Source organism: Ascaphus truei (assembly GCF_040206685.1).
Source record: "Ascaphus truei isolate aAscTru1 chromosome 12 unlocalized genomic scaffold, aAscTru1.hap1 SUPER_12_unloc_7, whole genome shotgun sequence".
Taxonomy (NCBI): domain Eukaryota; kingdom Metazoa; phylum Chordata; class Amphibia; order Anura; family Ascaphidae; genus Ascaphus; species Ascaphus truei.
This window is the reverse complement of record NW_027453843.1, coordinates 155,235-227,323: the sequence shown is the minus strand read 5'-3', so window position 1 is coordinate 227,323 and position 72,089 is coordinate 155,235. Positions and strand designations below refer to the sequence as shown.

General features: G+C 45.3%; 4 protein-coding genes across 4 annotated transcripts; 2 read left to right on the top strand and 2 right to left on the bottom strand.

Annotated features, from left to right (window-relative positions):
• The first annotated feature begins 51,082 nt into the window (after positions 1–51,082).
• LOC142473861 (histone H3) lies at positions 51,083–52,061 on the top strand. The gene has a single exon (XM_075580805.1). The coding sequence runs from the start codon at positions 51,109–51,111 to the stop codon at positions 51,517–51,519; it is 411 nt and encodes a 136-aa protein (XP_075436920.1). The 5' UTR covers positions 51,083–51,108; the 3' UTR covers positions 51,520–52,061.
• Positions 52,022–52,953, bottom strand: LOC142473860 (histone H1-like). Its single transcript, XM_075580804.1, has one exon. The coding sequence runs from the start codon at positions 52,916–52,918 to the stop codon at positions 52,262–52,264; it is 657 nt and encodes a 218-aa protein (XP_075436919.1). The 5' UTR covers positions 52,919–52,953; the 3' UTR covers positions 52,022–52,261.
• Positions 52,954–66,949: 13,996 nt separating this feature from the next.
• On the bottom strand, positions 66,950–67,491 carry LOC142473852 (histone H2A type 1-like). The gene has a single exon (XM_075580796.1). The coding sequence runs from the start codon at positions 67,476–67,478 to the stop codon at positions 67,083–67,085; it is 396 nt and encodes a 131-aa protein (XP_075436911.1). The 5' UTR covers positions 67,479–67,491; the 3' UTR covers positions 66,950–67,082.
• Positions 67,492–67,804: 313 nt separating this feature from the next.
• Positions 67,805–68,185, top strand: LOC142473840 (histone H2B 1.1-like). The gene has a single exon (XM_075580786.1). It carries the CDS (start codon positions 67,805–67,807, stop codon positions 68,183–68,185), a length of 381 nt encoding a protein of 126 aa, XP_075436901.1.
• The last annotated feature ends 3,904 nt before the right edge of the window (positions 68,186–72,089 follow it).

Below are 72,089 nucleotides of genomic sequence, written 5' to 3'. Positions count from 1 at the left end.
TCCAGAGAAAGCTGCACCAGCCACCTACTGTACAGTAGGTCTACCATAATACAGTACGCACATACAGTACAGTACAGTAACTGAACAAAGTTTTTGTTTTCTTGTCGTTCCAGGAAAAAGGGTGCACCAGAGGGGAGGGGGGGCCTTGTGTTCGTCAAATCTGCTTGTGCAGTCAAATGTACAGTATATAAACAGCAGTAATGATGTACACAAAACCTCTCCTCTCTCAATGAACTACTGTACCGCAGACACAATGAGGATACTGTTACAGTATGAAGGGAAAAAGAACAGGATGGGTTATTTAACATTACAGTATACTGTGCAATATTTATACTGTATATTTATATATACTGTATTTTTATTCTAAAGGTATTCGAGAATGTACTCTACTAGATGAGGACCTGGTGACTTTCAACACTCTCAGACACACAGAAAGGATTATTTCACATCACTGTATATTTATCCTGTATATTTTCAGTAATTTAGAAGCAGTGGCTGTTCTGAACAGCCCAGGGCCAGATTAACAAAACAATGGCTTGGATTGGATTAGCCAGACGATTGATGCTTGGCCAGGGAGGGATTAAAAACTCTAAGGGAGGGGGTGGGTGGTGTAGCTGTAGGATTGTACTGTGTCAGTATTTCCAACGCCAGGTCACCCTAATAATTGCATGAATAAACCCCCAAAGACAAGGCCCAAATATACTAGTACAGTATACTGTACAGTACTGTAAAGTATGTATTATTGTGTGTTGATGTTTTGAATTGCTGTTAACTTGAAAAGTTTCACCATTGTATTGTACTGTATTTGTAAATAAAAGTATTTTGTGGCGACTTCAGCAATAAAAGAACTGGTTAATTTATCTCACATAAAGTACGTGAATACGACCGCAATCACCATTGTACAGTAAATGGGTGCATAGGATGGAACGACAGGTGCTAAAGGGGTATAAATATGATACTGTATTTATCAGTATTGATCAAAGAGAATTGATCAGAAGGATTCCCCTTATAAAGTATACAGCACTCTATTGTCATTCATACAGTACAGTATACTGTAGTAAAAGGTAGACAACACATGGTCTTGCAGTACAGTATACTGTATTACTAAAAATCTGTCAGGTTGACCAGAATCACTGCGGATATCGGAAAATAATACAATTTTATTAATTCTACGTACTGTATATAAGGGGAATCCTTCTGATCAACTCTCTTTGATCAACACTGATAAATACAGTAATTTATCTCACACTCAGTACTACAAACTGCTTTTTGCTTGCAATAAACAAACAAACAGGGAAGCGCTACTGTATACTGTATGAGTTAGGATCAGGCCCAGCAGCCACTTTATGTTGAAAACCACATATGAAATGAGCATAAATTTGCATGAATAATTACACAAAAATATATAAAATAAATAGCACAAGTCTCTGACAGAGAGAAATTGTCCAGGTGGTGTGGATACAGGTTAATGCCCCTGTCTGATAGGACAGACTCGGGCAAGAATGGCCTGTGAGAGGTGAATATCCAGAATGGTAGCTGGGATGGAAAGCGCTACCAACTGTGCAGGTATTGAAGTGTGTAGAAATGGGAAGGTGCCGTAGGCATCAAATGTGGAAAGCGCTCACCCAGACTTCATACACTGCGCTTTTTGCTTGCATACTGCAAAGCCGCAAGACCAGCAACATTGTAAAAAAAGAGCAAAAAAAGAGCAATGAGCGCGAAATTGGCGTGGGAACTTCTGTTCTAGGGCCCCTAGAAATAATATTCTTTATTTTATTTATAAACTCACATTTATATATAAAGTATATATTTATTTCTCTTCATGTATTTATTTATATTTATTTATTAATTGTGGAGCTGCTGTGCGTGAGGGGCCATGGCCAGGATGGGGGGGGGTAACGGTACAGTATGTGGGTAGGGGGTGAGGGTGGTTAGACCTCACAGTACATTATGCACATTGGGCCCCCCTCCTCCCCACATTTACATACTGTACACTACACGACATCAATGCAGGGAGGGTTTACCAATGCAGGGAGGGTTTACCAATGCAGGTAAGGCTTTAGGCCTTTATATCTCTCTCCCTTCAGTGTAATCTGCTTAACAGAAACATTAGGGGGGGAAGGGGCTTTAGGCCTTTATATCTCTCTCCCTTCAGTGTAATCTGCTTAACACAAACATTAGGGGGGAAGGGGTTTTTAAACAATGCTGCTGTGTATAATGTATAAGGTTTTTTACAATTAGATAGATGTAATCCTTGGTATTGTAAGGGTTAGTTTGTTTTTAAATTGTCTTTTCTGGTTGTTACTTACAGTATATATTGATTTTGGTTTACTTGCTTGGTTAAAATACTGTAGTTAAGTTGACTTGTTTGGAAGTGTTTGTACAGTATTTACTGGTAGAGTAGCTTGCAATTATATTGTTAACATTCATTTGCAGAATGTACAGTACTGTATATGGTGCATAGATTTAATGCTATGCATCATTTACAGTATACAATGTACTGTAAATGCAATGTACTGTGTGGATTGTAATGTTATGTTTTATACTGTACAGTATGCTATTCATTAACTTCATTGCTCTACACATCTAGGGATTTCATTCCACCTTACCACCTTTCCTACACATGATTTGTGCTGTAGGCATTGGTTACTGTACAGTATATTACTGTATGCTAATGCAGATGTGTGATGCTTTGAGACTGTCATTTATACTTTGACAAGTCTACCTTTTGGTGTGTAGTGTGCATTATCCTTAGCGTTGTATACAGTAGGTGCCTTTAAACCCAGTAACCTACTGTATTGTGATTCACTTTGATTCTCCCTAGTGTTTTTTGAGTCACTATCCTTTTCATGATTAGGGTTGACAGTGTGTGTCGTTCCCTAGTGCTGTTCATTAGTGTTTAAGGGTCCATGCCTCTTTTTTAAGTGTTTTTAAATCATGTACTGTTTATTCATCCCTTTTTGCACTGTGTCAAATAAATAAACAAATATATCAATTGCATACCTGAGTGCTCCCATACGGGTTACTTTTTTCTCTTTTCACTCACATACAGTATGTATATATATATATATATATATATATATATATATATATATATATATATATATATATATATATATATATATATATATATATATATATATATATATATATACAGTATATATATATATATATATATATATATATATATATATATATATATATATATATATATATAAATATAGCTGTATGATATATATATATATATATATATATATATATATATATATATATATATATATATATATATATATATATATATATATATATATATATATATATATATACACAGTGTATATATGTATACTGTATGTATATATATATATATATATATATATATATATATATATATATATATATATATATATATATATATATATATATATATACAGTGTATATATATATACAAAGTATATACTGTACAGTATATATTTATTTCTCTTCATGTCTTTATTTATTTATTTATTTAGATTTATTTATTAATTGTGGGGCTGCTGTGCGTGAATTTTTTTTATTGGGGGTGGGGGGGGTGTTTGGCCCTCAGCACTCAGAAACACAGGCCAGACAGATTTAAACACACACACAATAGGGGGAGGTTTTTTTACATAGCTTGCAGGGAAGTTTAACGCACACACAATAGGGGGATAGGGGGAGGGTTTTTTACATAGATTAGAGAGAAGGCAGGGCGTTTTAAAAGCGAGAATAGGGGAGGGGGTTTTACATAGATTTTATTTATTTATTTAGATTTATTTATTAATTGTGGGGCTGCTGTGCGTGAATTTTTTTTATTGGGGGTGAGGGGGGTGTTTGGCCCTTGGTGTGAGTTTACGACTTGCAGCAGCAGCACAATGAATAAATATAAATAAATAAATAAATAAATAAATGACAATAAATACATTTGAAATACATTTTTATTGATAGTGTACATGTGCAGAGGGTCTCCGGAGCAGAAGCGCACAGGTTTCAGGTCTGGGGACCCCGTGCCCCCCGAGATACAGGCCCCTTTAGGGGGTGCCGGTATCCCTCTGCTCTGCTTGGTTTACAGGCCGCGATCACGTGATCGGACCTTTAAACCAAGCAGAGGGCTACCGGCACCCCCTAAAGGGGCCTGTATCTCGGGGGGCACGGGGTCCCCAGACCTAAAACCAACGCGGTTCAGCTCCGGAGACCCCCTGCACATCTACACTATCAATAAAAATGTATTTCAAATGTATTTATTGTCATTTATTTATTTATTTTTTGGCGGCTGCTGTGTGTGTGTATTTTTTTATTGTGGGTAGCGGGAGGGTGGGTGAATGGGGTATTCGCCCCAACGATGGTTGGGGAGGGCTTGCGGGGGGGGGGGGGGTTGGGGTAGCGGGAGGGCTTAACCCCTTCATGACCGTAGCGGTATTAACTGCTACGATCGTGAAGGGGTTAAGTGCACCCGCAACCCCCCCCCCCCTCCCGCAAGTCGTAAACTCACACCAAGGGCCAAATACCCCCCTCACCCATCCCCACTACACACAATAAAGCGGGCACGGTGGGTTAACCCCTTCATTGCCTTAGCGGCTATCCGCTATGGTAATGACGCAGCATTTTCCGTATTTTTAATAATATTGATCAGGAGCAGGGGGGGGGGGGTTCCCTGAGCATTAATCATTAATTTCTGGCTCAGGGAACCCCCTGCTCACTGTACAATATTATTAAAATAATGCTTCTTTACCATAGCGCATAGACGCTAAGGTAAAGAACGAGTGTTTATTTATACTGTATATTGTATGTGTTTTATTGATACTGTACATGTGCAGAGGGTCTCCAGAGCAGAAGCGCACAGGTTTCAGGTCTGGGGACCCCGTGCCCCCCGAGATACAGGCCCCTTTAGGGGGTGCCGGTATCCCTCTGCTCTGCTTGGTTTACAGGCCGCGGTCACGTGATCGGGGCTTTTAACGCAGAGCTGGATACCGGCACCCCCTAAAGGGGCCTGTATCTCGGGGGGCACGGGGTCCCCAGACCTAAAACCAACGCGGTTCAGCTCCGGAGACCCCCTGCACATCTACACTATCAATAAAAATGTATTTCAAATAATTTTTAATGTGTGGATGTTTGCGCAGAGAGAGAGCAGCGGATCTCTCTCTGCTGCAAACACATCTCGCCCCCGCCGCCCATACAGTAGTATCATTTATGTATGTGCATATACAGTACAGTACTGTACAGTACTGTATGTTAGGGCTTACAGGGGTTGTTGTTATACAGTACTGTATATATATATATACTGTATACTGCATTACAATTCATTATAGGGGACGGCTTCACAGAGAATAGCTCGCAAGCGCCACCATGTGTATTTTGACGGCATTGCAGTATTGTAACCAGCCGGAATAAAAAGCTTAAATTCCTGCCGGAAAATAACGCAATGCACTCTGGCTGAAAAATATCAGAAACCTGAATACACCCGAGTATACCCGAATTCGCGGGACTAGCCGTGCTCGAATAAAGTGTGTCGCCAGTGTAGCTCTGACATGCTCCATTATCCTAATTTTCAGAGGTCTTATGGTGCGTCCAATGTAGTGTTTGCCACACCCACAATTAAGTATGTACACAATAAAGCTGGAATTACAATTAATATTATAATTGTATAGCGGATAGTCTTCAGGGTCCAATCAGTGAGTGAAGGCTCGCCTGCATCGGACCAATCCTTAGTGACGGCGGGTTACAAGACTTCCAGTACAGCCCACAGGGGCATGCTTAAGTTTAGCGGGGCATTTGAATGGACCAATGGGAATCACAACAACAGGGCACATTCCCGGCAACGGTTCCCTATGTCCGCTCAAAAGCCCCTGAAGGTTTAGGCAACTCAGTGTCTGGACCAAACACTGGTACCACTGCGGGGAGCCACTTTTCCCACACCTGAGTCCAGAGCCCTGCCACGCTCGATAATATTTCAGGCCACTCGCCTTATCTTGCCCAAGATCTCTTGTGTTTAGATTGGATACTGATATACCAATTATCCGCACATTTAACATATTTAACATCGGTTAACTCCTGGTTCCAAAAGTGCTGAATCCAGGCTACAACATATAACATCATTACAATGTAGCCACAGTATACAGATATGTGACTACAGGCGGGCCCCGCTAATACGGCAAGTTCTGCTCTACGGACCCTAACCGGATATTTTCTGCGCATCTGCAGACCTGCACATCCACCTTCTGTGCATGCGCGACCTCATGCGCAGACATGGCGGCCCCCTTCTCTGTACCACAGTATCAGCGTAACACTGGAAAGTGGGGCCCTACTGTATTCATACATGAATAAATATAGCATATTATTGACAGGTAGGGATAATGGTGTGTTTGACCTTTATTAAAGAGCAGCCACATTTACCCCTACTGTCATAGTCTCTTTGTCAGGCTAACATATTTCTTATTACAAGAGCATTTTATAGTATAATCCACATATGTGGTGTTGCAGTTCAAATGGCATTATGTCTTCATGTTCTCAATGTGCTGTTCTTCTGTCTCTGTAACATCTTAAATTAAAGTGAATGTCTATGTTAGGGTTCTGGTCCTGGCTTTGGCTGCAATTCACCCTTACAAGCATTCAGAGCTTCCAGACAAAGGCCTCCCTATACTTGGCAATTGGAATCACCTGGGTCTGGACTCACACTGCAGTCTGCTTCTTGCTGCCTGCTATGCAGCTCTGTCCCTATTGGCTGCCTATGCTATTTAGGGTCAGCCCTTCCCCCAGGAAGTGGCTGAGCATAATCCTTTCTTGGTGTTACTGTGCTGACCACAAGCTCCTTTGCTTGTCTCTTCTTTGCCTTCCTGTGCTTAAGCTTCCTGTATCCTGGAGCCTCCTTTGTCCAGAGTCCATTCCTGTGCCGAATCCCCTGTGCTGAAGCTTCCTTGTTCTCTTAAGTCTTTGCCTTGTTTACGCTGCAGCATCTATGCTGAAGCACCCTTGCCAAAGCCCTTCCTGTTTCTGAGGACCTCCTGTGCTGGACCCCCTGCACTGCAGGATTCCTGTCCCGGAGACCTCCCTTTGCACTGCAGTGCCTATGCTGAAACCCTACGCTGACGCTCTTCTTGATGCTGACCCCGGTCTGTGACCTCAAACTATGCTCCTATTGTCACGCTTGTGCTCGCCACAAACCAAGACCGGACCGCGGTGCTGAGGTGGGGATGTGAATACACCGACCTTAGGCCACAAAGCCTGTTCTGGATTGCGCAGTTCGTAGTCGTTCATAGCAGGTTCAGGGCTGGAGAGGCCAGGGTAATCCTTTGACACGCATGGGTCTTGGTTGGAGACAGTAGAAAAATTGATATCCAAGCAGGGGTTCGGCAACAGGAAATCAGGTGCGCTCCACTTTAGCGTAGGAGCAGCAGCAGTGCGGGAGTGGCCTCTGTGCGAGGAGTGGGAATGGCCCATGGTACCGGTCGCAGCAAAGGGAGAAGGAGGCCGGAACAGGCACACCTCCGGGCAGCGTTGGCGAACCAACGCTTCAGCACGGAAGTCCAAAACAGGCCTCTGCGAGGCGAGAGCAGCAGACCTTGGACTCAGTAGGCAGACCTCTGCTTTGGGAAAAGGCAGCAGGTCACAGGAACAGGGATCAGGAACAAGAATACAGGAACAGGGCGGCCAAACAGGTAGCTTGTGGCAAACACAGTAACATCCTAAGTGAAAGGACTATGCTCGGCACTGAGGCAGTGTGAGAGCACAGTATAAGAAGGCCAGCGGGCTAATCCCAGGAGAGACGTGTGAGGGCATTCCTCCATTGAGAGCACCGAGGCAGGGCGGTAGTAATTGTGAGGGGAGGTTATCTGGAAACAGCACAGTTCTGTAAAGAAAGGGTTTCCACCAAACCCAGAAACGGATTCCTTACAGTACCCCCGACCCTTTCAGGTGAGAACTCTGGGCGAACAGGACCACTCATAGATCTGGGAGACATATCATTGTTCCTGAACTGTCTTGGCGAGGAGTAGATCCATAATCCCACAAATCATTGGCAAGCACCATTCTTGGTATATGGAAAGCAACACAAAATGTCTTGGAAATCCAGAGCTGTGGAAAAGTAGGTGATTCCCGAACAGGGAAGTCCAAAGGACACCAGCCAGGTGCCCGGTCCCTAGTAATAGTCCGAGAGTATAGGACAAAAACACTGATTGTTGGTCGGATATAGCAGAGAGGCCTTCTGGACAGGCAATGTTTTTGCTGGAATCGGTACGTAGAAGCTTGAGAAAATCTTTTGCTCCCCAGGAATTCCGGACCGTGGTTAGCAAGGGTATAGGGCTGGAGGGTTCACTGCAAGATATTGACGCAACCCCTTTGGTACAGTCCTGGCCCGTTCCCCCAAAGAAGTCAAAAGTGGAGGTTATTGTGTTTAAGTAGTTTCCTGCCGTGGCACTGGCAAACGATAGGTCAGCATTCCTGGGCATCTGAGGTCTAGGAAGCATCCGGTCCGAAAGCTGGACATCCTGGAAGGGAGCAGTAGGCACCAAAGAACAAGCAGAGAAAAGCATGCCCGTATTCACCGTGGGAGGACAAGAAACAGGAACGGACACCACAGGGGTGAAACAGTCCAATAGGGGTGTTTCAATCTTTGGCGAGGGCAACATGAAATCCAGAGGAAACACCTCAGTCGCCACACGGGGCCCTGCCGGCATAGGATCTGCTAGCAAAGTGAGAAAGCTTGGATCCATACAGACTTTATCCGGTACAGCAGGAAGCAAGGTGAGCAGTAAACCTGATTTAGAAACAGAAGTCTTGTATTTAGAACTGGGTATTTCAAGCACAGAGGAAGGATCGGGAGAACATGAACTTGACTGAGGATTGGAAGTCCCAGCGTCAGAGGCTTCACGCGATACTGTAGGAGAGACAGTATCAGATATCAGATATCTCTGTTTCGAACACAGGGTCCTCGCACTCCGGACCCGTCTTTGTGGTCTAAGGTTGGTGTATAACCATCCCCACCTCAGCCCTGCAGTCCAGTCCTGGTTTGTGGCGAGCACAAACCTGACAGTTTACTACTTTGCATAATACACTTGTATGTTTCCCTGAAGATCCTGGCAGACTTACATGGTCACTGTACCTTATAATTTCAATGCTATTTTTTCTGGTGTCCTTTGCAAGAATTGTGGCAGGGTGAGCGTGCACTTTCAGAGAGAGATATGTGGGTCTGAATACCAGAATCCTTGTCTAAATGAAATAATATCTGGAGGCTGAAAAAAAAGAGGAAGCTCTGAAGAAGTAAACGTGGAAGCAGACTTGTGAGAGACGAAATGTGACCACTAAGTTTAGAGTTGTGTGTCTGAGGCCCTGAATTTTGTCAGCCTCCAGATTGTGCTACTAGCTAAGATTGTGCTACTGGCTAGAGCCACAAACAAGTGATCTAAACATCCGGGCCTTAGAGCCAGGATTTACAAGCATAAAGGCCCTTCTCAAAGTCAAACACAATGTCCATAAAAAGCTTTGTCACATTGGACCTTCTATAGGAGAATCTCAACTCTCTAAACATTGAATAAAAGTCTGAGGCAAGAAGACTTCCATTTTACCCAACCAACAGTGGTGTGAATATTTATGGTATCCTTTGTGTGGTTATTAGACACTTTGGGGCCTATTCACTAAACTTTGATAAGTTCAGTGCATTGCTGAACGAGTTTGCATTTTTGTTTGAGTCTATAGATGTAAGGCTGCCTGTCTATATGCCAGGGGTCCCAAACGCGCACCAAGATGCCTGTCAAGCATTTGTGGGTGGCCGTGACTAGCCATTTCATAGATCAGGGGTCGCAAACACGTTGATCGTGAGCTACGGGTAGCTTGCCGGCTGCCAGTGAGTAGCTTGCCGCAGTGCCGCCAACAGCTGTTTTGCTTCTTGCTCTTTCCTTCTGCTCCGGACGTCGGGCACAACTTCCGCATCTGTGACACTGGAGGCCACCCCCAAGGTAATTGTGTGTTTGTATGTTAATTGGTTGCTGCCTGCTACTCTCCTGGACTCTCAAGTGTGCGCCTTGGACACAAAAAGTTTGGGACCACATGTGTAGTGAAAAATAGGGTAAATGCTGCACACCATAAAATGAAGGGGGAAAAATCTGATACTAATATCTGTGGTCCTGGTTCCATGGACTGCCTGCCAATAATCCAGAATTAATCAAAACGAATGTAGCTGAAACATAGCACTATGGATTTTCATCAAGCTAAATGTATTGTGCCAAAACTAAACACATTGTTTCTGCCTCTAACTGGCCTTTCACTTGATAAAAGCCAGTTCGAGGCCGAAACATTGTGTTTCCTTATGGCACAATAAATGTTACTTGATGAAAATCTGTAATGCTCTGATTCATCTACATTAGTTTGGACCCCAAGTGTAGGACATTCAAGTACCAGCAAACGTGGCAGGCACCAGAATGTGTCATATGGCCTGTCACAAGAGACCAGAACTTATCACTGTGACCAGACAGGACAAAGCAGTTCAATAAATGTTTATATTCCAGCCAGAGCCAGCAACCTCAAAACAAAAAACATAATTGTGCTATTCTCACTAAAACAGGGGCATATGGAAGGGATCTGAGCTGGCTAGGTGCTGAGCACCACATTGAAGGCTTACCCGGGACTTGCTTCCACTCTCTGTTGAGGCAAATATCGTCTAGACTTCTCTGGTACAATTTGCAGCAGAGACCTTTCAAAAGTAATACTTAATAGTCCTGCTCTCCACTTCTTCTCTGTCAAGATACAGTTCATAGTACAAACGTTCTTTTGAATGTCCCACTGGGTTAGACTTCCAGGCCCATGTCTGGGTGTCTCCAGCACAGTCTTGGAGCTCACCGCTTAGTTCACCTCGACGGCAAGATCAGAGTGAACTATGGAATGCTGATTGGGTTCCCCTTTCATAGATTCCATGCTTCCATTTGAAATCATGGTAGAATTGCAGGTGACCAATCAGTAGGTGAGGGTTCATCTGTAATTGGCCAATCAGATGAGGTGGGGCTAAGAGATGTAAGGGCCTGTGGAGGGAAATACAAATGAGTCAATGGGAGCAGCACCTATCAGTGTGGACTCAGCAATGGCTTCCCCCAGCTGGCTGGAATGATTTCCCCCCTTGGCTGGCACCACTCTGGCTGGGGAGGTAACAAAATGCTCCACTTTTATGGTGGATGCCCCCCCCCCCAGTCAGATGTCCGCCAATTGCCACTCTCCTTTCTTTCTACACTTCACCTGCTTCTCCAGTCACAGCAGCAGCCATTTTCCCCAAACATGTGGTCTGCACAAAGGGTTTCTCATCCCCACATGCCCAGACTTTGGATATGCTTAACTGTTGCATAAAGTAAAGAAAAAAAAAACCATTTCTACACTTGCAGTTGAATAAAGAGTATATTTTACATAGGATGCATAGGCTACCGGGCTTTTAAATACAGGGTAGCTAACGTGTCTGATGGTTAGATGAGCCCCAGGTAAGGACGAGCCCCAGGTATTAACCTTTATTATACTTGTGTGTGTGTGTATTATAGTACAGTATATGCAAGTGATACAATGCTAGGTAAAAAAACATCTCTAAATCCTCTCATTGAAGCCTTTGCTGTGTGTATTATAATATATGCAAGTGATACAATGCTAGGTAAAAACCATCTTTGAATCCTGTTTCATCCTACCCTTAATTAAATTAAGCATTGAAACCTAGGCAGGGAACACCCTGTGTAGAAAACCTTCTGTTTGAATGTGCCTCAGATGTGCTAATTAAGCAGACAAAAGTTTAAAAGGAAGTTCAGAAGAAGTGGACACCCCCAACTGGCCCTGATTCCTGCATTTGAATTACGCTGGAAAGGAGGATATCATCTATACCAGACTGCATCATTACTGCTGTGATGCTGCCTTTACCATTTATATTTGCTGTGTGTTCACTTCTTCTTAAATTATGCACTTCTTTTTACCAGCCTCAGTATGTCTCTAACTCCATTCATATATCTCCATCTCTCCTTCCTTTACCACTTATCCGCTCACAGGAACTCCTTTCTTACCTGCATCCTCTGACACCACACAGCTATATCCCCTGCACTAAAAAACACCCCTACAAATCATCCTCACACATTCTTTCTATCCATGCTTCTCCTCCTTCCTTCTGGGGATATCTCTCCCAATCCTGGGCCCTGCCTTATTCCTACATGCTCTCGTCCTCGCCTCCCACATGCAACTTCTACTCCTTCTGGTGTCAACCCCTCCAACCTCATATCCATCCCCTGCCACCCTCCCTCCTCTCTCCCTTCCTCCTGTGCCCTTTGGAATGCTTGCTCCCTTACTCACAAGTGCCTCTCTGTACATGACTTTTTTCTCTCTCACTCTGCTCCTATTTGCTATAACTGAGACCTGGCTCACTCAGTCTGACACTGCTCTGGAAGCTGCGCTCTCCTATTGTGGCCTTTCTTTCTCCCACACTCCGTGTCCTGACGGCAGGGGTGGAGGCGTGGGACTCCTGCTCTCTCTCTGCCATTACCGAACCATTCCTATTCCTCCATCTCTTGCTTTTCCCTCCTTTGAGGCTCACACTGTCCAGATCTTCTCTCCCTGTCCATGTGGTGGTCATTTATCGCCCACCTACCTCTTCTCACCCCCCTTCTGCCTTTCTCACTTTGAATCCTGGCTCTCTTTCTCTCCTCAGACTCCCCTGTTCTTCTCCTTGGGGACTTCAATTGTCATATTGATGGCCCCTCTCTCCCTTGGACATCCCACTTTCTCTCTCTAACCTCTTATTTTGGCCTTCAACAGTGGTCTGCAGCCAGCACCCACAAGGATGGCCATTACTTAGACCGGGTTTTCACTAAAAACGTTTCTCCGATTTCTCCATTTCCTCTTTTCCTCTCTCTGACCATCACCTCATCTCATTCTATCTCGCTTCTCCCTTTCTCCACCTCCATCTAACCCCCGGTTCTGCAGAAACCTGCGCTCTATTCACTTACCTGACTTTGAATCCACGTTACGCTCCTCTCTCAGCTCTGCTACAGACCCTGACAACCTGGTCAGGAACTACAACTCTGCCTTGTCCTCCTCTCTTGATCTACTTGCCCCACTTTCTCTCTGTCGCCCTCGCCCTTCTAACCCTAGACCCTGGCTAAATTCCCACATGCTGCGTTCCTCCACTCGTTCCTCTGAACGCCTCTGGAGGAAACCGCATACTCTCGCAGACTTCCTTCACTACAAATTTATGCTATCCTGTTTCAACTCTGCCCTCTCGCAAGCTAAACATGTCTACTTTTCTTAACTAATCAAAATGCACAAGTCTAACCCACGCCGAATGTTCTCTGTCTTTGATGCTCTACTCAAACCACCCTCAGCTGCCTCTCCTTCCTCCATCTCCGCTCAGGACTTTGCTGACTATTTTAAGGAAAAGGTAGAATCCATACGTCAGAACATCCCCTCTGTTTCTTCCTCCCATCCTTCACCTCTTTCTAACTCTCCTCCTGCCTTCCTTGACTCTTTTTCCACTGACTCAGAGGAGGATGTGTCGCTGTTGATCGCCTCTTCTCCCTCTACCACTTGCTCTCTTGACCCCATTCCCTCCTATCTCCTAAAACCTCTTGGTCCTACTATAATCCATACACCCACACACATTTTTAAATCCTTCCTCTGCTCTGGAACCTTTCCATCCTCCTTCAAACATGATACAGTTATACCATTACTGAAAACAGCAAGCTTGACCCTACCTGTTTTTCTAACTATTGACCTGTCTCCCTCCTGCCTTTTGCCTCTAAACTCCTTGAACATCTTGTATTCTCTTGCTTGCTCCATTTTCTCAACACCTATTCTCTCCTAAACCCTCTACAATCTGGCTTCCACACTGCTCACTCCACGGAAACAGCCCTCACTAAAATAGCTGATGACCTCCATGTCCATGCTGCCAAAGACAGAGGTCATTACACTCTGCTCATATTACTCGACCTCTGCAGCATTTGACACCGTGGACCACCCTCTTCTCCTCCACATTCTCCATACTCTTGGTATTCGGAACAAAGCTCTATCCTCGATCTCATCCTACCTCTCCCATCGTACTTTCAGTGTCTCTTCTGGTAACACCTCCTCCTCCTCTATTGATCTCTCTGTGGGGGTACCCCAGAGCTCTGTACTGGGACCTCTTCTCTTTTCTCTGTACACACTCTCTCTAGGTGACCTAATAACATCTTTTGGGTTTAAATATGACCTCTATGCTGACGACACACACATGTACTTTTCAACACCCGACCTTACACCTGCTGTACAAACCAAAGTTGCTGAATGTCTCACTGCTATATCATCCTGGATGGCCCTCTGCCGCCATAAACTCAACATGGCAAAAACCGAACTCCTCATACTTCCTCCCAAACCTGGCCCTACTACCTCCTTCCACATTACTGTTGGAACTATGATCATTCACCCATTAGAGCATGCACGCTGCCTAGGGGTCACACTCGACTCCTCCCTCACATTCAAACATATCTAAAACGTGTTGCTTTTTCCTCCGCAATATAACACAAATGTGCCCTTTCCTCTGTTGCTCGACTGCTAAAACTCTGACTCTGGCCCTCATTCTCTCCCGTCTTGATTACTGTAACCTGCTGTCTGGCCTTCCTGCCTCTCACCTGTCTCCACTACAATCTATCCTAAACGCTGCTGCCAGAATCACTCTACTCTTTTCTAGATCTGTCTCAGAATCTCCCCTCATGAAATTGCTCTCCTGGCTTCCGATCAAATCCCACATCTCACACTCCATTCTCCTCCTCACTTTTAAAGCTTTACACTCTTCTGCCCCACCTTACATCTCAGCCCTAAGTTCTCGTTATGCACCATCCAGACTCTTGCATTCTTCTCAAGGATGTCTGCTTTCTATCCCCTTTGTATTTAAAGCCCTCTCCCGCCTTAAACCTTTTTCACTGACTGCCCCACACCTCTGGAATGCCCTTCCCCCTCAATACCCAACTAGCACCCTCTCTATCCACCTTTAAGACCCACCTTAAGACACTTGCTTAAAGAAGTGTATGAATAGCACTGTGGATATTACTGGACACATGTTACATAAAGCTTAGCCCCCTGCAAACGCACTTACCAGAATTCCCTCCTACTGTCTCTGTACGTTCTCCCTACCTACCAATTAGACTGTTAGCTCCCCGGAGCAGGGACTCCTCTTCCTTAATGTTACTTTCATGCCTGTAGCACTTATTCCCATGACCTGTTATTTATATTATCTGTTATTTATTTGATTACCACATGTATTGCTACTGTGAAGCGCTATGTACATTAATGGTGCTATATAAATAAAGACAGACAATACAATACTTGTTCCTGGTACCTTTCTGTCATACCTCCCCCTCTAACCCAAGAGTTCATGGGAAAGACCCATCCTGAGATGACCCCCCCAAGATTAAGGCCAGCGTGGGCTCCAGAGTCATCCTCTCCAGTATACCTGGAAGTCCAAGTCCTCTGGGGTTTTGGTAGCAGGCTCGGGACCGTGCTAGGACCCTATGGCACCCACAATCTACTGGTGGGCCTGGGTGAACCCCTGGTTTATCCAGGTACGCAGACTCTTGGGATCAGCCTGGGCAGCATGGGAGTTGATCCTGGTAGGGTTTAGGATTTATCTCCTACTAATTTGAGACAATCTCCCCTGGTATAGAGCAGGATGTTACAGTTGTGATTGGGGCCGCTGGAAGGTCCTTTGGAACATACAGAAATAATTTCCCAAATCAGAACCGAGCAGCATATCAGTATTGAGACGGGGCAGCACACCTACCTTGCAGATACCATTGCCAACGGCCCAGTCCAGGCACTACTGGGCAGTACCACACACAAATGTACCGGGGCACAGGATGAGAGATTTGACTGGGCCTCACCCCCATGTAAGTAGCCTTACAAGAACCCCCATCCTTTTCAGACATTGCAAGCCCCCTTTACTATTCCGCCCTTTCGTACCTCTTTGTGGGCCCCCTCCTCTCCCCATGTATTTCTCTTCCCCAGTCTGTCTCTCTTCACTCACTCTCCCCCCTCCACTATCATTAAATTAACCCCCTTTACCTCAATCCCCCGTACACACACAACACTGGTACAACCCCCTACCTCACAATAATACACCCCACACCCAAAATGCAATACTCTTCCACACACAAAATACAATACCCCCCACAAACCCAGCATACAATACTTTGCCACACCCAAAGTACAATACAACCCACCCCCAAAAAACATACCCCACACACACACCACAATACAATACCCCTCCTCACACACCCAAAATACAATACCACCCCTCCACACATCCAAAGGCAGTGCTGGCTACAAGTTGAAAACTGACAGACTGGTTTAAATGTCTTGCTTCAGGAAGGCAGACAGCCTCATCTTGGGGTGTCTTTGGCACAGCCTTGCTTAAGACTTATTAGTACCTCTGTGATGGGCAAGGGTAACCAGGCTATATAATAAAGGCTAAGCCCTCTGGTTGCCCTTGGGTCCCTGGCAGCTACCTATCCCTGTAAGCCAGGGGCCAGGTATCTTTGCATGAAAGTTAAATTGACCCCTGCTTTTCACTTTCCATGTTCCCTTTACCCCAGACTCATGACACTTTCTGTGTGTAAGTTTTAGGTAGGATATTTGGGTAAGAATGCAATTATTTTGTTTGTAGGAGTTTGGGGAGACCGGAGCTACCGGTAGTACCTTTATTCTACCCGTGAGCAGGCATGATTTGCCTGTACACGTGCAAAATTACATCTGGGCAGCCCCGTGTGCCCCAGACTCCAGGTTTTCGAGCCCTGATATCTCCTATATCCCTTACAGCCATGAGTCTCCCCATGTATTAAAATATGTTTTATGTTTCATACATGTATTTTAAGGCTCGGTGCAGTCAGACAGGGCAGCTGCTTAAGGTGCCAGCAAGTCTGCATAATGTCTGTAGTTCAAAGAGGAGACAGGATGTTGAGAGGTGTGGTGGTGCTAAGTGGACGGGGCAGGGCGGAGTACTGAGTCTGGAGAACAGAGACAAACTGTGGGGAGGGTCCTCTGGCCTGCCAGACTTAATGGAGCCTACTCAGTAGGTGGCAATGGGTTGACTGGGGCAAGTGGAAGTATGTTGGTGCGTTTCCCATTGGCCAATTCATATGTCCTGTCCCCCACATCCCAAACTGGCATGGCATGCACCCTCCTCTGATGTCAGCCAAGAGATGAGCCCCTGTTTCTATTTTCTAGTGGAATAGGTTTTCCACGCTCTGATTGGTCGCTCCTCCTAACACCATGCTAAGTATAGCTTAGTGGAGTGTATGTAAGGAGATGACCAAGGCAGAGAACCAGACCATCCAGTGACTTGTGTCGATGAAGGTAAGGTGGACTTTTCAAAGTTACTCTTTTCGAAAAAGCAGAGGAACCGGGGGTATATTCCAGTCAGGGTAAGCCCAATCCAAGCGGGCGCCCAGCACTTAGGAAAGTGTACATTACCCCCCAGACCTCCATTAAGTGTGCTTTTGTTGTCTGTCTATTGTGTATATCTTCTTGTTGTACGCAGGTTTTCCAAAATAAACTCCATTTTGTTTCTACTACTCAGTTTTGCCTAATGTATGATCAATGAACAAATATAAAAGGTGTTACAAGTACCTGGTCTCCCATGTCAACCTCTCCACGCTAGCCTGAGCGAAGTCTCTAGAGCTGAGATCGGCTGCCCTTTTTACAGATTCACAGCCTCCATAGGAAATCATGGAGAAAAGGGCAGAACTGATCACAGCTCAGATACCGTGAGTTGGGCCAATCACAGCACGATGGGCAATCTGGGCGGCGAGTATGATGGGGAGGCTGAGGTAAGGAGGGTGGAATTATAAACCAAAAATGAGAACCGCTCTTACCTGCCAATGTTCTCAATGCTGACCCGATATCTCTTTATACGCCTCTCTGTCTGGGCAGACTGGCACCCAGATAGGAGGTCGACCAATCCCCACTCTTTTTTGTCATTAACACATTACTCAAAAACAGCAAGCTTGACCCTACCTGTCTTTCTAACTATCGACCTGTCTCCCTCCTGCCTTTTGCCTCAAAACTCCTTGAACGTCTTGTATTCTCTCGGTTGCTCCATTTTCTCAATCCCTATTCTCTCCTAGACCCTCTACAATCCTCCATCCTGCCAAAGACAGAGGTCATTACACTCTGCTCATATTACTCGACCTCTCTGCAGCATTTGGCACAGTGGACCACCCTCTTCTCCTCCACATTCTCCATACTCTTGATATTCGGAACAAAGCTCTACCCTGGATCTCATCCTACCTCTCCCATCATACTTTCAGTGTCTCTTCTGCTAACACTTCCTCCTCCTCTATTGATCTCTGTGTGGGTACCCCAGGGCTCTGTACTGGGACCTCTTCTCTTTTCTCTGTACACTCTCTCTAGGTGACCTAATAACATCTTTTGGGTTTAATTATCACCTCTATGCCGACGACATACAAATATACTTTTCAACACCTGACCTTACACCTGCTGTACAAACCAAAGTTTCTGAATGTCTCTGCTATATCATCCTGGATGGCCCTCCGACGCCTTAAACTCAACATGGCTAAAACAGATCTCATACTTCCTCCCAAACCTGGCCCTACTACCTCCTTCCACATTACTGTTGGAACTACAATCATTCACCCAGTAGCCCAAGCACGCTGCCTAGGGGTCACACTCGACTCCTCTCTCACATTCGCCCCTCACATTCAAAACATTTCTAAAACTTGTCGCTTTTTCCTCCGCAATATAACAAAGATACGCCCTTTCCTCTGTTGCTCGACTGCTAAAACTCTGACTCAGGCCCTCATTATCTCCCGTCTTGATTACTGTAACCTCCTGCTGTCCGGCCTTCCTGCCTCTCACCTGTTTCCCACACAATCTATCCTAAATGCTGCTGCCAGAATCACTCTACTCTTTCCTAGATCTGTCTCAGCATCTCCCCTCATGAAATCCCTCTCCTGGCTTCCGATCAAATCCCACATCTCACACTCCATTCTTCTCCTCACTTTTAAAGTTTTGCATTCTTCTGCCCCTCCTTACATCTCATCCTTAATTTCTCATTATGCACCATCCAGACTCTTGCGTTCTTCTCAAGGATGTCTTCTTTCTACCCCCTTTATATCTAAAGCCCTATCCCGCCTTAAACCTTTTTCACTGGGAGGCGCATGCGCGACGGTACAGAGTATGGACGTGTAAGTTTCATGCTCCGTGCTTCGTGCTCCGTGCCCCGCTCGAGAAATAAATTATAAAATAACCACAGAAACGAGTAAAAAACAGCATATACAACACAGTTAAAAAGCACAGGATCCCAAGATGTCCAAAAGAGGGGTGCGAGTAACAAGAAAGAAGGGGCTGCCAGAATACTTCGGAAGAACGTGGCCGGGCAGAGCGGAGTCAGAAATGGCGCCGATTTTAAACGCGGGCTCAGAGTCAGAGCCAGACGGAGAAGGAGAAGAAATCAGCGATCAGGGCCTGGGGCCGGTCCGGCAGTGCGACTTCATGCGGCTTTATAACGATCTACGGTCCATGTTACAGGCTGAGATGCGGGATCTTAAAAAGGATGTATCAGGCCTGGGAGAAAGGACAGGGGTCCTCGAGACAAAAATGGACCAGTCCATCAAAGCCATTAAACGACAGGACAAAAGGTCTGGGGATTTACAGGCACAAATAAATGAGATCCGAAACAGGCAGGAGGACGCGGAGAACCGCGATAGGAGAAACAACCTGCAGATCAGAGGAGAGAATGTGATGAATACATCACGCGGTGGATGGAGTCAATACTGCCGGAGACGCAGCAAAGCCTACTGGCTATGGATCGCTGCCATAGGGCACTAAGGGCCAAACCGCTGCAAAATGAGCAGCCAAGGGACATTGTGATCAGACTGCACCACTATAGAACGAAAGAGTCTGTGCTCCAGAAAACAAGACCACTACCAGCAGTGGAGTTTGAAGGGGCCCGGTTACTAATATTCCAGGATCTTTCCCCAGTAACGTTGGCTAGGCGGAGAAACCTGGGCCCCCTAACCAAAACTCTGAGAGACAATGGGGTGAGGTACCGGTGGACCTTCCCCTTTGGCCTTTCGGTAACGAGAGGTGGCAAGACCATGCTAATAAGAGAGCCAGAGGAAGGCCCTGCCATGATGCACAAGCTAGGGCTAGGGGAGGCCCCCGTGCACTCGAGCCCCCATGAACCAACCCTGGACCAAATCTGGTCACAGAGCCCCAAAGCTCCACGAGCGAGAAGAGACAATTAAAGGGAGGAATTTAGGGGAGGGAGGCTCTTCGCTGGCCTAACGAAGTCCTTTGAGCCTGAGCAGCTGGAGAGGGCTACACACACTCCAGGATGTCGGAACTAGCCCCGCAGACCGGGCTGGAGCTCAAAGGCAGCAGTCTCGGAGCCGGAGGAGGAAAGAAGAGGTGCCGAGAAATGTCATTTTATGTTAATTGTGGTCTTGTGTTTATGTTCCCCTTTTTGTGTGTTCCCCATCTCTTGTTTCCGCAGGGGAGCGGGTCAGATGGAGTGAAGAAAGAAGAAGCGAAGAGGATCAGTGGCATGCGAGGCCAGTAAGAATACGACAGATCAAAAGGCTGAAGCTCACAAATGAGTAAGGAAATAGTCTTAATCTCGCACAACGTTAAGGGTTTCAATAGTCCAGCTAAAAGAAGGGTTGCATTCAGGGACTATAAGCGGAAGGGAGCAGAAATACTGTTGATACAAGAAACGCATTTTTCAAGGAATAATAGGCCAAACTTTTTAGATAAAGATTTCCGGACGAGCTTCCTGTCCGTTGCACAAGTTAAAAAAAGAGGTGTAGCCATCTTAGAGGTGTAGCCATCTTAATCCATAACAAACTACCATTTATAGCTGACAGAACATACACGGACAGGGAGGGACGGTACATAATAGTGACCGGGACTATTCAAGCCCACCCCATCACTCTGGCGACAGTATATGCCCCATGTGAATCTTCCAACGACTTTTTCACAGTATTTTTTTCTAAGTTACACAAGGTAGCGACAGGCAATATCATACTGGCAGGAGACTTGAACCGAGCACTCAACAGCGACTTGGACAGATGCTCTAGCACTAACAAAGCCCACAGACAGGACATACTAACCATATCAAACGGGATGAGACAGTGTCAACTCTTGGATATATGGAGGGAACAACACCAGGGAATGAGGGAATATACGTTCTACTCCCACCCACACAACAGTTACAGCAGGATAGATTATTTCCTTGTGTCTAATAGATTGGTTCCTGGGGTCACTCATTCAGAGATACATGATATTTCATTGTCTGACCATGCATCAATAGAGCTGCGATGCACCTTAATTCCTCTAGACAGACCCAGAGCGAATTGGAAACTAAATGAGATCCTGTTAAAAATACCGGCTGTAGAAAAGGAGGTAGGGGACAAAATTTAAGAATATTTTCTGGAGAATGAGGGGAGTGTGACCACACACTCCACGCTGTGGGAGGCCCATAAGGCAACCCTCAGGGGGATATTAATGAATTGGCCGCCAAACGAAAAAGGGAAAGAGAAAAAAAGATAAGAGAGTTAGAAAAACAATTAGCAGACCTTGCCCAATGCATTTGAGGTATTAAGTAAATTCAACCAAATTTCGGGTTTTAAAATCAATCAGGCCAAATCGGAAGCCCTCAACATAAATCTACCCAAAGAGGTGGAAAAATTGATAGAAATAAACTTTAATTTCAAATGGCAACTCTCCGCAATCAAATATTTAGGGGTATATATTACACGGGACTACAAAACGATATACAAAGCCAATTTTCCCAGGTTAATTAAGACGCTGAGAGAGGATCTTCGAACCTGGATGAAAGGTAGTATCTCATGGATCGGGAGGATTCATAGCGTGAAAATGAACCTCCTCCCAAGGATGTTATATCTTTTCCAGAGTCTACCTATACCTTTTTATAACAGCAGACATCCTCTCTCTGCAGTCCCAAATTATGAAATTCATTTGGAATAAGAGAAACCCAAGAATCGCAAAGGGGATCTTAAAGAGACCCACCGTTAGAGGAGGACTAGCGGTACCTTGCTTGATAGCTTACTATAATGCGGCCCAACTAAGTCAAATTACACAGTGGCACATGGACCCACAACTAAGGAGATGGGTTGAATTACAGAAACACTGCTGTGCACCTATTGATATACATAATGTGATCTGGATACCCAAGAGGGGATTAAACAAGATGGGCACGCCACTTCAGACCATAGTCAATTCATTAAAGGTATGGGAGGTCACTAAATTCAGATGCAATCTAACCTCCAAGGACTTACTTATGACACCGATCATTGGCAACCCAGACTTCGCTCCAGGTCTGAATAGAAATAATTTGCTAGCTTGGGAACAGTCGGGTATTACACGGCTCAAAGATCTGGAGGGTAACAAATATATACACACCTTTGACCAAATTAAGGCCACAACGGCGATATCAAATAAGGAATTTTTTAGATACCTTCAGATCAGAGACTTCTATAACAAAACCCCAATTAGACCTGTAAGAACAAATTTTGAGCAGCTGTGTTCTAGAGGTACGGACACAATGGACTAACATCTAGAATGTACAGGGAAGTGATCTGTCCAGAGACCCCCAATGACCATCGATTCACGTACATTAGACAGTGGGAATCAGACTTAGGCGAGACGCTAGAGGACGAGGAATGGGACAAGATCATACAGGGAGCGGCGAAAAGTTCAATATGCTCCACATTAAAGGAGAACGCATATAAAGTCCTTATGCGCTGGTACTACACCCCGTTAAGGTTAGCTAAATTTGTTAGGGGCCACTCCCCTCTCTGCCCAAAGCAGTGTGGGGAGGTGGCGGACTTGCAACACATGCTGTGGTCCTGCAACAGAGTGGTCCCGATTTGGGAACAAATTAGAGATTGGCTACAGAGGATTCTCGGTTTGGAGATCCCCCTGGACCCGTGGTTGTTCCTATTGGGCAGGCGGATCCAGGGTATATCAAATGCGTCGCATAAATTGATCGCGCATTTGGCAACCGCCACTAGATGCGAGATCGCAGCATTATGGAAGCAACAGAAAATACCAATCATCCCCACAATTAGAAATAGGATTTGGCATGTCTGCCGGATGGAACAATTAACGAGTCTAGTTAATGACACCGGCGAAAATTTTCTAGAAGTCTGGACGCCATGGCTGGCCCAGACAGATATTCCAGGGGTAAGTGCCACAGCAATCTTCCAATGATAGCAACAAATGCGTTCTCCTTTGAGGGCAGCGAGACACGACATCACACAGCGACGGACAGGTAGGCGGACATCAGACGACGGTCCCGACCACACTTAGGGAAGAGATATGTCGGGCTCAAGCTAAAGCCCCTCCGCGAAAAAGTTGGAATGAGACTCCACAGGAACCCAAGACGGATCCAAAAAGCCTCCCAGGTCGACACCTTACCTCGCACAACGACTCCTCATACGTCTATTGTGTTAGGTAATTCCCAATGTTCGTCGTGTTTAATATGGTGTTCTTTGTTCTATTAACAAAAGAAATGGTGTACTCTACAATGGGTTGTGATATACTGTATGCTTGAAAACACCAATAAAAAATTGAAGTTGAAAAAAAAAAAAAACCTTTTTCACTGACTGCCCCACACCTCTGGAATGCCCTTCCCCTCAGTACCCGACTAGCACCCTCTCTATCCACCTTTAAGACCCACCTTAAGACACACTTGCTTAAAGAAGCATATGAATAGCACTGTGGATATTCTGAACACATGATACATAAAGCTTGGCCCCCTGCAGACGCACTTACCAGAACTCCCTCCTACTGCCTCTGTACGTTCTACTTACCTACCAATTAGACTGTAGCTCCTCGGGGCAGGGACTCCTCTTCCGAAATATTACTTTTATGTCTAAAGCACTTATTCCCATGATCTGTTATTTATATTATCTGTTATTTATTTGATTACCACATGTATTACTACTGTGAAGCGGTATGTACATTAATGGCGCTATATAAATAAAGACATACAATACAACACACTCGTGGAACCAGATAAACCCAGATATTTGGATGTATTGGCTGGGTAAGTGTATTACCAAAAAGCGCACCAGCACAAACGGAGCAGGAAGAACCCAGGACAGAAAAATGATTAAAAGGGCACTTTAATTTAGGTACACAATCTGTGTTATGCAGTATATATGTGTAATATGTCTTTAAATTTACTTTTCTTGCACATTTTTTTAATCATGTCTAGAGATTTTTATTTTTAACTTTTTTTTTGTATATATCTTAGTTGCAACACAGCTAGTTTTTTAATCCACCTTGTTCATGTTTTTTCTTGATATAATAGTACCCTTTATTAAGCATTAGTTTAGTTTAATATAGCTTTATTTCGTTTAAATATGCTTGTCCAGTTAGCAGCAATGTATTTTGTTCTGCTGGAATGGTCAATAAAGCTTTGTTATTGTGTTCCTATGTTTGCCCACATCCAAGATGGCCACACTGCCTTTGGTACTTCCTTTTGCCCTTAGATCGGCACTGAGTCGCTCTGTTATGACGTCATCAGGTTCTGATTTTTGGCGCGAAGCGGCCCACAGGTAAGAGGGTATATAATGGATGTTATCACATTGTGTTTTATCCTTGAAAAAGAACGCTGCGACGTTCGAAATGCATTGGATGGGTCTTTTGCCACATTAAAGTGCCCTTTTAATCATTTTTCTGTCCTGGGTTCTTCCTGCTCCGTTTGTGCTGGTGCGCTTTTTGGTCTCCCTTTTCCCTGTATTGCACTTCCCCTGAGGAAGTGACATCAGTCACAAAATACGTAGGGTCAGAGGTCACGGCGCCTTGGAGAAGTACTGGTTGTGAGAACGTGTCAGTCAAGTAAAGCAGAGAACAGCGTCATCGAGACATTGCGAGAGAGGCTGTTTTGCATGTGTGCAGGTGTGTGTAGATTTCCCTGCCTCGGCATCCATCTTGGAGAGTGCTCCGAAGTCAGAGGAAAATGGGACATATATCACACATTGGGGAGCCCGCGAGGACCCTTACTGCTGCCGGCATCTGCCTTACTTGGTCACACACACGTGTTATTCCAGTCCTGCTGTAAATAGGGTTTTGGGTTTTAACCCCCCTGATGACCCGCTGCAGCAGGCTCCGTTTGTTTTAATAAATAGTTATTTTATTTTCAGCTTGTTTGTTTAGTGTTATGTCTCTTGTTATGTGTTCTATGTTGTTTATTTAATTTTAATATTAGGTATTACACTATTATATTATTTTTGTTTCTGTCCCTATGTCATGGACCACCGGATTGGAGATCTTTCAGTGATTGGACCATCTGGATTCTCTCCCCCTTCATTTTTTTGGACTCTATTTGGGACTTATTGGACTTTTTGGGCGCTGGTCTGTATATGTTCTTAATAAGTGATGTTGTGACAAATGTGAGAGAATTTTGAATAAGTGTTCTTTCGATATTATAATCCTAACCATCGAAGAGATCCAGAAACTGCCACAGTACTGATATCTAAAGAAAAAAAGCACAGAATTGGAGAGCAAGATACTACAGAAATTCACCACTGAAGAGATTGAAGCCTCAAAATGTAAAATCAGGCGTGACGGCTGAACTGCATGGACGTATGAGCCATTAGCTCCGTTCACAGCCGGCGGCAAATTTAATAAAAAATAGCATCACAGCATAAACACCAACACCAGAACCTTACCCAAAGCTGCCTTATACAGCCAGGATGTCGAAAGGGACCCATTCGAAGTGAACCTCCACAGTCCTGACTGATTATTTTGCGAAAGGGGACTCAGCACGCGCCAAAAGCCAAGAGGGAATGGCGCGAAGTGGCTCAGACTCGGAGGAGGAAGACAGAGTGGAGAATCCCAGTGACAATCAGATTCTGAGAAGGAGGGACATGAGGGAATTCTGTCTCGATATCAAGAGATGTTTACAGACGGAACTGGCTGCATTGCGTGCTGATATATGCGGGATCGGAGAGATGACAGACTCCCTAGAGAAGAAAATGGACGCCACAGTGAAAGCACTACACAGAACCGACAAGCAAGTGGCGCAGGTACAAAAGTCGGTCAGGCATCTCATGGATAGGCAGGAAGATGCCGACAACCGAGACCACCGGAATAATGTGTGAGTCAGGGGAGTGCCAGAAACCGAGACAGACCCAGAGGAGTTTATGGGAAGATGGCTCATACACTTAATGCCCGATCGAGCAGAGCAAGACCTGCATCTGGATCGTTGCCACAGAGCTTTGAGGTCATGGCCTCAGCAAGGGGACCCCCCACGAGACATTATCATTCGGTTCCATTTCTACAGAATAAAGGAGGCATTTGGACAAATGACCAGGAGTGAAGTGGAATTTGAGGGCTATAAAATACAAGTCTATCAGGACATCTCCCCCACCACCCTCTTAAAAAGGAAGCAGCTAGCCCCCGTCACCAAAGTGCTGCGGGAGGAAGGAACCCGGTACAGGTGGCTATACCTGTTTGGGCTACTGGTGGTCCAAAACGGAGCGGCCAACACACTGAAGCACCCTGAAGACGGAGCAAATTTCCTCACCAATTTGGGGCTCCAGGACAAAATACCGGAGGAGATGTCCGCAGGGGGATCAGCCCCAGAACCATCCTGGAAGGATAACAGGAGAGGAGACAAGAAAAAGCAATCCCGAAATCCAAAGTGAGGTTGTGCTCCAAGTTGCAGATCAGAGCCTTCACCTACCTGTTCCAGTTGATGTTTCGTCGTTGCGAGCCTATTTAAAGACTTGTTAAGGTCAGTTGACGCTCCCGTCCCTCAGCCCCGACAGCGCTCCTCTGAGAATGGCGGCCATCTTGGATCGGCTCTCGCTCCACACTGGAGAGGGGGCGGAGCAAGATGGCGACGTAGGAGGAAGTGCCACTTCTCGCGAGAGGCCGGATCGCAAAGAGACTTGCCACACACAAAATAGCGCCGGAACCAGATGGAGAGGATGACTATACGATTACCTTCCGGAAGTCTCCTAAAGGGTACTGGCCAGGACCAGAGGCGGCAGTAAAGCTCGGAAGCAACACCACAAGGCGAAGGCACAGTGGACTATGCACGACACGGGATGAGGGGGAGTGGGGGAATGGGCAGCAGCAACATGAATATAGGACCTACTGTCTCTATTAGTAAATTAAAAAGCTGGAATGTAAAAGGAAAAGGGAAAGGAGTATGGGAGGAAGGGAACGCTAAGGGGGCTCTCAAAAAATAAAAAAAAAATTCATAAAAAAAAAACAAGATGAGAACCCAATGACGCAGCAATATATCATAGCACCCCTAGCAAGAGAGAGTAGCAGTTGGCTAGACATATACATGAGACATAGTAGGCACACCAGGGCTCCCTGCTCATAGAACCCCCACATAACTATCTCCCATTTACTGGGGCTCACTTCCGAGCTACTCACGCTGAGGGTAGCAGAGAAGGAGGGAGTACATAATTCAGGACACAGGCCCCCCGAGCTTTACATGAGGGCGAAGTTACTAGAGTAGCAGGTAGGGTTTAAATAAGTTTGAGGTTAAAGTTGGTAGTTAATGTTTGAAGTTAAACAAACAGAGTTCAATAGAGTCTCAAGGAACAACTAAAGCGAGGAATAGAGAGTAACACTACATGCGAGTTCAGAGGTAGTTGCAAATCTGAATGGACCATGACGGATGTGGATCAAGAAGAGTTTAAGATTGGATTATGAGATGAGAACTAGATTTAACCGAAAGTTAGGGGATAGGTTAGACATCACACAGGACCTATTCAGCAACTATCTAACAGCTACAGTAAATACTGTATATTAGGAAATATAGAAGAAGAGGGATCCATCGAGGAGCATAGAGAGCTTAGCTTGCATGTAGCAGGTCATGATCATAAGAACAACAGTTGCTAAGATATTTCCAGACGCAGTCGCCGGCTGGAGCTGCAGTCTGGTCGGTTCCGTGGGCCTACAACCTCGACTCGGGCTTTCACCCCGAAGTCTGAGAAAGTCCTTGGAAGGAGTGGGATCGGAGCCACCAGGTCGGAGGGAGGTGTACTGGAAGAGGCTTCAAGGGATCCCCACATCCCAAAGGCATGGGAAGGACAATGGTCATGGGCCATTGATTTCTTTCCCATTTTGTGTATCTTTCCTTATGTGTCCTTTGTCCCTTGTGTGTCCTCCCCCTCCCCCCTATCTTCTGCCTAGGTGGAGCAACGTTGTGGCCCGAGGCACTGCAGGACATCACAGGGCGGCAGGGGCTCCCGGGGGTCGACGCGTCACCTAGCATGGGATCTCGACTGACGAGAGGTGAGAAAAGACACACACCATGACGCTGACGGTTATATAACAACGCTAAAGGGTTAAACTGCCCCCGTAAGAGATAGGTGGCCCTCACGGATTACAGGAGAAAGGGAGCGGATGTGGTCTTAATACAAGAGACTCATTTTAGCTCCACCATTTTTCCAAATACTTCGACAAACATTTCACGCAGGTATTTCTATCCTCTGCAAAGGAGAAGAAACGGGGAGTTGCAATACTCATACATAAGAGAGTAGATATGGTTGTAGACACAATCAAAAAAGACAGAGAAGGGTGGTTCCTCCTGTTGACAGGATCTATACATCAGCAACCCATCACACTAGTGACGATATATGCTCCAAACGGTCATGATACTGATTTTTACGCAGCAACTTTTAAAGCAATCCAGAAGCACGCCAAGGGCACCCTAATAGTAGGCGGAGACTTTAATGCAGTGCTGAACACAGACCTAGATAGATCAGGGCCCCCCAGGACTGGATCGCAGACAAGCACGGTCCTCCAGCAATAGCGGGAGATGAAGCGGAGCACAGCCACGAAAATAGCAGAGTACAGCGTAGATGGTGACTTCAAAAGTTTATTCAACAAACAGCTGATGGATCATCTGACGCGTTTCAGCCCTAGGGCCTTTGTCAAAGTTTTTTGACAAAGGCCCTAGGGCTGAAACGTGTCAGATGATCCATCAGCTGTTTGTTGAATAAACTTTTGAAGTCACCATCTACGCTGTACTCTGCTATTTTCGTGGCTGTGCTCCGCTTCATCTCCCGCTATTGCTGGAGGACCGTGCTTGTCACTTATGCAGGATTGCACGCCGAGTTACTGCCTACACGGGGGGGAGACGCGCGCATCAGCTGACCGCTTTTGAAAACGCCGCCCACACGCCGGACACGGCGGCTTCACTGAACACACCAGGAGCTCAGCCGGCGTGGAGCTTACTACGCAGCTTCCACCGATCAACGGGGAAAACACCGCCGGTCATGTGACCGCCCCACATGACTTCAGTCATAGCGGGGTTGGCGGTGCAACGAGTACTCCTGAGCTGCAGACTACCGGACTCCCGCGCCATCGCTCCCCCACAAACCGTGAGTTTAAACAGCAACAATTGGTGCCCTAAGCTGGGATAGTTGCTTGTCTAAATATCCTTTTTTCACACACGTGTACACTTCACTGGCAGTGGCTGTTTCATTTAGCTCTGAGGCACCTTTGAGGATTATCTCTATCCTGTTCTACCCTGGATCGCAGACAAGACCAAAAGCTCTAGAAAAGGGTCTTCGAGATTTAGAATTGGTAGAGATATGGAGGGAATCTCACCCCCTGGACAAAAACTATACATTTTATTCACATCCACATAACTCCTTCAGCAGAATCGATTACTTCTTTGTCATTAGTAGACTGGTCCTGCAGATCTCCCATACTGGGATCCACAATATTTCGTGGTCAGATCATGCACCCATTGAGCTAAGGTGCGCACAAATAGGGCTGGACAGACCGGGAGCAAATTGGAAACTGAATGAATCCCTAATTAAAATACCGGAATTACAAGAGAAGATAGGAAGGGAAATTACACATTTCTTTAGAGAAAATACAGGAAGTATCAGATCTCATATCACCCTCTGGGAGGCACATAAAGCAACACTAAGAGGGGTCCTCATCAGTATAGCGGTCAAAAGAAAGAGAGAGAGAAAAACGCTGAAAAACCTGTGGGATCAGCATAAGCGGGATCCTGATTCACTTCGGATCCCTTCTTGATTAGGAGCGGAATGAGGCAAGGCTGCCCGCTCTCCCCACTTCTCTTTTATTATGCATGGAACCCTTAGCTGCTCAGATACGAAACAGCAAAGACATCTCAGGTATTGCCACCGGAAGCCAGTCGCATAAGGTGGCACTGTATGCGGATGATGTTTTCCTGACAATAACTAGGCCCCTTACCTCTCTACCAAACTTATTCAAATTACTGGGGAAATTTAACAGGATCTCCGGATTCAAAATTAATCAATCTAAATCTGAGGCCATGAATATAAACTTACCAAAACCGTTGGAGAAGCTGATCACCCTCAACTTCAACTTTAAATGGCAGCAGACGCAAATTAAGTATTTCGGAATAAACGTAACTAAGACAACCAAACTGCTGTATCAGGCCAATTATCCCAAATTGATACACGCCCTGAAAGGGGACGTGAGGCGATGGGCCACTTACTGTATAACATTTCTTGGATAGGGAAGATCCACTGCATTAAGATGAATCTGCTACCTCGCCTCCTATATCTCTACCAAACAATACCGGTGCCACTTCGATTGAGGGACACCCTCGCGTTGCAATCAGAGATAGATAAATGTATCAGGGGAGGGAAGAGAGCGAGGGTGGGCAAGCAGATAATGCAGAAACAATCAGGGGCAGGAGGGCTAGCGGTACCTTGCTTGTTTTCCTATTACAAGGCGGCACAATTATGCCAAATTGTGCAATGGCACACCGACCCGGACTCAAAAAGATGGGTCGAGATAGAAAGGGAGATTTGCTCCCCAATTGAACTGAAAAGTCTAATTTGGCTCCCCAAAAAGGTGCGATCAAACACCAAAATGCCGCTTTCCTCAATGACCAACTCACTCTCGGTGTGAGAGAGCATGAGGATCAAATGCAACTGGACCCACAAAACATCGGGTATGACCCCCTTATGGGATAATCCTCTATTTGCTCCGGGACTGATCAGTACCGATTTCACAATCTGGAAAGCTAAACACCTTAATAGATTAGTAGGCCTGGAGGGTAGAAGAGGCATACAAACATTCGATATCCTTAAAACCAATAAAAACATCCCAAATGCTGAATTCTTTAGATAACTCCAGGTCAGAGCATTCTACCAGGCTCAACAACCTATAAACCAATTAACAAACTTTGAAAAGCTCTGTCGACAAGGGACGACTACCAAGGGACTCATATCGCAGTTGTACAAAGAAGTAACGGGTTCGGGCGCTGCAGTGACAGAAAAACTAGGTGATATGACCAAATGGGAGATGGACTTAGGGGAAGTCTTGGAACTGGAGGAGTGGACGAAAATTTCAGCGGCAGTTTCCAAAAGCTCCATGTGCACGACCCTAAGGGAGAAAGCATATAAAGTTATGTTGAGATGGTACTAGACCCCCACAAAATTGGCTACATTTCTGCCTAGTTACTCCCCATTGTGCCGGTAGACAATGTGGACAGCAAGCAGACTTGTTACACATGCTGTGGTCTTGCCCCAAAATAGCTGTGATCTGGGACTCAATCAAAGATTGGCTGAACTGAATCCTAGACGTAGAGGTCCCTTTAGACCTGGGGCTGTTCCTCCTTAATAGACCGTTAAAAGGCGTACCCAAACATGCTCATAAATTGATAACACATTTCGCAACGGCAGTACGGGGGGAGATCACAGCACGTTGGAAACAAAATGAGATTCCATTGATAGCTAATATTCGGAACAGAATTTGGACAGTCTGTCAGATGGAGAAGCTGACCACAGGCGAAAACTACCTAAAAGTCTGGATGCCGTGGCTGGCCCAGACGGATATACTGGGGGTGGAAAGGTCCATGATTTGGCAGTGATAGAGAGAAATGCGTTCTCCCCTGGGGTGGTAGCGCAAAAATAGATGGACATGATGATTCAGAGTTATCATGACTGATCTGAAAGGAGTCCCGCGAGGGAGGTGCAGACCGGGGAGACTCCAATCCCCCCAGTAAGCGATGAGACGGAAGTAATAGAGCTCACAGTGGAACCACGGCAGAAGATACCACCCCCCCAACCCCCTCCAGACATCCCTACCCCCCTTCTATTAGATTAGCGTTGTATGTCTGTTTGTTTGTCTCCCCAGTACGTCTTGTGATGATATGTGGTTAGTTAGAATGCATGGACACTGGATAATGTTCTGACATTGATGTGGATATTAATGTATTAACAAATCTACGTAAGTACCAGCACTCACTGTCTAATAGCTAAATGATGAAAACAGTTGTAATGCAGAATAAACATTTAATAATAAAATGAACCAGAAATAAATCAAATGTGTTTGCAGAAACCAGTATCACAAATGGGTATGTCACAAAGTGAGGGGTGGGGTGGGGAAAGAAGGAAAAGGGGGAAAAAAATGAAACACAAGGAATATACACAAAAAAAAAAAAAAAAAAACGGAGAACGGAAAGTATGCTAGGGGGGCGACGTTTCGAGGGACTACCTCTTCATTTGGCCCATTCCCCCTGGTCCAAAAGGACCGAGAGGTACTTCCCTAAGCCTCCCTTCCCCTATACCTGGTCAAATCAGACACCACTGAAAATAGCTAGTAAACATATAGTGTAAGCTAAATACAGCTAAACAGCTAATAGCAGGGCAGCAAGAATCCACCATTTTTTTTTTTTTTTTTTTTTTGTGTATATTCCTTGTGTTTCATTTTTTTTCCCCTTTTCCTTCTTTCACCCCCCCCCCACCCCTCACTTTGTGACATACCCATTTGTGATACTGGTTTCTGCAAACACATTTGATTTATTTCTGGTTCATTTTATTATTAAATGTTTATTCTGCATTACAACTGTTTTCATCATTTAGCTATTAGACAGTGAGTGCTGGTACTTACGTAGATTTGTTAGTACTATACAGGGGAATAAGGGTCCCGTTTTGTTCCGTGCACCCTGCAATTGCATATATTTAACACCATCAGAGTGCTGTCTATCGTCCCCTTTTACCCTTGGATATTAATGTATGCACTGCCTGATGTACATGTGAATTACCAATAAAATTCAAGTTGAAAAAAAAAAAATGTAAAATCAATGAATGTATTGATAAATTCCGGGTTAAGCCCATCTGGTTACCCCTGAAACTGTTGGTCCCAGGCAGCTACATAGCACCATAAGCCATTTCCATGGGTTATAACATGTAAAATTTAAAGTGTCCCCTGCTTTTCCACTTTTCATGTTCACTTTATCCCAGACTCATGACACTTTCTGTGTGCAACTCTTATGTGGGAATTTTTGGTAGAAATGCAGTGGTTTTGTTTGCAGGAGTTTGGGGGACAAATATACCTGTAGTCAACTAATTCTCCCCGGTGTGCAGGCATGATTTGCCGGTATGCGGGTTGAATTACACCGTGGCTGCCCTGTATCCCCCAGACTCCAGGTTTTCAAGCTCAGATATCCCAACTCTATTTCCCTCATATATATGGGTTTTCCCAAAGTATATCATGTATTTAAATATGGTTTATCATGGTTGTGCATTTTCTGTAAATGTCTATTCAGTCAGTACAGGCTCCATACAAGTTCCGGGAAGTCTGGATAGATATCGGAGTTCAAAGAGGAGACAGGATGTGGAGAGGTGTTGGGGTGTGAAGTGGCTAGAGCATGGTGAAGTACTGTATCCGGAGAACAGAGACCCCCTGTGGGGAGGGCACTCTGATCTGCCAGAGTCAGTTGAGCCGCAGTAGGTGGCAATGGGTTGACTGGGGGAATCCAGAGAATATCAGTGCATTTCCCATTGGTCAAATCATATGCCCCACCCATTGGGCAAGCTCAGCCGGCTTAACTTGCCCCCTCCTCTGACGTCAGCCAAAGAATGAGCCCCTATTCCTAATAGGTAGTGGGAATAAATTCCCACACTCTGATTGGTTGTTCCTCCATGCTGAACATAGAACAGTGGAGGGTATGTAAGGAGGTAGCCGACTGAGAGAGCCATACCATCAAGTGGCTTGTGTCGATGAAGCTAGGTCACGCTTTTCAAAGTTGCTCTGTTTAAAATTGCTGAGCAACTGGCTTTGTTTTGAAGCTAGGACAGTCTGCCCTGCAGGGACTAAGTCAGACGTGAAGTCAAAGTTCTGAGAATTGAACATAGCGGTCACGGCTAGGATCTTTAGCCAAACAGAGGACCAGGAAGCCCGGGTGTATATCTTGGTCAGGGTAAGCCTTCCGAAGCAGGCACCTGTTTGAGCCTAGATTTCACTACCCAGACCCCCAGTAAGTGTGTATGTTGTCTGTATTTTGTGTATTCATTGTGTGCATGCGGGTTTACCCGAATAAACTTCATTTTGTTTTATTACCTTGTTTTGCCTAGTGATTGATCCCGGTATAAATATGTGACAAATCCTGGTCTCCCGTGACAAGATGTAAGAAAATAACGTTCCAAAGGGATCTTTAGGGCTACCAGTCGAGCAGAGTGTATCGTTGGACATACAGGTATCAATGCTTTGAAGCACAATGTGGTTCATGGCCCTTCCCGAGAATATTCCACACTAGAAGTGATTATCAACAATCCTCAGACTCTAATCACTCTGATTTTTTAGAACGAGGATACTCACAACATCCCTCACCGATCATGAGCAGTCTCACGGGAGACCAGCAGTATTATCACACTACCACTGAGATCACTATCACCAGACAGGGCACAATAGTTGAATAAACAAAAAATTATTCTGGCAAGCCAGCAAACACACAAATCACACAATCACAGTATGACACTCACCAAGTGGGGCAATAATCTAGCCTCAGGCAGGTGCAGGAGCCTGCTTCGGAAGGCTTGGCATTAACGGCTTCTTCCCCGGCTTCTCTGTGCTCTTCTGCAAGCAACACTTTTAAAATAGCCCACCAGCCGTGACATCACTGTCTCCGATGCACTCTGCAAACTTGTATGGTACTGTGATCGGCTGTGCTCCTTACATAGGCCTAAGTCTCCTATCTTTTTTGCTGGAGCAGAGACCGCCGGCCAATCAGAGCACAGATTGTGACGGTGCAGCCAATCATAGGATGAGTTCTTGTCCGGTTGCATCAATTAGGGCAGGAGTCTGGCTTATTGACTCTGGACTGCTTCTCGGGGTGTGAGCTGCTGGCGGGTGGGAAATTAGATCTGGCCAATGGAAATCATGCCTACGGGGCTGAGACCCAGTAAAGGATCCCCTGGCCAGCCCAATTTCTCAGTGTCTCGGGGAACAAAGGCTCTGAACTGTCGATTACCAGTTCCTGGACCTGAATTACAGCCCTTACCCACTCACCATTGTCCAGGTACTCAGCTGCTCCCAAGCTCTGTCACGGACAGACATTGCTCTGTATGCAGCCCAGCTAAGTGAATTACTGTGTCTGCATACAGATAAATGCTAGCAACACAAAGGACAATGCTGGATTACTAACTGTGTGGGGAAAACATAAACACAGGGAATGACAGTGATTTTTTACAATCCCGGCTCCCCAAGACACATAGTTTTCCCCCCTTCTAGATATCACACAGTGATTATCTCTTTTCTGGAAGAGATTTACACAAAACACATTGCACAAAGGCCAAAATGACCCTGACAGAAGTGGCAATTAAACATGGATTTGGGGTAGCCTGCCTGGCTTAACTTTTATTATGTTAGACTGGCTACCCCTACAGTCACAACCGGTCCAACGTGGAAAGAAATTATATCGGATAAGGACACAAATGCAGGTCAGCTAAGAGTCGGATTGTCACAAGATCACAAAGCCTCAGGTTTTACCAATGGTGAATATTTCTGATTTATATTCTCACGGACATAGAGACTAATAAGATGCAAAAATAACTGATTTGTGCCCACAAATCGGGTTATTTTTTTTTAACTTGATTTGGATTTGATGAAGTTATTTCGGAACTTGCTTTGGAAAGCATTATTTGTGCCTACCGGAGTACGCTCTTCTTCGGACATGGTAGGTACACAGGTTAACATACTTACCAACAGTATGACTACAAGCATTGATAATTATGTTATTAGTCAATGAACATCTACCAGGGGTGCTCGGCAACGGCTTCCCCAGCTGACAGGATATCTCCCCCTGGGCTGGCACCGCTCTGGCTGGGGAGGCAGCAAATGTGCATGGCCCGATCTCCGCCCCTGCATGCTGTTGCCTTTGTACTCTGCCCCTCTCCTCCCCCTCCAGACCCTGCAGTTACTATTTTATTTTGAAATGCTGGCTGAACAAAGGGTTTCTCAGCCCTGCATGCCCAGAGATGTTAAATGCATTTATTTATTCCCTGGGCATGCAAGCTGGAAAAATACAATTACCCAGTCTCCACGACCATGAACCCTGGTTAGGCTGGTTCCACAGGGAGTTTGTAGACAATAGAGGATGTGGATGGGCAGGCCTCCAATCTCACAGGCGTCGGTCCGAAGAGCAAAGTCATTGTCTGCCCAGACAGAGGCCAGAGGGAACACAGAAGAATTCTGCTGCCGGTGCTCAAGGGCCAAAGCGTAGAATGTCTTATTCTTAGAACATAATGGCACACATCTGCAGCATATAACTATCACTCTAAACAAGTGTATTAAGCGGACCCAGTGGAGCAGGCTGGGGCAAGGGGTAAGGTGAGGTGACGCTAAGAGGCGCCAACCATCCAGAGAACAGCCAGGCTGACGCTAAGTCACCCACCGTCTCCTCTGCCAATGATAATATCTGCTGTCACGCTGCTTGATCCGGTGTAGCCAAAAAGATAAAGTTGAAGAACCGTTGAGTGAATGCCTGCAGTGATGTGTGTCCTGGAATCCACATGCAACCAGCAAAGGTACCGGAACAGCCAAACAAAGAAGCGGTGCACTGAGGTAAGAAGAGAACCACACGCAGTTTTAACAAAAAAACGACTAATTTATTGAAAAAAAGGGAACAAACATCATGAAGCTAGGAACCTCTTACGCGTTTCATCCCGTAAGGGACTTTGTCAAAGAGTGAGTGGTGAACTATCTCATACACCTCTATATACCACCAGCTTGACTGTGATAGGTCAATAATAAATTGATTTAGAACGGCAACTCCTATATGCAGCTGCAGGTTAATTAATGAGACTGCCGTTCCATCTATACAAGCATAGTGGTGTGTAGAAGGGGAGAGAAGGATAACAACATACAAGTGTATACATAGTACATATATAACAACAAATAAACAACTTATTGCAAAACTACTGTAAAATAGTATAAACAGTAGTAGCAAAAGATCATTTAAAACCAACATTCAAGCAACATAGATGAAAACAAGGAATGGATTAGAATATAAAGAAATGATATAATAAAGAAAGATAAAAGACAGGTACAAAATATATATTATATTACAATAAGCAATATTGAAAAGTATATTATAATCACTCAACATAATAAAACAATTATAATAATCATAAATAATAACCTGTCTTATATCAATATAAATGAAAGAAATAAAAATAAGAAATTGTCAAAAATGAAAACCATAATAAAGAAGATAAATATAAAAATAAATATATTAATAATAGAAATATAGCATATCATAAATATACTGATAATAAAGTATACATAATATCCCATATGGTGAGCAACAACATATATCTAAATGACATTATAACAATACCAGAGAAGCAAAAAGCAGAAGCAAGCAAAAACTTAAACATATTTCTTTAGTTAGATTAGGAAATGTTTAAGCTCCCAATCGGTATTAATACCGTAGGGATGCAATGTATTCATGATATAGATCCAGTGCCCAGACACAGGCACCTATCTCACCAAGAGATAGTGAGCTGGCACTGAGAACAGGAGGGAGGGAGGCGCTGTTCTCATTGTCTGGTTCATAATTCCCACCTTCCTTGCCTCAGCCTCCCTGTCACAAGCTCAGACCGGATTGGCCAACACAGATGAGCCCTCATTCTGTGATTGGCTCCCCATTCAGCATCAATGCTGGGATTGGTCGTTGCCCCGTTCTCCATGATTTTCCATTGAGAACTGCAACCTAGAAAAGCAGCGAACAATTTGAGTTCCACAAACCTCTCCTGGGTTGGCGTGAAGATAGACTAAGCGGGGGGCTCTGAGGATGTGCCAGAGACACCTGAAGTCGAGGCTGCTTGTACGCCAAGCTGGAGATTTGAAGTTACCTTTCCACAACTTGCATCCAGCGGTGCTTGGAAACTCATGACCTACGGCAAAAGTGGAATCTGCTCCGTTAAAGTCATGTTGGTGGCGTCGGCCGAAATTAATACCCGTTTATTTGTTTATCTCTGTGTCCTCTCTGGTGCTTGATCCCACAAAAGAGTCCCGGTCTCTTGACAGAACACATTAGAAATAAAGCATTCCATTTACATGGGATGCAAGGTGCAACCAGGCATGCAAAAAACACCCTGTATCTCAGGGGCCTTGGAGCCAGATGAACCCAAGTGACAGGGCGTAACCTTTATTAACCGGTCCCTGGGCCTCATTCCATCACAAGCATAGCTAAGGTCTCTGTACATGCAGGGCTGAGAAACCCTTTGTGCAGCTCGCATGTCGAGAGAACTGGCAAATTCTGCGACTGGAGGTGAAGAGCGGTGCAGGAATACAAGGGGGAGTGACCGTGGGAGAAGATCAGACCAGGGGGCAATCAACCCAAAAAGCAGAACATTGTGTCATCCATCCAAATATCCGGATGCCGAGCCCAGCATGGGACATCTTGTCAGCCATGGAAGCCATTGTTGGGCCCCGTTGGTGGATGCTGCTCCCATTGGCCGATTTATATTTCTATCCGCTGCCCTTTAATTTGCAATCACCCACTTCAAGCCCTGATTGGCCATTTCAGACAAGACCATGTGTCCTGAATGGCTCCTGTGCATCATTAATGCTGTGATTGGCCACAGCCCTGTTTGCATGATTTGCTAGGGAAGCGTGAAATCTATGAAATGGGAACCCAATCAGTTTCAGATCTTATTCTGATCCTAACGTGGTGATAGATTAAGATGTGCCCCCTGAGACTGTGCAACAGACACTCGAAAATTAGATTGTAAGCTCCTTGGAGCAGGGACTCCTCTTCCTAAATGTTACATTTGTCTGAAGCACTTATTCCCTTCACCTGTTATTTATATATTATGTGTTATTTATATGATTACCACGTGTATTACTAATGGGAATTGCTATGTACATTAATGGTGCTATACAAATAAAGACATAGGGGGTCATGCACTAAGCTTCGTTAAGTCGTTTTTAGAGCGCAAAGTGCTCTTAGAACGTGATGTTACGCTGAACACGATGCACTAAGCCACGCAAACAGGCACTTTGCGCTCTAAAACTGACTTTTCTCAGGAATATTTCAAAGTCCAACTTTGCTCGTTCGTTACCCTGTTAGCGTTAAATTCTGCCCTTAAGCGGGATGCACAAAGCTACGTAACTTTAGCATACGCGAAAGTTGCGTTCAACAGAACACGTCAGCTCAAGGTAGACGCAAAAAAAGCTGGACTTTGAAAAATTTCTTGCTCTACATTTTTGCATGCGCAACTCCCATACAACAGGCCGGCGGGTGTACCCGGCTGACCCCACGGGGGTCCCCGAGAGAGGTCGGGGGTCGCGCAGGTGTCCCCGGCTGACCCCGCGGGAGTCCCGTGGTACCCGCGGGCCTGCGGTACCAATGTTGTGCCTACAAAAATACTAAACATTATTTCTAACTAAATACACCCCCCTAACACATACAGTACAATAATGTGCAAAATAACTATTATTCAGATATGGATAATAGATTATTTGCCCATTATTAAATACTGCATTAGCATACATAAATAAAGTAAATAAATACAGTTATACTTACCACAACAACAGGTCTGTCTGTCCTCCGTTGAAAGAAAGCATACAGAATATACATAATAAAGACATTCTAATGGCCCCTAACCCCTTAATCACCTTAGCGTTTACTAACCGCTATAGTCATTAAGGAGTTAACCCAGCCTGCCCCGATACAAACCCGGGAGGCCTAAGCACCCACCCTGAACTGACTATACCCACCCTGTACCCATTGAGTAGTATAGTGGTACATCATACCCATATAATAATAATATGGGCATGATAAGCCTCTATAGCACTCAACGGGCACCCTAATTACAATACATTAATGCACCAGATACACAATAATAAAACCTAACTCCAAAAAACCATACTTCACTAAATAAAAACAGTAGCCAGCTAATCCAATGAATACAATCAATAACAACATCAACAATGAATTAATTAAACCATTAACCAATCAAAACAATTAATTCCTAAACCAACTCAAAATGAATAGTAACACTAACCAATTAAGCCAATTAATTACTACAACATTAATGAATGTAAACATTAAAAGACAAAGAAATACATTCAAACAATATCTGAAATAACCATTAAATGCATTAGCTAACATAATACAACATTAACTACAAACGAACATGTTAACTACAAACGCCAATCTGATTGGCTGGCATCATTCCCTTTAAGTGACGTCATGTAAAAAAAAAAAAAAAAAATTATAGTCGGAACATGGTTTTAACAGCCAATCAGGTGACTGTTAACCATTTTGAGGCTAAATGTGACATCACAAGCCGTATTTAAGACCGTGTCGCCTCATTTGAGCCGAAGAAGACGACGAGACAACAACGGTTGGGATTCACCATGGGGTTTTTTGGACTGACAGATGAAGATAGAAGATGGTGATTAAAGAAAGAAAAAAGAAGATTTGGGTACCTGATCCGAATCTTCATGGCGATGGCATCGGATGCTGTTTGAGGCCTTCAAGGTACGTGAGCTTCCTATTACCCCGGGAGTCGGAGGGGCACCGCTTCTAATGGTAAGTACTATATTGAATGTTTGTAAATGTCTATTATTACAGGTTTCTTCTTTGGATGTGTTTTTTTTATTTTTGGGGGAGGCACATTGACTGATAATATATTAATCTGTACCACTTTAAGGTTCAGATGCATACATTACTATGACAATATTTGGGGGGCATTTGTGGCTTGGTATTGCTGTTGGTTGTTTTAATTTCAATTTCTTATGTGGATGTGATTGTTTGTTTGTTTCCTGCTTAATGCTAATAAAATGTTTGCGATTGGTGTTCGTTTGTAGTTAATGTTGTGTTATATTAGCTAACGCATTGTATGGTTATTTCAGATATTGTTTGAATTTATTTCTTTGTCTTTTAATGTTTACATTCATTAATGTTGTATTAATTCATTGGTTTGATTGGTTAGTATTACTATTCATTTTGATTTGGTTTAGGAATTAATTGGTTTTATTGGTTAATGGTTTAATTAATTCATTGTTCGTGTTGTTTATTGCTTGTATTCATTGGCATAGCTGGCTACTGTTTTTATTTACTTTATTTAGGTATACTAATGCAGTGTTTAATAATGGGCAAATAATCTATTATCCATATCTGGATAATAGTTATTTTGCACATAACTGTACTGTATGGGTTTGGGCGGAGAGTCGTGTATTGATGTTTGTTAAATCTTTTTTTTAATATACATGTGTTTCATAGTGTAGATGTGCAGGTGGTCTCCGGAGCTGACCCGCATTGGTTTTATGTCCGGTGACCCCCTGCTTCCCGAGATACAGGCACCTTTATGGGGTGCCGGTATCCCCTGCAGTTTCAAGCTTCCACGTCACGTGACCGGGACATTTAAATGCTGCAGGGGATACCAGCACCCCATAACGGGGCCTGTATCTCCTGAAGTAGGGGGTCCTCGGACCTGAAACCAATGCGGTTCAGCTCCGGAGACCCCCTGCTCATGTACACTATTATTAAAATGATTTTAATTAGTGTACAATCACCTGTAACAGCCTTGCATGGAGATGGCAAATCACCATGCAAATGTTACATGCAGCTTTTTTTTCTATCAGCTAGCGTATGGGAAGTTTAAGAATGCTAGCAGGGGGGAAAAAAGCAACACGTACGCTGTGGGTGTTTTGAGCACATACGTTAAAAAATGGGCTCAAGGCCTTAGTGAATCGCGTCCCCGGCCTCACTTTTTTTTTTTTTTTTCCAACATTGAGTTTATTGAAAGAGTTTTCAATACATAGAGTATCACAGTACACATCAAATGAGTCTCTCAAACATAACACTCCTGTGCGATACCAAAGTACTCCCGCGAGTACCTATTCAGTCTGGATCGTAACATAACTCCGGTTTTGCATTGTGTGATACAATTAAGGTGCTGCGCTATGGGAGAAATAAAATAAAAGTGAGGCTAGGGGGGGGGGAGGGGGGGGGGAAGGGGGGGAGGGGGTGGTGGCCCCGCGAGTGCGGTCCTCTCCGGCTTTTAGGCTAAAAATTGGTACTCAGATCATGATTTACATCATCCCTCAGCTCTTGTTGGCGTATCTCTTTGGTCTTTTATGTCTTATTGCTTCCCTGTGTGTGCCTGGGATGCCTGCTGCAATGTTCCCGTCCTTCAAATGGAAACGCATTTTGAACTATTATTGCCAGATTGTGGTAACCTCAATCCCCGGGATATCGGTCTGTTCCAACCAAGGCAACCAAACTTTTAGATATTTATCACCAGTGTCATTAACTAAACTCATTCATTTCTCCATCTGGCATATGTACCACATTCGATTTCTAATCCTGGGGATATTTGGGGTTTCGGGTTGTTTCCACATAGCTGCGATCTCGCACTGCGTTGAATTTGCGAAATGTCCAACCAATTTATTACCAGTTTTAGAGAGTCCCGGCCATGGTCTATTCAGGAGGAACAGCCACGGGTGCGGGGGAATTGTGAGATCAAAAATCTTCTGGATCCAATTTCTAATTTCTTCTCAGATGGGTGAGATACGGGGGCAAGACCACAGCATGTGTAACAAGTCGGCCGATGCTCCACACTGTTTTGGACACAGCGGGGAGTATCCTGGCACAAACCTTGATAATTTCAGTTGGGTGAGGTACCATCTCATCATTACTTTATATGTGTTTTCCTTTAAAGTTGTGCAAATAGAGCTTTTGGCTGCCGCCTCAAATATGGCCGTCCAGTCCTCCTCTTCCAGGACTTCACCCGGATCAGTCTCCCACTTAATTCTATATGCCAGTTTTTGCTCTTGTCGTGTGTTCCCAGAACCCACTATTTCTCCATAAATCTGCGATATGAGTCCCCGTGTGTCTGTTTCAGTCAGTCAGAGCTTTTCGAATGTAGTTAATGGTGGGTATGGCGTGTTCTTGTTAAAGTACGCCCTGAGCTGGAAGTACCGGAAAAATTTGGAATGTGGGATGTTTTTCTCAGATCTAATTTGTTCAAATGATTTAATTTTATTTGGTATCCCCTCCAGGTCTCTCAGTCGATTATATCTATTTTGTTTCCAAATTTCTGAGGTGTGTTCTGGTAATCCTGGTGCAAAGTCGGGGTTACCCCATAACGGGGATATCAGCGAGTGTTTGGATGTTAGGGCATATTTAAATTTAGCGGCCCCCCAAATCACCAATGAGTTGATCATCGAGGAAAGCGGCCGGTCAGTCCATTTAACGGCTGTTTTAGGTAACCATAATATATTGTCTAACTCCAATGGGGAGCAGACTGATGTCTCCAGATCTACCCATCTTTTCAATGCTGGTTTGATCTGCCATTGTGTGAGTTGACACAATTGCGCCGCTTTGTAATAAGATACCAGGCAAGGTACCGCTAGTCCCCCTGTCCGAATTGTCTTTCTCATAATTGTCTTGTTTACTCTCGATTTTTTCCCACCCCATACAAAATTGGAGATTTCAGACTGAAGTGAGAGTATTTCCTTCAGTCTCAGTGGCACTGGTAGAGTCTGAAAAAGGTATAGGATACGGGGGAGGAGATTCATCTTTACACTATGTATCCTACAAATCCAGGAGATCTTATATGGCATCCACTTTCTCAGATCATCTTTTAGGGTTCAAATCAGTTTGGGATAATTTGCTTCATAGATGACCTTATATTCTTTAGTGATATGAACTCCTAGATACTTAATATGTTTTGGTTGCCAATTGAAATTGAAGTTCAGACTCAGTAGTTTTTCTGTTGCTTTTGGGAGGCTGATATTCAAGGCCTCTGATTTGGTTTGGTTAATTTTAAATCCAGATAGCCTATTAAATTTATCCAACAGGTCAAATAGGTTCGGCAGAGAGGTAAGGGGTCTGGAGACCATCAATAAGATGTCATCAGCATACAGGGCAACCTTGTGGGATTTCGAGTCTATATTGATCCCTGAGATATCCGGGTTGTTGCGGATCTGCGCTGCTAGTGGTTCCATACACAGGGCAAATAAAAGGGGAGATAATGGGCACCCCTGTCGTGTACCGCTTTTAATTTGAAATGTATTTGATGGGAATCCCTGGTGTATGACCCTAGCAGCGGGGCCAGAGTACAACGCCATTACAGCGCCACTCACCTTGTCCCCAAAGCCAAACGCCCCAAGCGTCTTTCGTAAATAAGGCCAGTCAATCCTGTCAAAAGCTTTTTCTGCATCCAGACTCAACATCATAGCTGGTATTTTCTTATTATTGGCTATCTCTAGCAGATCAATGATTTGTCGGGTGTTGTCCGCAGCTTGTCTACCTTTAATAAAGCCGACTTGATCTGGATGTATAAGTCTGGGCAGGATGTGACTCAATCTATTGGCTATTAGTTTGGCGTATATTTTAATATCAGTATTAATGAGGGAGATTGGGCGATAACTTTTGCAATCTTGCAGATCCTTTCCATCTTTATAAATCACTGAGATAGACGCTTGGAGCATCTTCTCCGGGAACGGGGCTCCCGCCAATACGGCATTAAACATTCGGAGCAGCCATGGGGATAGGTTCTTAATGAACTTCTGATAATAGAGCCCTGTGTAGCCATCAGGGCCTGGGGCCTTAGATGGCTTGAGGTCAGTTATGACCTGGGTAATTTCGTCCATTGTGAACTCCGCTTCCATCACCCCCCTGTCCACCTCATCTAGCCCCGTCAGTTTGGCGCTCGTCAGAAAATCTTCTACGGCCCTTGTGGTTTTGATACTATGTGCCGCTTTCTCTCCATTATATAAATTTTCGTAGAAAGATTTTAATTCTTCCACTATGTTTTTCGGATTTGATGTAGAGGCTCCAGTTTTTAAGCGAATCGCCTGTATGTTATAATTTGAGTGTTTGGTTTGTAATTTGCCCGCTAGCATAGTATCTGGACTGTTTGCCTTTTCATAGTATTTCCTCTTTGACCAACTCAATGATTTGTCTGCCTGCGAGGTCAGCAGAAGGTTTAGTTCAATTTTGGTGTTCTTTATTTCCATTAATATCTGCGGGTCAGGTCGTTTTTTGTGCCTAGTTGTGAGGGCATGTAGTTTATTTTGGAGCGTCACCAATTTGGTGTTTCTCTCGCGCTTTCTGCGCGCTGCTATACCAATTAATGTGCCCCTTATGGTTGCCTTATGGGCTTCCCAGAGGGTAAAGTATGATTTTACTGAACCATGATTAATCTTAAAGAATTGGTTAATTTCCTCGCCTACTGCTCTGCAAACATCTGGGATTTTTACCAGCGATTCATTAAGTTTCCAGTTCGCACCAGGCCTATCAGAACGAATATGATGAGTGCACCGTAGCTCTATAGGTGCATGGTCAGCCCACGAAATATCATGGATCCTCGTAGAGGAGACCAAGGGGACCAGTCTACTAGAGATGAAGAAATAGTCGATTCTGCTATATGCGTCATGGGGATGGGAATAGAAGGTGTAATTTCTCTCTGTGGGATATAACTCCCTCCAGATATCAGTCAGCTGATTTTTCTTAAGTCCCTTCTTTAGTGCTTCTACTGCTTTTCGCTGCCCATATCTGGGTGTGCCCGACCTATCCAGGTTTGGGTTCATCGCGAGATTAAAGTCACCAGCCAGGATAATGTGGCCTTTGGCTATCTGGGCCAATTTTTGGAAGAAGTCTCTGAAAAAGTCATGACTTTGCTCACCAGGAGCATACAGCGTTGCTAGGGTGATCGGTTGTTCGTGGATAATTCCCATAACAATCAAGAATCTGCCTGCCTTATCCCTCCTGAGTGTCTGCATTGTAAAGGGTACACTATTATGAAAGAGGATCCCCACTCCTCTCTTTTTCTCTGTGGCAGACGCTAGGTAGAATTGCTTATAATGGTTATCTAAATATTTAGGGGAGCTGCTAGTACTGAAGTGTGTTTCCTGCAAGAGGAGCACGTCTGCTTTTTTCCTTTTGTAATCTATGAATGCGGCCTTCCTTTTTATGGGGCTGTTAAAGCCATTGACATGGTTAGAGATGATATTTAACGCCATTTAAATCGTATTATGTGTATGCATTTTCCTGGTGTGTAACATTGTTGATACCTCATGATCTGCATGACCTGGGTGGTCCCAGAATGGGCCTGTAGGACCCCGAATGGAGTAGGTGTGGGTGATATTTTATTATGTGTGTTCTGCGCATCGATATGGCGAGGTGGCCTGGAGGGGGAGGGTATGGGGGGAGCGTGGGAGCACGCAGGAAAAATAAACAAAGTGGGAAGAGCCTTGTCTGGGGTGAGCCAGTACCGGCTCTGTGGCCCTACGGACTGGACAGTTGCCTGGCACCACTGGGTTGTGCTACCAGGCCTATATAGATCTGTCCTCTGTAGGGGAGAGCGGTCCTCATGGGCTAGCTCCATGAGGTACCTTTTTTGAGGCGCCGACGAACTAATAGGGTAGTTCGCACCGGCAGGTCAACAAAGTGTAAGAAGTGAGATAGTGTAAGTGTAAAAGTGTAAAAGTGTAAAACCTCTAAACAGTTCTAAGTAGTTTCAACTAAACCTGACTTAGCTTTAGTTGAACAGCTGTGGCTGGACGACCGGAGACCCCTGTCGATCGGCCGCCCTCACTGCCTCACCTCCTCCTGCAGTGCTGCATACGCCAATCTCTGCTTCGCCTGTATCCTTTGGCAAGGACAGGGCTGGGTCAGGTTCCACATAACCCTCAAGCAGAGGGGTACCCGAGGCACACATCCCCACGGGCGTCTCCGGGCTCCCAGCCACACCATCTGCTGCAGGGATAAAGATAATGAACATAGAATAACATTAGGCTGTCTCTTAAACTAGACGGCAAACAAATGGGGTATTTTTCACCACGAGCAGGGCAAATGGGAACAACCACCTGTAGCGGGTCCCCTTTTCTTGCAGGACTTTTGTTATAGGGCCTAGGCTCCTGCGTCTGGCAAGGGTAGCTGGCGACAGGTCTTGAAAGACCTGAAGCCTGAAGCCCTCAAACTCCAGGGATCTCGCCTCTCTCGCCATCTGGCAGACAGCATCTTTTATGCGGAAATAGTGGAACCGCACTATTATGTCCCGAGGGGGGTCTCCCGCTTGCGGCCTTGAACGGAGCGCTCGGTGGCAGCGGTCCAAGTGTAAATCCTGCTCCGATTTATCTGGGAGCCAATGCTCCAGCCATTTTTGAACAAAGTCCTCGTGAACTGTAATAGTTTCTGGGATTTCCCTGATGCGGACATTGTTCCTGCGTTCTCGGTTTTCAGAGTCCTCTTGTTTTGTCTGCTATCTCTCGGACCTTTTCTGCCAATTGAGATACCGTTTTATTAGTTTGTACTATGGCCCTCGTGTTGGTATCCATTTTTTTCTCAAGGGTCCCGGTCCTTTCACCCACCGCGTCCAAATCTCTCCGCAGGTTCCAGAGTTCTTTGCGGAAAAAGGTCTTCATTTCCCCGCAGAATTCACGGAGATCCTTTCTCCTGACCAGTTCCTGGTCATCTGCTATTGGGGTTAGTGTCTCGCTGTCGGACTCTGACTGCATAGTCGGTGTGGGTGATACAGAGCCTCCTGCTGCTGACGGTGTGGCTTTGTTGAAATATGTCTTGACCGAGGGGTCTTTTTGCTTTGATTTAGCCTTGGCTGGCATCCCCAGGTATTCCGCCAAATTTATCAGCCTTCTGGAGGTTTTTATGGTGATTTTTATTGTCACTTTGCTATATGATTCTTGCCAGTGTGAAGGGAGCTAATTCCCTAAGCTGCCATTCACCCTGGCTTCCGGGGGCGAGTCCCCCGGCCTCACTTTTTAACGGACATGCATTTTTTTAACATCAGAACGCAAACCCATTGAGCTTAGTGCATAGCCCCCATATAATACAATGAGGCTGGAGCTTTCAGGCTTTTCGTTCTCTCCCTTTATTTACATTTCACAAAACAATCTAAAAGCTGTTTAGATTACAGATATTCTAAGACATACTAACATATGTTTTAGAAATATAAACTATATTTTAAACATAGGCAGAATTAAGGGATGGTATCCCTATAAACGGGTCTCAGCTGACTCAGGGCAAAGTGCATGCAGACTAATAATAATAACCTCTGTGATCAAGGTATAGGAGCAAATATAAGTGCTGGGGAAATGCAGATAAACCATGTGTAATGGTACATGAAGTGGTATATGTGTACTGATGGCGTTGTGTGGCTAGCTCAGGTCTCCATATATGCCATAAAGTCCCCAAACAAGCCCCAACAGAACCAAAAAGTACATACCAAAGATGATCTTCGTTTCAGTGAGATTCCCCTTTTGCAGCACAGCTCTTTCCTTGTAGTGGGTGCTTCACGTACATAAATGTACATAAAAAAGTATTCCCAAGGGGGGCACAGGCGGAGCACTGCCAAATCAATGAGGGAGAAAAGGGGGCTGCATCCAGTAGTTATTAAAAATGTATTTATTAAGTGGTCAAAGCAAGAACATAAACACTTTTACGCGTTTCGGGAATTGCGTCCCTTTCTCAAAAAGTTTTTTTGAGAAAGGGACGCAATTCCCGAAACGCGTAAAAGTGTTTATGTTCTTGCTTTGACCACTTAATAAATACATTTTTAATAACTACTGGATGCAGCCCCCTTTTCTCCCTCATTGATTTGGCAGTGCTCCCCCTGTGCCCCCCTTGGGACTACTTTTTTATATATTTTAAACATGATGGAAGTTATACGATATATAGCAAGCTGTGCAAAAAAAAATCTGTATAATAAGGCAGAACTATGCTTATAGGAGATCATGTTAATATGGATATTAAGTTAAAGGTGACACTGTATGCTTATATGTGTATTTATTTCCCAGAATCCATAGCTGCAGTGGAAACATGGTATAACACAAGAAAATGGTGATATGCCAGGTTACAGACAATATACGACATACAATTTTTCCTCTACAGAGGAGAGTAGAAAGGTATGCAGATTGATACATTGAATCAAACACTGAATGTTTTCAATTTAGAGAGATACCTTCCCCCTGAGATTATTATTGTAGATTGGTTGCAACATATATCAATGTTACACTAGTTTGTAAGAGTAGCTAATTATAGCAATTGTATAGGAGATAGTTACTTAGTAGGATTGGTTAGTGGAGATTGTGACACATTTGACTAAGTAGTTATTTGCATAGAAAATGATCACACTAGTGTTATTAACTTGGTCGCTTGAGCACCTGTTTAGGTAAAAGTAATCACCATGTTGGTTTAGGCACATAATAATAATAATAATAATAATAATAATAATAATAATAATAATAATAATAATAATAATACTATTATTATTTGTTAGATTTCCTTCACTGAGGTTGTCACAAACAATGTATTAATTTTATTTTACTTATTTCTGTGGGGCAAAACTATGGTCTCCAAGAAATTAGAGTATTTAATGTATTGATTCCAATACATATGTAATGCATTTTATCTATAAATAATAAAAGAACAAAAACAGCATTGGATACGTTATAGATAATATATTAATTAGAGGAGGTGAACTATTGGAAAAAAACAACTGTTTTTCTCTTCACCACTTAAAATAAAGATTGGTAGGTTCATGTGTAATGGTTGTTCATAGTAATAGTGTAACAAGTATTAAAAGTGAAGGCTTATTAAGAATGGGATATTGAGTGCTGCTTTGGGGAAACTAGCTCTTCAATTTGTAGTTACAATTAACTAACTGACTTATTCAGGATAAATATGAAATCTATAGTTTAAAAAAGAATGAACAGTATGAGAAGATACATTAATTAATAATAAAAAAAAAAAACATATTGAAACAATGGAAATATATCCTTATCCATATCTGCCTAAATGGTGAAATAGTTTGACAAGCATTGGAAAATAGATGCAAAAACACAGCAACAATTAATGCATAATTAAATAGTCAGCTTAAATGCTAATATTGTATCTGCAACATAAAAAACAAGTCTTGATATAGTTCAGCTTATGTTTAAATGTATTAGATGGTGTTTATTTACATTGGTAATTTTAATATTTCATATTCAGTAATATAGTTCAATAAATAAGGAATGAGGATAAGTTTAATAGATATCTTTAAATACAGGCCCCTGTTCAGTCTAGTTATATTACTCTAACATCAGATGTTCATCTTTATTTAGAAAATACATAATACATTATGGAATATTTAATTTGTGCTTAAACTATAACACATTGTGTATACACATATACAGACTTGGTATTTTAATTAAAAGCAAACTACTGTGACTGGAGCATTAGAGGGAAGCCAAAGAGCCCGGTTAGGAGCTGATCAGATCACACAGAGCAGTGACAGCGAGAAGACATTGAGGGAAGCCCCATTTATAGCGCAGCACTGCCACCGTGTGGTGCTCTGGGAACTGCAGGCATTAAGGAAACGAGCCGCGCGGTTCCGCCTCTTTGTGTCTCTGTGTTCGGGTTTATAATAATAACACAATGTGAACATTAGAAGAAGAGGAACCAAGAAAGTCCCATTGAAGCAATGATCTGGGAAAGAAAACCCCTCATATTACATTTCACCGATTAAAGATCATTTGAATACTTGGTATAAGTACATGTTCCATGTCAGAGAGCTCTGTGCTGTATCTGTGCAAACACTAATGTTATCACATTAAATCTTTTTAATTGTCCCACTTACAAGCACTAAATATATAATAACTTTATTAGGACGATATCGGTCTGAGGCGGGATTTTTGAACATCGCAACGGCTTTCACAGAACCAATCAGAGCGAAGGGCGGGACCAAAGCAGCCAATCACAGCGATCTGCAGTCCATAAATACGCAGCTGCAGCGTTTTTTTTCTTTATTAGTTCCTGACCGGAGACGCGCACTGACACAGCAGCACAGGATGGCCCGGACCAAGCAGACCGCCCGGAAATCCACCGGAGGGAAGGCTCCCCGTAAGCAGCTAGCGACCAAGGCTGCCAGAAAGAGCGCTCCGGCCACCGGCGGAGTGAAGAAGCCTCACCGCTACCGGCCCGGTACTGTGGCTCTCAGGGAGATTCGCCGCTATCAGAAGTCCACCGAGCTGCTCATCCGCAAGCTGCCCTTCCAGCGCCTGGTCCGGGAGATCGCCCAGGACTTCAAGACTGACCTGCGCTTCCAGAGCTCGGCTGTCATGGCTCTGCAGGAGGCCAGCGAGGCTTATCTGGTGGGGCTCTTCGAGGACACCAACCTGTGCGCTATCCACGCCAAGAGGGTCACCATCATGCCCAAGGACATCCAGCTGGCCCGCAGGATCAGAGGGGAGAGAGCTTAGGCCGGCTGCACCCTGACTTCGTTTACACCCCAAAAACAAAGGCTCTTTTAAGAGCCACCACATTTTCAATGAAATGGCCTGATCAATATTAACACACGGATACTGATCTCAATATAGAGAATGAAAGAAGTGTGTTATCCTTGTACCAACATATGTACTTGATGTGTGACAATATAGATAAACGCACCTTCAATATTTGTGTATTCTTTGTCATGTGATATATAGACTTGCATGCATAGTCACCATTTCATGCTGTATATGGGTGCACGTAAAGACAAACCTGTAAATGTCCCCCTCCCATGTGCCACTGGTGATCAAACTGAAGTGTTATGGAATAGCATGTGCTTGATGCTTTCAATGTGATGTAAACACTTTTTTTTAATAACATGGTGATAAATACGTTTTTCTGATGTAAACTACACTTTTTTTTAATTTTATATAAATCGTGTATGTGAATATTATGTAGACACAAACAAAACCATAATGTCACCTAATATGTCAGTTTGTCTGAGAAACATTTATTCGTGCAATAGGTTAGGGACTACAAACTTACACATGCACCTTACAGTGCTCGCAGTATCAATGCATATACACTTATGCTCTGGCAGTGTAACACAAACCCCTGCATGGGATAAATTGGAGAAACATTCCCAGTTACACATTATGTGCACAGCTCTCTATGTGGGGTTGTGGTGGCTCTTAAAAGAGCCTTTGTGTTTGTAAGAGGCTGAAGTTGTCGGTCTCACTTCTTAGGAGCTGCCGCCCTCTTGGGCTTTGCTGCTTTGGGCTTTGCTGCCTTGGCCTTAGCTGGACTCTTAGCAGCTTTTGGCTTCGCAGCCTTTTTAGCCGCCGGGCTCTTCACAGCCTTCCTGGGCTTGGCAGCTTTAGACTTCTTCGGGCTTTTTGCTGGCTTCTTGGCGGCCGCCGGTTTCTTGACCTTTTTGGGGCTTTTCTTCACTCCCGCCGGAGCCTTTTTGGGTTTCTTGGGGGACTTGGCGGGTTTCTTTGCCACTGGCTTCTTGGGTTTCCCCACATCCTTTTTCTTGGCCGCCTTCTCCTTGCTCTCCAGCTGCTTCTTATTCAGCTTGAACGATCCGGAGGCTCCGCTCCCTTTCAGCTGGATCAGGGTTTCCTTGCTCACCAAGCCCTTGAGAGCCAGCTTCAGGCGGCTGTTATTCTTCTCCACATCGTAGCCTCCTGCAGCCAGAGCCTTCTTCAGAGCGGACAGGGAGACCCCGCTGCGCTCCTTAGAGGCGGACACAGCTCTCACTATCAGATCGGACACGCTGGGACCGGACTTTGCTGGGCGGCTTTTTGAGGCTCCGGCCGCTTTCTTCGGCTGCTTCTTCTTGGCGGCGCTTTCAGCTGGAGGAGGAGGAGCAGGAGCGGTCTCGGCCATTGCAGCTGCAGGTAAAATCCCCCAACACACTGACAGAAAGTTATACTGGGGGCGGGGACCTGCCGGGACTTATATAGAGAGCCTGCTGCTCTGTGATTGGTTAGTTATCGGAGTGAGCTTCTTTCTCATTGGGTATAATCACTAAGCCCCGCCCCTGACTCTCATCCTCCCGGATCACAAACACTGCTCTGACTTTGTGTTTCTGAGGCTGCAAGAAAAGGGCATTTTATCCCCTAATTATTACTAACATCCCCCCTTCTTGTATGCAATTTATAAGGAATTATATTATCTTCACTGCAGTATCATTTTTCTGCTGGGAAAGTACAAACACAATTAGGAATAATGGGTGAAAGTTCGGCTCTGTAGCCCGGGATTTGCCAGATTTCATTCATATCTGTCTATTTCTGTCACTTTTACTTTGCTCAGACTAAATGTGCAACCTCCATCCTCATACAGTGACACTAAGGACATATTATTCTACAGTATCAGTTTAAAATAATGTGCATATAAATATATAAACATGGTCTGGGGATTCACTATATATGTACAAGTAGCACAATAATTCCTGAGCAGCGTACATTGCTATTTCATGTTGTTCCATTTCCCCGGTACTAAGCTCTGTATTATTCCATTGTCAGTTATGAATATTGGTTATTAAATGGGAGATTCGAAAAGATTTGTATTCCATCTGTTCTGCAAATGAATAGTTTATAATGATATGTATGTAACATTATGTTTTCTAAAAACAATCATAGTAACATACACATCATGTGAATGACAGTAAATATATTTTAATAATGTAATAATCAAACAACTATTTTGTTTAAGCTTTATAATACAATTGGGAAGTGTTAAAAATATGTTTATTTGTGGGTTACAAAAAAATGAGTATGTGATATTAATGGAAGATTAGGTTATTAATCACCCTGTGTTACATAACTATGTAATGTCACTATTAGCACTATGTATAGGAACTGACATGTTTTGTGACCATTGTCACCAGAGACCAGAACTTTTAACATCTTTACATCAGGATCACTATCACCAGAAAATAATAATAATAATAATAATAATAATAGTACGTTCTTGTATAGCGCTGCTAGTTTTATGTAGCACTTTACAGGGACATTTTGCAGACACAGTCCCTGCCCCGTGGAGCTTACAATCTATTTTGTTGGAGCCAGAGACACAGGGAGATAAAATGACTTGCCCAAGGTCACAAGTAGTTGACACTAGGAGTTGAACCAGGCTTCAAACTCACTCTCAATGCCAGTGTGTTTTACTCAGTGTTTACTCACTGAGCCACTCCTTCTCCCGAATGACACACTAGTTGAATAAACAAAAGTTTATTCTGGCAAGCCAGAAAACACACAACATACATGTGACGGTCGGGGTAGCCAGCCTCACATAATAAGGTAAAGCCTGGCGTCTCTCAGCTGTGTCTCCGTAAAACTCCCACTTGCTCCGCTGACCGGGCTTCTCTGGCGCTTCTCAGCTGAGATCAGTGCTTGTGTATGCTCTTTAACACAAAGCACTTTTTAAAAGCCTGCCAGCGCGTCTCCGATCGCCTCCATAGGTTGTCTGGTTCCCTACACCGGCCTCACTCCTTACATAGCCCCTGCTGGATATCCTTAACATGGAGCAGGGGCCCTTGACCAATCACAACATGTATTGTGACGTTGCCGCCAAACACAGGATGAGCACTCGCCCTACTGCACAAATGGGGGAAGGGGATCAGCTTAAGTGCTCAAGACCAACCCTGCAATAGGTCCCCCCGGTCAGCCCCAAATATCCCGCTGGGAAGGCGCCACCAGGTCTGCGGGAAACAATTGGCTCTAGCCCAGTGAAAGCCGGACCCCGGACCTTATTTCTAGCCCTTTCCTGCTCACCATTTTTTGGGGGGCATCCACTGTCACACTTACCTCTACTCCGCGCGGAGACCGACCCGGGGATGCACCACGGGGCAGACTCATGCGCCCACGCACTGCCAGGGCAGTGCAGGCACAGCAGCGTGATGTCGGCGCTCCGCGACGAACATCCCGCACGCGCGCGGGTTGCTCGGCAACCGGGAGGCAGGAGAACTTGAAGGAGCTGCTGGAGCCTCCCACAGGCGGAGACTTGGAGAATAGGCCGCATGACGTCATCACGTCGCGACACGCATCGCGCACGCGCGCGGGTTGCTCGGCAACCAGACCTATCATTAAGAAAACCTGATTACAGGCTGTTTTGGATTTGTGTCTCACTGACACCATTGGTGGACCAGAGCACACCCCTGCAAGGTAATTTGACCCTTCCCACATATATACCTGCTTCTGTCTGTCTTTCATTGCTGAGCATAAACTCCTGTTTATGCATTGTGCTCACCGCTGCTGTCTAGTTTTGTCTTGAACTTTGTCTGTCCTGTTTGACCCTGCCTGTTCCTTGGATTTCTACACTCTCCAGCGCTTTGACCCCGGCTTCGTTCCTCGACTACTCTACCTTCTATTACCCTGGACCTTGGCTACGAAACTCTACCTACCCGGACTCTCCAACCCTGGAATACGGCAAGTACCCTGACCACCCTGACCTCTCAAACCCTACGACGCGGTACGACTTGGACTACGCATTCCGGACAGGACTGCGTGGTTGTGGGTCGTTGCCTATTCATCCCCACCTAAGCCCCGCGGTCTTCCGTCCTGTTTGTGGTGAGTGCAGCGTGACAATATGCTCAGCCAAACAAACATGGACGCCGCTGAGGTGGCCCGACGCCTAGACACCCATGAGGAATGCTTCCTGCAACTTACCGGATCATTTACACTGAAGGAACAACTAGTTTCCCAACTTAAACAAGACGTTGATACCCTGACTGAACAAGTTAGACGTTTAACAGTATCTACCACCAACACCGTCCCACTCGCAGCCACTCCTGCTCCCATCACACCTTCCTCTGAGCCACGACTACCTGCGCCCAACCGATATGCAGGGGATCCCAACGGTTGTCGGGGGTTCCTGAACCAGTGCTTCATACAGTTTGAGCTACTGCCCTCTCACTTCCCGTTTTCACGAACAAAGGTCGCATACATAATCTCCTTGCTGACTGACGCCGCTCTAGCATGGGCATCTCCTATCTGGGAGCAACGCCCAGATTTGACCTCTGACCTCACTCTCTTCATCACCGAATTCAGAAGGGTGTTTGACACCCCAGGGCGTAAGGTTACGGCTGCATCTACTCTGCTTAATATTTCTCAGGGAGACCGTACTGTGGCTCGTTATGCCCTGGACTTCCGGACGGTGGCTTCCGAGACCAGCTGGAACGATGTGGCCCTATCTGCAGTCTTCTGGCAGGGTCTGTCCGAACGGTTGAAGGACGAACTAGCAGCTCTGGATCGTCCCGCTGGACTTGAGGATCTGATAAACCTGTGCATCCGGATGGATCAGCGCCTCCAAGAGAGAAGGATGGAGAAAAACAAACACCCCCGAGGTATACAATCGTCTTCCTTTTCCACCATAGGTCCTCTACTCTCCACAACTCCCATCCTAGATGAACCCATGCAGCTGGGAGGGACTAGCCTTTCGCCTATCGAGAGGCAACGGAGAAGACGAGCAGGACTATGCCTCTACTGTGGCAATAACGGCCACCTGGTATTCAACTGTCCGCTGAAGCCGGGAAACGCCAAAGCCCAGTGAGTATAAGGAGGATCACGCAACTTTTCCCCCTCCTCAACCCTCTACGAGGATTTATCTACCTATCTCCATATCCGGTGAGACCTTCACAGTACAGACACGGGCCTTTCTGGATTCGGGGTCAGGGGGAAACTTCGTGGACCAAGAGTTCGCTATCAAGAATAAAATACCGTTGGTACCCAAAGATCGACCGGTAGGTCTTGAAGCCATTGACGGACGACCCTTGCAGCCCGCGATCATTTCCTTACAAACTACGCCCCTTAAGATCTCGACTAGCGACTTCCACTCCGAGACCATAACATTGGATGTCATTCACACCCCCTCCTCGGACATCATTCTGGGACTTCCTTGGCTCCGGATCCACAATCCAGTCATTTACTGGACAGAGGCCACGCCACTTCGTTGGAGTTCTTTTTGCTTGGAGCATTGCATGTCTGCTCCTAAGGCAGTGGCAGGACTGGAGGTCACGGATCCTGACAGGGTACAGCTGCCGGGAATATACGAGGATTTTCGCGATGTCTTTGACAAACGCCAAGCAGAAGTACTTCCGCCACATCGGACGTACGACTGTCCTATCGATCTTCTACCCGGGGCCATTCCCCCCAGAGGAGGGTCATACCCACTATCTATTCCTGAGACCCAGGTGATGAGAACATATATTCAGGAGAATCTCCAGAGGGGGTTCATTAAGAAATCTTCATCACCTGCTGGGGCAGGATTTTTTTTCGTCAAAAAGAAGGACGGAACCCTCAGACCCTGCATTGACTATCGCGGTCTCAACAAACTCACCATAAAGAACCGCTACCCCCTTCCGTTGATAGCCAAATTATTCGACAAACTCCAAGGAGCCAGGATCTTCACCAAGCTGGACCTCAGAGGCGCCTATAATCTGGTTAGAATCAGACAAGGAGACAAATGGAAGACAGCATTCAATACTCGCGACGGGCATTACGAGTACCTGGTCATGCCATTTGGATTGTGTAATGCTCCTGCTGTCTTCCAAGACTTTGTCAACGACATTTTCAGAGACCTTCTGGACCATCATGTTATAGTATACCTGGACGATATACTAATATTTTCCAGATCCATGCCTGAACATACTATGCATGTCAAACAAGTCTTGCAGCGCTTAAGAGAGAACCACTTGTATGCTAAGCTCGAGAAATGCCATTTCCATCAAAGATCCACCTCCTTTCTCGGCTACATTATATCGGACACCGGCCTTGCTATGGACCCTACCAAGGTCAAGGCGGTACTCGAATGGCCCTGTCCCCTCTCCCTCAAGGCCATCCAAAGGTTCCTTGGCTTCGCCAACTATTACCGGAGGTTCATTCAGGGATTCTCATCGGTAGTAGCACCCATCACGGCACTCACGCAGAAGGGAGCTGATCCTACGAGGTGGACTGAGAAAGCTCTTCAGGCTTTCGAGAGGATAAAGACGGCATTCGCCTCAGCACCCATCTTAACTCATCCAGATCCTTCGTTACCTTTTTTTTTGGAGGTCGACGCCTCCGATGTAGGAGCAGGTGCTATACTTTCCTAGAGAAAGAATCCTCAAGCCCCACTTCATCCTTGTGCGTATTTTTCTAAAAAAAATTCCTCTGCCCCAAGGGAATTACGATGTACTGCACCGACACACTTTATTCGAGCAAATACCCGGTATGTACCTGGCAGATACCTGGAATGCGCCGCTCCTCACCTCTGACAAGCCACGTTGCATTTGCCTTCCCAGCCTGGGTTCATGCCTGGCTGATGGGCGGCTGATCTGTTAAATGAGGATGATTAGGATTTAATAGGCTGCAATGCTTCGCGTGTCTACCAGATGGCATAAATTCATGAATTGTAATGCAGTGTATATATATATACTGTGCAGTATTGCAGCCAGCGGGAATAAAATGCTTCAATCCCTGCCTGAAAAATAACTCAATGTACTCGGGCAGAAAACAGTCACAAACCTCAATACACCCGGGTATACCCGAATTCGTGGGACTAGCCAAGCTCGAATAAAGTGTGTCGCCAGTGTAGGTAACCGGGAGCTCCTCGCTATCAAACTGGCCTTAGAAGAGTGGAGGCACTTACTGGAAGGCACAGAGACGCCAGTCACGATACTTACTGACCATAAGAATCTACTGTACATTGAGGGAGCACGGCGACTAGGATCTCGCCAGGCAAGATGGTCCTTATTCTTTACTCGCTTTAACTTCCTCATTTCCTACATCCCTGGGTCTAAGAACCTTAAAGCCGACGCCTTGTCACGACAGTTCCTGGTAGAGGATAACAAGGTGGAACAACAGGAGACCATTCTCCCTTCCACTTGTATTTTGGCTGCAAATACATTTATTGCCTTAACGGACATTACCAAGGCTCAGAACAACATCCCGGCAGGACTCAACGTTCCGGAGGATCGGTTATTCACTCCCCGTAAATTCCAGAGGAGAGTCATGGAGTGGGGACATTCATCCAAGACTGCAGGCCATCCTGGTACCAAAAGAACTACTGAGTTCATCGAACGCACATTCTGGTGGCCCTACATGCGGAGAGACATACAAGCTTTCGTAGCTACTTGCGCTACTTGTGCTCGAAGCAAGACGCCACACAACAGACCTGCGGGTCTCCTTCAACCACTACCCATCCCAGAACGTCCATGGACACATATATCGATGGACTTCATCGTTGAGTTGCCTAAATCTAGAGGCATGGACACCATACTTGTGGTGGTGGACAGATTTTCCAAACAGGCACACTTCATCCCTATGAAGGGTCTACCCACTGCACCAATGTTGTCCGAAGTTTTCATCAGGGAGATCTTCAGGTTAAATGGGTCCCCTCGGGTCATAGTGTCCGACAGAGGATCCCAGTTCATCTCCCGGTTCTGGAGGGCGTTTTGTAAAAATCTGGACGTCACACTACACTTTTCGTCAGGCTATCACCCCCAGACCAATGGACAGACGGAACGCACCAATCAGTCTCTGGAACAGTTTTTGAGGTGCTTTATTGCTGACACTCAGGACGACTGGGCGAAACTTCTCCCGTGGGCAGAATTCTCCCATAATAATCTTCGGAACGAATCATCCCAACAGTCACTATTTATGGTCAACTATGGCTTCCATCCGTCTGCACTTCCTTCCCTCATCTCCAAGTCTGGAGTCCGGCCGCAGAGGACAGGATTCGCCACTTACAAGACCTACTGTATGGCAGAAGATCCATCGGAACCTACAGCACGCTGGTATATTACACAAGAGACAAGCGGATCGTCACCGAAGAGAGGTCCCAGGGTACTCTGTAGGACAAAGGGTTTGGTTATCTACCAAAAACATTCGGCTAAAGGTAGCCTCACCCAAACTGGCACCACGTTTTATCGGTCCTTTCCGCATCACCAAAAGGATCAACCCAGTAGCCCATCGGCTTGAACTGCCTAGGAATATGAGGATTCCTTCTGTATTTCACTCATCCCTTCTCAAACCTTGTCTACAAGACTCATCCTCGAAAGGACAATCTAAACCTCCGCAAACCATACTGGTAGATGGCCAACAAGAATACGAGGTTCAGACCATTCTCAACTCCAGAATATCCAGAGGAGGATTGCAATATCTTGTACACTGGAGAGGCTATGGCCCAGAGCAGAGAGAGTGGATCCCTCATCATCAGGTACATGCCAACCGCCTCATCTATGCCTTCCACCGTAGGCATCCTGAGAAACCATCTCTGGGTCGACCGGAGGTCTCCCCTCAAGGGGGGGATACTGTCACACTTACCTCTACTCCGCGCGGAGACCGACCCGGGGATGCACCATGGGGCAGACTCATGCGCCCACGCACTGCCAGGGCAGTGCAGGCACAGCAGCGTGATGTCGGCGCTCCGCGACGCGCATAGCGCACGCACGCGGGTTGCTCGGCAACCGGGAGACAGGAGAACTTGAAGGAGCTGCTGGAGCCTCCCACAGGCGGAGACTTGGAGAATAGGCCGCATGACGTCATCACGTCGCGACGCGCATCGCGCACGAGCGCGGGTTGCTCGGCAACCAGACCGATCATTAAAAAAACCTGATTACAGGCTGTTTTGGATTAGTGTCTCACTGACACCATTGGTGGACCAGAGCACACCACTGCAAGGTAATTGGACCCTTCCCACATATATACCTGCTTCTGTCTGTCTTTCATTGCTGAGCATAAACTCCTGTTTATGCATTGTGCTCACCGCTGCTGTCTAGTTTTGTCATGAACTTTGTCTGTCCTGTTTGACCCTGCCTGTTCCTTGGATTTCTACACTCTCCAGCGCTTTGACCCCGGCTTCGTTCCTCGACTACTCTACCTTCTATTACCCTGGACCTTGGCTACGAAACTCTACCTACCCGGACTCTCCAACCCTGGAATATGGCAAGTACCCTGACCACCCTGACCTCTCCAACCCTACGACGCGGTACGACTTGGACTACGCATTCCGGACAGGACTGCGTGGTTGTGGGTCGGTGCCTATTCATCCCCACCTCAGCCCCGCGGTCTTCCGTCCTGTTTGTGGTGAGTGCAGCGTGACATGCACAAATTCTGACGCGGTAGCTATTGGCTGTGTAATAGGACACACCTGCATTATCAAGCAGCCTATCCTGTCCGCACGTCTGCTTCCTGGTTGCCTCCCATTGGTGGGAGGTCCTATAAATATGCTCTCAGAGCTCCCAGTCATTGCCGAGCATAACCTCTGTTTGTGTGACGCTGCACTCATCACCTAGTTCCTGTCTGCCTGAACCCTGCTGCCTGACCCTGCATGGATACTACTCTGTGATGCTCTCCTGCACTGACCTTGGCTTTGGCAACGACTACTCTGTGATGCTCTCCTGCACTGACCCTGGATTTGGAACCACGGCGACGCCACTCTCTCCTGCACTGACCCTTGCTTGGCTCCACGACTACTGTACGCTCTACAATTTGTCCCTGACGATGCTCCTTTGCTGGAGGGAAACGCGCGTTGGACGCGCAATGTTGTCAGTCTCCTACTTGGAGCTGTTTTAATGTAGTGTCAGCAGTCTCCTGGCTCTAACTTTGTTGATCCCATTAGTTAATTATTTATTCTTTATTTATAGTGAGTGTGCCTGCTTTCCTTGCACAGCACTGCTGTTTCTGGCAGGTCTATGCTGCAGTGTATGTATCACCATTATCACTGCACTTGCCAGCTTTATCACTCCAGCACTCTTACTTTAACACACTAAAGTCTCTATTATAGTGAGCAGTGCTGGTTGTTCTAGCAAGGTAGCTGGACATTTAACACACTGGCCACTCACTTGTGTACATTTATATACCTTTATTTTTGGGTCCCATCGTTGCTCCAGAGGGGTTAACACCCTGACTTCTAGCAACCTGTGTCCTCTTATCCCACCATTATCAAGTGGTTCAATGGGATAGTATATACTTAAAACAGACAATATGGTTGCCTGATAATGTTGATTTAATATATTTTTAATTCACATTACACATTACTTTGGTAATATATGTTTTAAGTAAATTTATTAAAAGTTAAATTTTACACTGTTTTGGTGTGCATTTAAGTGAATTCTTTTAGGGGGCACATCCATTTTGTGTTTCCCTTCACCTTTTCTGATTCACTTTTCAGTTCACAGTTTGCACCCATTACTTGATTACCACATTGATGTATTTGACCACTTTATTCAATTAGTATGGTTCTGTGATCACTCCCTATCCCTTTGATGTTTCTGTACACTCTACAACCCTGACCCTGGCTACGTACCCCAACAATCCGCTGCTCTATACTCCAAGATTCACAAGTACCTCACTTACCCTGTCTTCTGTTACCCTGATCCGGCCTGTACGACTGTCCTATACTCTAGATGTGCCCTCGTGGTTGTGGTTGGCGTTCTATACAAATCCCTACCTCAGCCCCACGGTCACGCCTCGTTTGTAGTGAGCTACGGGTTACAGATACTCCCACTTGGAAGTCTCTGCAAGGGGCGGGCTCATGGACTGTACCCATCTTGGATAGGCTTACACAGGCCATGAGTCACCACCTTACTTCCTTCACTGGGGGGTCACTGGCTCATAGATTAACCTGTTAGTGCTCTGAACATAATAGGGACTTACATAATAGATACACTATGTGGGAAAGAGAGGTATTATGGGACATACCCTCTTACACTGGATAGGGGTAGTTTGGGCAGTTAACACGCAGGTGGCCCAGCCAGTTACACAAGGAGCACTGGCCCTCGTGGGCAACCTCCATCGGCTCTACTTCAACACCCCGGGTTTTTGACTTCTTCCCCCCTGGTTTGGTGGCCTGGGGAGGGTCAGCTACCTTAGGTCTTTTGACCGCCAGCACTGGAGTAAGGGAAAGGAAACGCTTTTCCAACTGTGGCCGTGTGGCCACTGTCACGATGGACAGAACGTATCAACAATTTTATATTTTAGGGAAATAGATTGAGCACACAAGTTGAGCAAAATAAACTGACATTTATTTCCTTAATAGACAGACACACGACAACCTTAGAATATACTTGACAAAACACTTACTGAGGAAGAGAATGGGATAGAATGTCCAGAAGTAAAACAAAGCACCAGAATATTGTCTTTTAAAATGCTATCCTTTTGCAAGGGGCGTAAATTGCCAGCTCAATAAGTCTGTGAATATTGCAAAGTTCTTTCTGGTCCATTGGGGTTCGTTAGATAACCCCCAGCATTAACGGAATCCTGAAGAAGAGTTATGTCCTTGGTTCTGATGTAATTAACTTGTTGCGTTAGGGAATCATTGCTGCTGCTCTTATCCGCTTGTAGAAGCAAAGTGGAAATTTGTTCACATTGTAAAAGAGAGACGAAAGACAACGGGGATAGCTTAGGGAGCATGTATATAGGGTCGGCTAGCATATCTATACCATACCCGCCCAATCCCCTTCGTGGGAACCTCCATCCCACCAATCTCCATCTTGCCCCCAGTTTGCAGATGGGCACTACAGGGATTTCCAGTTGATACAGCGCCTGTGCAACTCTGACACCTGGGCTGCTTACCATATGAGTGCTCCCCTTTTTACCTGGTGTCTCCCAGGCTAGGAGTTGGACCCAAGGTGTGAACTAGCCCAGATGACTAACAGGATCTCCTGGTCAGCGAGCATCCCGGCTAATTCACACTTTGTGGCTCTGGGGCTTTCATCTGCAACACTTCCCTAGACCCATAGACATTGCTCTAACAGGGAGTCTCTGAAGTTTGCAGAAGGAAGTGCCCCCAGCTCATCGGTGTAAAACATGTGGTTACTGGTTGCATTGAAAAGGCAAGTAGAAAAAGCCTCATCCTGCCTGTACATTTAAAACTGCAGCCAGAAAGGCACTTTATCAAAAATATATGTTCTATTTGTCCTAAAGTCATCACTGGAGTTATCGGCATTCGGCCGTGCCTGGGATGTCTGCCAGCAAGTAGGCAAGCCAGGTGACAGTGCGAAGGCTCCCCTTAGACCACCACCGGGGCTAGGTAAGCCCTTTCAGCACAAGGCTGTTCAGTGGGATGGCGGCATTCACTTTCTGTAGCCCATCGCTGGGAGTTCTGGAGAGCCGGATCCTGCCTGATGTCCTTGGAGAAGCAAGGCAGGGAAGCTCAGTGTAGCAGGCGGGACGCTGATGTGGTAGTGGTTGTGGCCACTACTTGTGGGGCTAAGCACCCGGAGACCGAGACCCTGAAGACTATCTCAGAGGTGGACCTCAACCCTCCAGGGCTTTCCCCAGTTGTCATTCCTACTATGGCGTATAATTTTGAGGCCCTGTTTGCCATGTTGGGTCAAGGCGCAATGGCAGACCATCACCTACAGTTAACCTAAATACTGAGAGACCTTGTCAGACCTTCTCCTGCCCTATCCCAGACCCCGAAATGAGGCCCCAGTACCTCCCTGGGGTCTGATAATTTATAAATAACATACCTCCCCACACACCACATTTTTCACCATTGTGTCCAGTATTTTTGGACAAGACACTTGGCAACCCTAGTGCTGGCAAGCCAAGTACTTCCAGAAGCTGACTCTACATGAGTCGAGCCGAGGTTGAGTCAGCCATGAGCCAGAGGGGCTGAACGAGAGATTGACCGAGACATTGCCGGTGAATCTGTCTCCATGAGAGCAACCTTGCTGGCTTAGGAATGTGCCACACAGGTGCTTTGACTTCTGGACGCCAAGATGACGGACGACGGTGTGCCCCCAAGTACACAGCAAGAAAAGTGGGTACTGACCCCTGCTACTATGCCGGTTAGGAGAGCACCCCAAATTGTTGACTCTCTGCAAGTCACCAAGCCATGTGGGTCAGCCGGGTGCCGAAGATGCTTTAGCAAAGACGGCAGAGGATGCCCATGAGGGCCAGTGCTCCCGGGGAGACCAGTTAAACCATCTGCGGATGAGTACCCCAACACATCCCAATCAAGTATCCCCAATCTGGGGCAAAGTCCCCAAACAACAGGGCTTACCGACTATGAGAGGCTAGCCCCAGCAAAAGAACCACAAGCAGTTGTGCGGTTCCAGCGGAGGACCCAGTCAGCGATCCCTACGGCTGTGTGCAGCCATCAGGCTGGAGGACTATGCAGTCCATAGAAGAACAGTTTTGGGTCCAGGGGTCCCAGGTAATCGGCAGGCGTTTGGACTGGGGGACCCCAACACTACAGCACCTCTTGAGCAACCTGATATGGTTAGTCCAGAGCATCCAATCCCAGGAACGGGGATGCGGGTGGAGCTTCCAGAGGATGCTATTTGACTGCTTTCACAGGGTGCAAATGTTGGGTAGTTACCCTGGCGGAGGTGCCTTTGGTGCTGCTGCCAGACACAGTGTTTCTTGTTCCCCAGCTCTTGGTGCCAAAGAGTGTCATGATCTGTGAAGAGACAAGGCAGGCAGTTCCGCAATACCTTGCTGTCAGATCAGAGCTTAGACGGCATGTGGCAGCACGCTGCCAAACCGATCATTGAGTCCAGATCCGATTGGCTTGTGAGTGCCGCCAGCTCCCATACAGGGAACAGAGCCCAGGGACTCTGGACTGACCATGGACGGGGGTATTAAAACATTTAATAAGTAATGTGTTGGGGCTCAGAATAAATTGGTGCACGCTTTGTAGAGAGTATTTTCATTGCTGCCACATTTAGCTACAACTGATTGTGTGTTAAGTGCACAATTTTTTTTCTATAATAAACAGGGACCTGAGACTCTGGTAAATAATTATATATTTTGCCTAAATTATCCAGTGATGTACGCACATAGATGGGATTGCAATTGAGTAATGGGTTAATATAAACATATTGAAAGTACTTTGTGCAGGAGAAAAGTGAGTTGGCTAGAGTAGCCGTGTGTATTAACCCTGGTTGCATATCACATGCTCACTTGTGTGCGGTCCGTGACAGAGAGTATATGGGCCACATGCTCACAGATGGACCGTACATGACATTGCTGTTCCTCAGATTTAAAAAAAAAAATGACACCAGGGACAGGATCTGTAATTTTTAGTTTATAGCACAGAGTATATTAGTGGTACAAAAATAAATTCTAATTATTGTTCTTGCTCATAAAGGAATTAATTTGATAAATTGTACCTCCAAAAAACTTGTGCTGTTTATTTCGAAGACCAGATGCTGTAATTATGTGTTCTGCCTTTTGGTTATTGAATCTTTCTATACCATTATGCTATTTTATTTTCTAACATGTCAACATTAATTATATTATGACTTGATTGTGCATGTTCGAGGGCAATCTGTAAACAACGTTGGTTGAATATTTTTTTTTTTTTTAATTGTTCTTGCATCAATGTTACTCACTTGTCTTTAATGATACATTATATACATTTTCAGTATAATACACCTTCATGGCTTGCGAATTTGTGTCCGATATAAAAACAGGTTTTAGCCTTTACAAGCCAAGTAATGAAGATACCGATTTCTAATCCAACAGCGCCACCGTGTGGTAAATTGTTTCAAGAATAGACTCCTAATACCAACACGTTGCGCCTTTTGTATAATCACAAACAGAAACAAACACTACTTTATAGTGTATTAGCCATGCTACACTACTTTGTTTTCATTTATTTAGCGATGAACTAGAAACAGTTTTTTTGTTTAGCTTTATAGTTATGGTTCCAGCAAACTAAATGCACTTTAATCAGTTCATCAATTTTATGGGATTTTTTCCTTAAAATCATCATGTCGGTAATTAAAGTTCACCCCCAAGTTATATATACAGTAGGTGCCTTTATGGTATTAAATATTGATTTGCTTTCTGCAGTGTCGTATCAAACGCATTACTGTTTCTAATGACAGAACTGACACCTCCACATACATGGACTTAATTATACATTACTTTACAAATAAAGAGAACTATTATCATAAACAATGAAAGTGACTTAGAATGGAGATAGAAATATAATAAAAACATGTCCTGCAGGAAATGTGAAATACTATAACGCTTTTTTGATGCTGTGGGTGGCTCTGAAAAGAGCCTTTGTGTTGGGTATGTGGGGATCTCTGCTCCTGGTCTCGGGGTGAAGCTCACTTGCTGCTCTTGGCCGGCTTGTGGCTCTCGGTTTTCTTGGGCAGTAGCACGGCCTGGATGTTGGGCAGGACACCCCCCTGAGCGATGGTGACCCCTCCGAGCAGCCTGTTCAGCTCCTCGTCGTTCCGCACAGCGAGCTGCAGGTGCCGGGGGATGATGCGGGACTTCTTATTGTCCCGGGCGGCGTTACCGGCCAACTCCAGGATCTCAGCGGTCAGATACTCCAGCACTGCGGCCAAATAGACCGGGGCTCCGGCCCCCACACGCTGAGCATAATTTCCCTTCCGAAGCAGCCTGTGCACACGGCCGACTGGGAACTGCAGCCCAGCCCGAGATGAGCGCGTCTTGGCCTTAGCGCGAGTTTTCCCGCCTTGTTTGCCTCTTCCAGACATCGTGTATCACTCAAACAGCAGCTCAGGTAACAGGAGAAGTGACAAACCCCGCCCCCTGTGCCCTTATTTATGCACTCTGACAGCAGCTGAACTCCTCTGTGATTGGTCAGTTTTGAAAACAGCCAATCAGTTCCATAATCCTGTAACCACCAATCATGTAATTTGAAAGAAAACTGTAGATGTCATAAACGGTCACATGATAATGTCAGCCAATAGACGAACAGAATGCTGGGGCTGCTAGTTTGCATAGGACTCCTATAAATAGAGCTGCTGGGGGTTTAGGTGACATTGTTTCTCTGCTGTTTGGAGAAGAAGCATCGCCCGACATGCCTGAACCAGCAAAGTCTGCGCCAGCGGCCAAGAAGGGCTCTAAGAAAGCCGTGACCAAGACCCAGAAGAAGGATGGGAAGAAGCGTAGGAAGAGCAGGAAGGAAAGTTACGCGATCTACGTGTACAAAGTGCTGAAGCAGGTTCACCCTGACACCGGCATCTCCTCCAAGGCCATGGGCATCATGAACTCCTTTGTGAATGATATCTTCGAGCGCATCGCAGGGGAATCGTCCCGTCTGGCTCATTACAACAAGCGCTCGACCATCACTTCCCGGGAGATCCAGACCGCTGTGCGCCTGCTGCTGCCGGGAGAGCTGGCCAAGCACGCCGTGTCCGAGGGCACCAAGGCGGTCACCAAGTACACCAGCGCCAAGTAACCCCGATCTCATCACTGACCCACAAACACAAAGGCTCTTCTAAGAGCCACCCACTTTATCACTATAAGAGATATGATCATATGTCATCTGTGCTCGGGATAAAAGGGAAGTGTTCTATTATACATTGCACTTTCTCAGTTATTTGCTTTTGTAACTATTATATATTATAAAGTATCTTATGTGATGTATTTTTAGCTCTTTCTGGCTTCCTACCCAGCCACGTGTTTGCTGCACTTGTGCTGTTTTGTTAGTAAGAGGCGGGAGAACCGCAGACAAAGTGACAATCGCCGAGAATCCCCTTCAGATAATCTGTAGTTCACACACATCCCACAGGGTGGCGCTGCTGTGTTAGTAATGGAGTTCGTGCTCGGGAAGTGGGATTTGGGGTTAATAACCTGCGATTATTTTCCCTCATTTACTTTTTTTGAGCCTCACTAAAATACCGATTATATGTGCACGTGTCAGAATAAGTGTGCAGGAAATGATGCCCTCACACCCGCATGGTATATAACGCATCTGATCGGGGGAAATCCTAGTGCAGTTTGGGATTAGTAACAGACCATGCAATCCGTGTTTGCCACATGCGTTAGATACGAGCACATTCATTTGCATTATCAGAATTGGCCTTTTATAGTTTGTCGCACATTTTTTATTCCATTTACATAAATGTAACAAGTGATATTTCTCATTGTCCTGTTGGGTTGGACATTAATTTAGAAATCGGTCAAATCTGCATTAAATAGGCTGGGATGTTACATTAAAGGCTTCTATTGTCACCTTGTTCAATCTGTTATCAGGGATTGCACCTTTTTAGTATAAAAACAAGGCTGAGCAACATGTGTTCCCTCAGATTTCAGTAGCAGTTGATGTGGTTTTGTGATAACTTGTCAGAACTCTAAATCGCAAATATTTATCACGTCCTGTTTTTTTTAATCCTAAAACCACACAAAAAAAAAAGCAACACAAATATACAGAGAAGGTAAAAAGGGCCAAAGGATTTAATATCTGCCATTCACACACAGACCACACGGTGGCGGTATTGCTTTGGTACTAACGTGTATCCGGAGACCTGGATTTCTCACATGATCTGAATCAGAGGTTTCACCCCCAGATAGTTCTGTGACACACTGCACGTTGTGTGGCTTCCCTTAATAGAATTGGTGTGAATTAAGTCCAAATCAATAGGACTCTTACATTGCTGCATCATTCTTGATACATTTAGGTTTAATCCCTTGAATAGCCCATAATGTAATGAAAAACATTGAGTAAAATCCTGAATTTGCAAAATGATCACTGAGCAAAACACACAAATACATGTACAGGTGCTGAGACTGCCAGAGATGCCACAGTCCCCATAACATCTATAGAGGGAGAAAGGCAGCAAAACACAAATGTATAACTCGCATTAATAAGAAACACTTGGGCTGTTCCTTCACTATCCCAACATCACTTGTGAAACTTTTACATCTATTCAATTTCTGTCTCTATTCTAAATCCAAGCTCCGTAATATTCATTCAAAGATCCCATGTTATTCCAGTCACATTGTTTTGCACAGTTTGGTTGCCTCATTACTCTGCCCTTAGTTATCATTACACTCAATGGGATCTGCCCAAAGTAATCATGGCCGCCGAGTGCATCGTCTATCATCTCTATGGTGACCGAGACTCTTGTTAATGGGCATGCGCAGTAAGGTCTCCATTGCAATACATTACTATGCATGTCCCTGACTCCCAGCTTCACTTCCCCGGAACTACATCTCCCGTGATCCCCCGCGCACCGGGCTTTAGTTCGGAGGCTGCACGGTGGGTGAATGTGGTTCATGTAATAAGACGGAGGAGCAAGAGGAGAAGCAGCGGCGGCCATGTACCTAGCGCTGTGCGGAGGGGGTGGGAGGAGGTGGGGTAAGGGCTCTGTGATAGCTTTCTATGTGACCTCATAGTTTAATGTCATCCATCATTGTCAGGAGGATAATGATTTCTCTGCTAATTAGTCTCCACAAATCCCCCACTGTAAGGTGATCCTGGTTAGGCAGCTTATCCCATCATCGTCACTACAGACACATAATGGTGAGATGGAGAAGTGAATGGACTCATTATACAAATCTGTTATCTGAGATGTAGGTTTTGCCTTTTTATTTATATTTATTTTTATTTATATTTTACATTTTATTTTGAATTCCTCAATGTTTCCTCTTATGGAGAAACATTGACATAACATCGTATTTGAAACCTCTTAGAAAACTCTTATTTTTATAGGAGCTGTTTATCCTTAATCACAGCAACATTGGGGAGTAGCACAACCATAAACTAGGAACCTGTGGGTGTGCAAAATATCTCCCCCTCCCCACCCCAAAATAGTGGGTTTTAAAAACTCCCAATAACACGTTTCTATTTAATTTTCCATTGTCTAGGAAACGTAACCTTGAGAAACGAGATGCCAACGGTCTACTGTGCATGCAAAGCCCAGGAGAGAAACAGACGCACTCCCAGGAAAAGATCCGGCCCTCATCTCACAGCTGGTCCTGGGGAGGTGGATATTATTTGCAGGTTGTGATATCAGTCACAGGAGACAAGGACACTTAACATCGGGAACACACACACACACACACACACATTTTGAATGAGGTCGACAGACGGCGCTACCCACAGTTTAGGCACAAACTCACCCAAACAGGGAATCCTTTCTCAACTAGGTGCCAGGCGCCGCTTCCAAGGCTAACCCGGGAGGCTTCCACGCTCCGTCCGCTGTGGGTAGCGCAGTAATCCAGGGATGATATTTGCACTATAGCAAGTTCAAATCGCCTGCTCGCCTCCACTTACACGCCTCACTTTGGTTTATCTCCGGCACAAACCTCGGATGGCATAGTAATGAGAAATTGGCAGCTCTTTACAGGGTATATTTCACAGAACATGTATATGCATTTAGCATAGGGACCTGCTATTGAGACTTACCTTGAAGTTGGTTACCAAGCTTGGCATTATTTGATCAAAGGATGTAACCAAAAGTCTCCTTTGTCTTATAGATTTAGTTTTCACTATGTATATTTATTTCCCCATTTATTGCTACCCAATGATTGAAGTGCAGGGAGTAACTTTCTGTCTTTACATAGGTTACCTGTCTTAATAGCAAAGCATGGAAGACGGGGTGCTGACTAATCACCGAGCAGAGGCTCGTCTGATCGGCCAATCCGGGACACAGGAGGTGACTATGCCCCTAAGACACCCCACAGAGGTGGGTTTGAAGAGGTGTGGGAAATTCAAACTGACAAATAGAAATTGTACCTACGGGGCTTATACCCAGCAACGGTTCCCCAAGACAACCCAATATATCCCTCAGAGATAGGCGCCTCAGAATCTGGACTGAACAATAGCGCCACTCGGTGAGACATTGTTCCCCAGACCTGAGTCAGCACTCCTCCCCACTCCTAACAATGGCTGGGGCACTTCCCCACCCACATTCCTGATAGCAGGACCCTATCTCTGTGTGTGCAGGCTCGCTGAGTGATTACCAGCCCTGCACACATGGGCAACAGCAGAACATACTCATTCTAATCAGGGAAGTACATAAACCCAATCACATTATTCTCTGGGATACTGGGTTAACCCCCTGAGGATCCCTTAAGATAGGTAGGGACAATGGGTTAACCTTTATTAATATGATCCCCATTGGCCTATCTTTTAATCATTGTCTTATAATCGGAACTTAGCAATTACACCAGACAGAATAAGGCACAGGGGAGAGGAATATACACTGGCGATAATTGTGCTATGCTAAAACAATGGTGTGGTAAATTATGGTACAATGCACAGTAAAAAACAAAAAAACAAATACAGACCGGCGCCTTACAGAGTCCAAATAGGTGATATATAGAAAGTCCAATGGATGGCTTGGGATATCCAATAA

Coding starts and splice junctions, on each gene's coding strand:
- LOC142473861 (XM_075580805.1), top strand. CDS start 51,109: ATGGCCCGGACCAAGCAGACCGCCCGGAAATCCACCGGAGGGAAGGCT.
- LOC142473860 (XM_075580804.1), bottom strand. CDS start 52,918: ATGGCCGAGACCGCTCCTGCTCCTCCTCCTCCAGCTGAAAGCGCCGCC.
- LOC142473852 (XM_075580796.1), bottom strand. CDS start 67,478: ATGTCTGGAAGAGGCAAACAAGGCGGGAAAACTCGCGCTAAGGCCAAG.
- LOC142473840 (XM_075580786.1), top strand. CDS start 67,805: ATGCCTGAACCAGCAAAGTCTGCGCCAGCGGCCAAGAAGGGCTCTAAG.